Source organism: Culex quinquefasciatus, chromosome 3 (genome assembly GCF_015732765.1).
Source record: "Culex quinquefasciatus strain JHB chromosome 3, VPISU_Cqui_1.0_pri_paternal, whole genome shotgun sequence".
In the NCBI taxonomy this organism is placed as follows: domain Eukaryota; kingdom Metazoa; phylum Arthropoda; class Insecta; order Diptera; family Culicidae; genus Culex; species Culex quinquefasciatus.
This window is the reverse complement of record NC_051863.1, coordinates 65019150-65088492: the sequence shown is the minus strand read 5'-3', so window position 1 is coordinate 65088492 and position 69343 is coordinate 65019150. Positions and strand designations below refer to the sequence as shown.

At 44.9% G+C, this 69343-nt stretch overlaps 7 protein-coding genes across 13 annotated transcripts in view; 3 read left to right on the top strand and 4 right to left on the bottom strand.

Annotated features, from left to right (window-relative positions):
* Positions 1 to 2205, bottom strand: part of LOC6050273 (RNA polymerase-associated protein CTR9 homolog) — a 3922-nt gene extending 1717 nt beyond the window's left edge. The window contains exons 1-3 of the mRNA XM_001866875.2: positions 2006 to 2205; positions 1778 to 1876; positions 1 to 1710 (exon numbers count right to left, since the gene is read on the bottom strand). The exon at positions 1 to 1710 is cut by the window's left edge and continues 1717 nt beyond it. Of these exons, the coding sequence (XP_001866910.2) occupies positions 1 to 1710; positions 1778 to 1876; positions 2006 to 2047 (1851 nt within the window). The 5' untranslated portion in view covers positions 2048 to 2205. The remainder of the gene's footprint in view (positions 1711 to 1777; positions 1877 to 2005) is intronic.
* Positions 2206 to 11903: 9698 nt separating this feature from the next.
* LOC6050270 lies at positions 11904 to 14775 on the bottom strand. 2 transcript variants are annotated; one of them, XM_038265141.1, is made up of 3 exons: positions 14646 to 14775; positions 13120 to 14521; positions 11904 to 13056 (listed from the first exon to the last, which is right to left on the bottom strand). In XM_038265141.1, the coding sequence occupies exons 2-3, from the start codon at positions 14488 to 14490 to the stop codon at positions 12052 to 12054; spliced, it is 2376 nt and encodes a 791-aa protein (XP_038121069.1). In that variant the 5' UTR covers positions 14491 to 14521; positions 14646 to 14775; the 3' UTR covers positions 11904 to 12051. The 2 variants fall into 2 exon arrangements, with proteins under 2 accessions (XP_038121069.1, XP_001866909.2); XM_001866874.2 differs by having other exon boundaries at positions 13120 to 14509.
* A 3627-nt stretch (positions 14776 to 18402) lies between these two features.
* Positions 18403 to 20076, top strand: LOC119770648 (leucine-rich repeat extensin-like protein 5). The gene has a single exon (XM_038265926.1). It carries the CDS (start codon positions 18419 to 18421, stop codon positions 19895 to 19897), a length of 1479 nt encoding a protein of 492 aa, XP_038121854.1. The 5' UTR covers positions 18403 to 18418; the 3' UTR covers positions 19898 to 20076.
* A 6861-nt stretch (positions 20077 to 26937) lies between these two features.
* LOC6050271 (titin homolog) lies at positions 26938 to 46732 on the top strand. 5 transcript variants are annotated; one of them, XM_038266294.1, is made up of 10 exons: positions 26938 to 27038; positions 29192 to 29451; positions 29515 to 29591; positions 29649 to 29831; positions 29895 to 30269; positions 30331 to 34074; positions 34128 to 35189; positions 39399 to 39515; positions 39583 to 39960; positions 45662 to 46732. In XM_038266294.1, exons 2-10 carry the CDS (start codon positions 29285 to 29287, stop codon positions 45694 to 45696), a joined length of 6138 nt encoding a protein of 2045 aa, XP_038122222.1. In that variant the 5' UTR covers positions 26938 to 27038; positions 29192 to 29284; the 3' UTR covers positions 45697 to 46732. The 5 variants fall into 5 exon arrangements, with proteins under 5 accessions (XP_038122222.1, XP_038122220.1, XP_038122224.1 ...); XM_038266292.1 differs by having other exon boundaries at positions 39583 to 40687; XM_038266293.1 differs by having other exon boundaries at positions 26950 to 27077; positions 39583 to 40687.
* A 1847-nt stretch (positions 46733 to 48579) lies between these two features.
* LOC6050268 (mitochondrial import inner membrane translocase subunit Tim29) lies at positions 48580 to 49374 on the bottom strand. The gene has a single exon (XM_001866870.2). The coding sequence runs from the start codon at positions 49237 to 49239 to the stop codon at positions 48607 to 48609; it is 633 nt and encodes a 210-aa protein (XP_001866905.2). The 5' UTR covers positions 49240 to 49374; the 3' UTR covers positions 48580 to 48606.
* Positions 49375 to 54981: 5607 nt separating this feature from the next.
* On the bottom strand, positions 54982 to 59131 carry LOC6050267 (NAD-dependent protein deacetylase Sirt6). The gene is made up of 3 exons (XM_038265693.1): positions 58948 to 59131; positions 55408 to 56076; positions 54982 to 55349 (listed from the first exon to the last, which is right to left on the bottom strand). Exons 1-3 carry the CDS (start codon positions 59011 to 59013, stop codon positions 54999 to 55001), a joined length of 1086 nt encoding a protein of 361 aa, XP_038121621.1. The 5' UTR covers positions 59014 to 59131; the 3' UTR covers positions 54982 to 54998.
* Positions 59132 to 59254: 123 nt separating this feature from the next.
* On the top strand, positions 59255 to 64389 carry LOC6050278 (Fanconi anemia group D2 protein). Of its 2 annotated transcripts, XM_038263685.1 has the most exons (3): positions 59255 to 59636; positions 60346 to 64312; positions 64372 to 64389. In XM_038263685.1, the coding sequence occupies exons 1-2, from the start codon at positions 59319 to 59321 to the stop codon at positions 64309 to 64311; spliced, it is 4284 nt and encodes a 1427-aa protein (XP_038119613.1). In that variant the 5' UTR covers positions 59255 to 59318; the 3' UTR covers position 64312; positions 64372 to 64389. The 2 variants fall into 2 exon arrangements, with proteins under 2 accessions (XP_038119613.1, XP_001866903.2); XM_001866868.2 differs by lacking the exon at positions 64372 to 64389 and having other exon boundaries at positions 60346 to 64326.
* The last annotated feature ends 4954 nt before the right edge of the window (positions 64390 to 69343 follow it).

Below are 69343 nucleotides of genomic sequence, written 5' to 3'. Positions count from 1 at the left end.
GGGTTGGTGCAGCGATTGGAGCCAGAAATTTCCCAGGGCAATCAGCGAGTACGCGTCACTTGAAGTCGCGGGGTTTTTCAGGATCGTTTCAAAGTTCTTCTGTCCGAGTGTCCACTGCATCTTGGCCAAGTGAAGATTTCCGAGGAGCGAGCGCGTGTCCGGATTTTCCATGTTGATTTTGAGCGCGTCCTTGAAGAAATCGGACGCCACGAAGATCAGACCCTTGTCACGGGCCATGCAGCCGAGACGGAGGTAGCAATCGATGTAGTTCGGATGCTCCTTCAGGATGTCCTTGTACAGCTTGTCCGCTTTGTCGAACGACGCCATCGCTTCGTTCAACCTGGCCTGATTGTAGGTCATCGTGACCGAGATCGAGTCGTAGTACTGCGCATCGTGCTGAGCCTCGACCTTGGCCCGATCAATAGCCGTGTCCAGCTTCTCCATCGCCTTTTCCATGTTGCCCAACCGGTAGTGCAGCGCCGCGACGTTGTTCAAAATCTCCGGCGGAATGTCCGCCTTGACCTTGTCCTTCAGGATGCTGGTGGCCGTCGCGTACGCCTGCAGCGAACCTTGCAGGTCGTTCTGCTCCAGAATCTGCGCCAGTTCGATCCACGCCTCGACGTCGTCCGGAAATTGCTCCGTAACCTTCTTCAGATGATTCTTGGCGATGTCACGCTTGGACTGCGAACTCGAACTCGCGTACAACGAACCCAAGATCTTCATCGTCTCGTAATTACCCGGCTGAGCCTTCAGCACCTTCTCGAAGCACTGCGCCGCATTCTCCGAGTCTCCACGGTAGATGTACATCTGACCCAGCCCAAAATGCGGCAGCACAAAGTTCACCGGCGCGAACTGCGTCGACTGGTAGTAGTACTGAAAGGCCTGATCGTAGTCCCGCTGCACGTGGAAAGCCCGCGCCAACTGGTAGCAACTCTCCGCTCGCATCGCTTCGTTTTCCGTGTTGTGAAACGCATGCAGCGCCAGATGCTGCACCTTCTGGTAGTCCTTCTTGAAGAAAAAGTGGTTCGCCAGGTGGTTCAACACCATCGGATTGGTCGAATCGATCGTGTACGCCTTCGACAGCATCTGCACACCCAGCCGGTTCGACTCGGGCTCGTGCAGGTTCAGCTTCAGGATGGCCAACCCAACCAGAGCGCCCACGCAAGCCGGGTCCAGATCCAGCGCACGCTGAAACGCCAACTTGGCCTTCTCCTGGTTGTTCATCTTCAGGAAGCAATGTCCCATCCCGAGCCGCACCGCCGCCGGACAGTTCGGATTGGTGCGCAACGCCTTCTTGTAGAACGCCAACGCGCCGCGATAATCCTTCTTGTTGAACGCGATGCACGCCTTACCCAGCAGCGACGGAATGTTCGACGGCGACTGGTTCAGCACAAAGTTGAACTGCGCGTCGGCCTGCTCCATCTTGTCCCCCTCAAGCAGACAGAAATAAGCGCGTCCCAACAAGTGGTTCTGGTCGTACATGATAATCTTGTCCGCCGTCGTGTACAAATGAGTCGCCTTCATGAACAGTTCGCGCTTTTTGTCCTTGGACTTTTCCCGGTTCGCCTCCTGCACGTAGTACGCGGCCAGCATGTCGTACGCCCGCATCTGGTCCTTCTCAAAGTCCCGGTACGAAATGTTCGCATCCACCCGCGAACCATCCAAAATCTTAATAAAATCCTCCGTCTTATTTTGCTTGTAGTAGGCGAGCTGAAACGAAAACCGGTTTTCAAATTCACACAAATCTCCCTCCTCAACAAAGATCCGCAAAACTCACCGCCACGGTGACCCAGGTATTGAGCTGGGACCGCTCCTGGCGCAAAATGCCCAGCACCTCCTCCCCATCGGGCAGCTGTTCCGGATCGAGCTCGATGACCTAAAACATCCAAAACCAAAACAATCAACAAAGTCGCACTCGCCACCGCAGGTGGTGGCGCTACGCCACCATCTTCTTCTTGACGAAACTGCGTCACCCTCCACAAAACCCAAAGTCAGATATCCTCACCTCGTCCGTGTCCCGCAGCGGGATCTCGATCGGTGCCGTCATCGTGTGCGCACTCGTTCCGCCCCGCGTTCACAGGTCACTTGCGCGAGCACTTCTTGTTTTTGCACGAAATTAATGGAATTTTTACCAACCAAGCCACCGCCGCCAACGCGATCGCCAACAAATTTTGCAACCAGAAGAAAAGTGACAGCCGCCCGAAGGAGCCGGTGAAAGAGAGAGCGGAGAGGGAGCGATTGTGCCGACATGTCAAAAAAAAATACGGGAGGGAAATGTCAGAGACTGGGAACGACCTACACGCTGAAATTAAAGTCACACCCAGTCACGAAATATTCTAGCAGAGCTGGTTCTGCCAGAATCCTGCTAGAACGGTTGAACATTTTTGCTAGAATGCTGTAAGAATATCCAGTTCTGTGAGAACTCTGCTAGAATCCTGCTAGAACGTCGTGACTGGGCAAATGTGGACCGATCGAGTACACTGAAACCCCGATGGTTTGACACCAATTCGACGCCGTTGTGCTATCGAGAAATTAAAAGTGAGAGTGTGTGCGTGCAACATGGAGTTAAACTTTTTGAAAAGCCTTGGTAAGCTTCACAGCAACTGCACAGAAAGTTTAACTCCATGTTGCGATTTGACAGCTCGATAGAGGAGAAAAGCAACTCGCGACAAAATTTTGAGGCTAGGAATTTTGACAGGTATGATTTTCATAAAGTATTCGCCTCCTTTTCTCTCCCACAGAAAACCTGGGAACGAGGTAGCTGTCAAACTAGGCCAAAATATTAAAGTCACTCACAAAATGAACTTTGAGTGATTTGTGTTCATTTCTGACGTCACGATTTTTTTCCTTTATAAAAGGAGAAAAGCTCGGAACTTAACCTCAAAGGTAAACAACCGAATGAACTTTTTTGACAGGTGTCAGTTCCGGGACTTAGCAATTAAAATTATAATTTCGCTCCGGTTGTTCCGTTTCGCATGGACACAAACACGACCAGGAACACGGAGCAAGGACACGGCCACGGGAATACCCAGGAACAGACACCTACACGGCCAGGGACACGAAAACGGTCAGAAGCACGGACACTAACACGGTCAGGAGTCCGGACAAGGACACGGCCTAGAGCACGGCCACAGGAACGACCAGAAACAGGCACCTACGTGGTCAGGTGCACGTACGTACACGAAGACGGCCAGATGCACGGACAAGCACACGGGCAATAACACTGGAAAAAAAACTCGGGTTATGACGTTTCGCGCAATCGGAAGCAAATTGAACTTTGAAGTCCCGGAACTGACACCTGTCAAAAAAGTTCATTCGGTTGTTTACCTTTGAGGTTAAGTTCCGCGCTTTTCTCCTTTATAGAGGAGAAAAGCCACTCGCGACAAAATTTTGAGGCTAGGAATTTTAACAGGTATGATTTTCATAAAGTATTCGCCTCCTTTTCTCTCACACAGAAACGTCACGTTCTCTTCTATTGAGGAGAAAATCGTGACGTCAGAAATGAACTCAAATCACTCAAAGTTCATGTTGTGAGTGACTTTAAAATTTTGGCCTAGTTTGACAGCTACCTCGTTCCCAGGTTTTCTGTGGGAGAGAAAAGGAGGCGAATACTTTATGAAAATCATACCTGTCAAAATTCCTAGCCTCAAAATTTTGTCGCGAGTTGCTTTTCTCCTATATTGTGTCGTACGTCGCTTTTTGACGTTCAGAGAAAAACGCGTTCATTCCAGTTTGACAGCTTGCTCAGAGCAGACGTGTTTCCTTTATTGTTTAGAGCTTAGCGCGTTTTTGACGGTGTTTTTTTTTTTACTTTCGCCGACGGCAATGGCGGCCGCGACGGCGGAGAGTGAATGGACGGAGCACAGGGCTGAGGATGGAAGGCTGGACGGGTTTCAACCCAAGACGCAGGCGGCGACGAGCATGGAGGTGGAAGACTCCGAAGGAGGAGGAGAGAACGGGGGCGAATTTCGTCCGGTGGTCAAAGTTCGCCGCAGGAAGGCTAACGAGGAGATCAACGTCGGCGATGGCGGCAACGACGGCGATGTGGAGAAACTTCTCAGCAACAACAAGTTCAGCCCGCGCTAGCGGAGGAGAGCAACAACATCAACAATGCGAACCCAGGAGCAGAAAAAACCATCCCCGTAGTACCAGCAACCGGCAAGTCGGCCGGGGAGAAGAAGCAGCCGCCGCTGGTGGTGAAAGATATGAGCTTCGCCCGCCTTGCGAAGGTGATGTCGTCATGTGATGTCCAGCCGGAACACAAACTGACGCGGTACGGCACAAAAATTACGTGCTTCTCGAGCGACGACTTCGACACGGTGCAAGCCCACCTGACGAAGAACAAGGTACAGTTCTACACGCACGGAAAGCGCAGTGCGAGACCGCACCGGGTAGTAATGCGAGGTCTTCTGCACGTGGAACCGGCTTACATCCAAGAGCTGCTCAAGACGGAACATCAGCTGGACGTCTTGGCAGTACACGCCATCAGGCGGAAGCAGCAGCTTCCCGCCATCGATGAGACGCCTTTCATCGTACTCTTCCCCAAGGGGCACACCAGTCTGAAGGAGTTGAGTAGCAAGGTATAGAAAGTGGGACCAGTCGTTGTCCGGTGGGTGGCCTACCGCAACAAAGAACCGCACGTGACCCAGTGCAAGAACTGCTTGCAGTTCGGTCACGGAACCAGTAACTGCCATCTCAAGCCCAGGTGCAGCAGCGGTGGGGGTCCCCACAGCACAGAAAAGTGCAAAGCAGAAGAAACGCGAGCCAAGAAGTGTGTCAACTGTTCTGGATCCCACGAGGGTCTGGACCGCAGCTGTCCCAAACGTGCGCATTTCATCCAGTCGAGGCAGCAGGCGTCTGTGTTTACCGCGGCGAATTTTCCTCCGCTACCTGGAGCGGTACCGGAAAAGAAACATCCTCGTCCCGCTGGAAGAAGTAGCGAAAATACTGGAGCCGGCGCCGGTGCAACCCCGAAGGAGCAACACGGTCAACGGATGCTGTACAGCGAGTCGGAGCTCTGGGCCATTTACCGAGAATCCAGGTTTTTAAGCGAAGATGGCGTTCGAATGTTGAACGCCCGAAATGTCAAAATCGCGCAGTAGCACCAACATCAGGAAAAAAAGTATGGCTGTCATACCGTGTCACACTTGTTTCGTAATGTTGGTAGCACTGCGTGATTTTGACATTTCGGGCGTTCACCATTCGAACGCCATCTTCGCTTAAAAATCTGGATACAGAGTTCGCTTGAGGCATGGCACATGGCACGAGAAAATGTTCATCTAATTCAGTTACAGTTTTTTTTATTCTATTATTTATTATTTGTTGTACTCTTGATCCTCGGTCCTAACCTGGTCGCAGCACCTAAAAGGACCTAATAAAAATAAATTGTGAAGAAAAAAAAAAGAAAAACGCGTTTGAGTGTTTAACATTGAATAGACAAAAACAAGAGCACGCGATGTAAACAATATCAAACACGTTTTGTTTGGTATACCATTCTGTGCATTGCCTCGAAGTTTTGTTAAACTTGGTTGCCGGAGTCCCGAGTTATATGTAATTAGAAAGTCTAGCTTGTACGTGCGTCAAACGCGTTCTGATCTGATATTGTGCGATCAGTTCCTAGCTGGACTCGGTCACTGGAAACGACCGGCGACTCAGTGACCGACGAAATAGGCGGCGGGCCAGATGCGGGCATAAAAATGTCAAAATCTCTTCCCCCTCACTTCGTCTCACCATCCAGCTGCAGCTTTGTTGACAAACAAACGGAGCACGCGATCGCATGATGGCGGCATCGAGCCAGAATTGGGGGTGATCATGTGATTAAAAATGAAAGTTTTTTCAAGAAAAATAATATTTTTCCGACCGAATAAAAAAATTGCGAGCATGTTCAAACAATTATTCCTGATGTCGGAGAAGTGATGAAAAAGCAAAATTTTAATCCATAATTTTTCTATAAATTGAATTTTTTCACTCTAACTAGGAACCCCTAGGTCTATCCACGACCGTTTCCAATGACCGTGAGAAGATGCCAGAAAATCCAGCTACGAGCTAAATCCACAATATTTTTAAAACATATACTGGGGTAGGCCACATAAAGTCCATGCACTATTTTGGAAAAAAGTGTTTTCAATAGTGTTTAGAAAAATAGTTACGTTAAAAATTCTTAGTTTAAATTCCGGGGTGACTTTGATAGTCATAGTTTTTCTTGTTAAAATCATATTCAAAGTGTTCAAACTTTATTTTTACGTTAAATGTACCATCACTAAAGTAGCTGATATAGTTTTTTAGAAAATTCGGTCTTTTATTCGGTCGGAAAAATATTATTTTTCTTGAAAAAACTTTCATTTTTAATCACATGATCACCCCCAATTCTGGCTCGATGCCGCCATCATGCGATCGCGTGCTCCGTTTGTTTGTCAACAAAGCTGCAGCTGGATGGTGAGACGAAGTGAGGGGGAAGAGATTTTGACATTTTTATGCCCGCATCTGGCCCGCCGCCTATTTCGTCGGTCACTGAGTCGCCGGTCGTTTCCAGTGACCGAGTCCAGCTAGGAACTGATCGCACAATAATAATCTTGAGAAAAACATTACCTGTTGGAAAATATTTCAAAAACAAATTGAATTCCTATCAAAGTCACCCCGGTTTACGGTACTTAATCCACCCTTAGGTGGTTGGCGCCTTCCTCACATTTAAAGGGTGCTATCCGAAATGCAAAAAGTGCGTAAATAACACTTAAGTGCTTATAACTTTTGATAGGTTTGTCAGATCTTCAATGTTTTGGACGCGTTGGAAAGGTCTTTTGAATACCTTTCTGAAAATGTATAGCATGACGGTTTTCGCAATCCGCAATTTTCAGTGTGTGGCACCCTTGTTGGGTCAGGCCACACCGGATCTCCGGGATGTCCGTCCTGGTTCCCTCACTCTGCTTCTTCCTCCACTCACTCTACTCTACTCTTCACTGAAAATACGCCACACGTTTTATTCAAGTGCCCAAACACTTGAATGATTGAATAAAGCCACATCATAGATTTAATTGGTTTGTGTTTCAACATCATTCCAAACCATTATCAAATGCAAGTGTTTAGGCGATTGAATTTTTGGTATTTTTTGACATGTTATTGTCATTCGAGTGGCTCAAGCTTTTCAAGTGTTTTGCTCATGAATTTGTCCCACTGCCTTTAACTATTCAAAGTGAAGAGCAAAACACTTGAAATTGATCTTAAGATCTGCCCAAAACAGGCACTATTCAAAGTCAACGTGAAGTCCACATGAATTTAATGTGTTTCACTGATTGATTTTAGAGCAGCTTTCATCGAAGGCTAGAAGCTAGGCTAGGACGAATAGCGCAAAAAACTCACCCGTCTTCAACTGGCCAGCCGGCGCAGTGGAAGCGTGCACGACTAGCAAGCGAGAACCTGTATTTCGCTTGTACGTATTTTATTTTTCAACACCATTTAAAATTCAAGTGTTTGGCTATTGACATTATTTCATAGCCAGTCACCGAAATTTCAAGTTTTTTGCGATTGATATTTGAGTGCTCTGTACAGCAGGGCCAGATCATGTGTAGAACACTTCGTTGAGCTGTGTAAGTTTTGCTCAGTGTTCTCTGATGACAGTTCTCCACTCTCTCGTCATCCGACCTACCCGTCACTGACATCGCGCGTGACTACCCGACCAGAATGCTACAGAGATTACCCGATCAGAATACTGTACTTCTAACGGATCACCACATCTCGTTTTTTCTACAGACAGATAATTTTTATATCAAAGTGAGCATCTTTGCACCATAAAGCCTCATCTACAATCTAATTCCGACAAGATCTTCAGAAACAATCACCATATCTTAGATTGCAAGGCAGATATCAATAATGGTTGTGTCACGTGTATATGACATTGTATTGAAGGTGCATTCTGAGAATGTAGATGAGACGTAACATCGATAGCACAAAACTCAACCCAGGGGTATGAAAATCGTTTAACATCGAAATTTTTTCATTCCCTAGATCAAACTATGTCGCAAGAGACAGGTTTCGATAGGTTGCGGTATTTCGTTTTATGACTACATTATCTTTGGCTCAAACCTGCCGTTCATCATTGTGGGAGGGGTTGTGTAATTAAAGAATTATATCTTTTATCTTACTTGACAAGATTTGATGCTTTTTGGACAACACTTATTTTATTTAAGAATACCGCATACCCTACCTTTTCATTATTTTATTTATTTTTTTTTATTTTTTTCTTACTTTTTTTTATGAAAATTGAAACTAAGGTTAGGTCTTTCATTTACAATTCCTTTTCGGGCTCAAGGCTCCGATTCTCATAGGCTTCCTTATTTTGACCTTGTTTTGAATACCGGATTGAGGCTCTTTTTTAACGTTTGAATTCGAGCTCTAATACTATGCAAAATTCTGTCGAGCGCGAAGCTTCCTGTCTTTCTAAATGAGCTCAAAGCTGAGAGCGTATATAGTTTTATCGAGCTTGGAGTTTATGGTTCCGAACTCTTGACCCTTATTTAAGAGCTTTAGGCTTATTTCCGAGCTCGTTGCTCATTTATTGTTCCAGCCAGTAACTCTAATTGTTCTGTTTTTTTTTAGATCTTGTGGCTTAAATTTGTTTTTCAAAAACGAGGCTCGAGCCAAGATTTTTCTTATTTTGTTTTTTTTACGAGCTCATGGCTCAGTTGACGTGTCTGTAGCTCGGCGCTCTCGACGCTCAGATTTTTTTTTTAAAGAGCTCGTAGCGCAGACTCCTGAGGAGCTGAATGCTTTGAGTTTTGTTGTTTTTTTTAAGGGGTTTGAAACTCACACTCCTGAAAGCTCGAGCTCGAAGCTCGGTGATTATTATTATTTTTTAAGAGCTCTAAGCTCGGAGTTTTTTTTTTAACGAGCTCGAAGCTCCGGGTTTTTAACGACCTCGAAGCCCACATTCCTTAAGAGCTCGAAGCTCGGAGTTTGTTTTTACGAGCTCGAAGCTCAGAGGTTTTGTTTTGTTTAAGGAGCTCAAAGCTCAACCTCGGGCTCGAAGCCCAATCCCGAGCTCAAGCTCAATGTCCCGAGCTCGAAGCTCAATATCCCGAGCTCAAGCTCAATGTCCCGAGCTCGAAGCTCAATCCCGGCTCGAAGCCCAATCCCGAGCTCAAGCTCAATATCCCGAGCTCAAGCTCAATATCCCGAGCTCGAAGCTCAATCCCGAGCTCAAGCTCAATCCCGGCTCGAAGCCCAATACCCGAGCTCAAGCTCCATCCCGGGCTCGAAGCCCAATCCCGGCTCGAAGCCCAATATCCGAGCTCGAAGCTCCATCCCGGGCTCAAGCCCAATCCCGGGCTCGAAGCCCAATATCCGAGCTCGAAGCTCCATCCCGGGCTCGAAGCCCAATACTCGAGCTCAAGCTCCTTCCCGGGCTCGAAGCCCAATACCCGAGCTCGAAGCTCCACCCCGGGCTCGAAGCCCAATATCGAGCAAAAAACTCTCAGACTCCCAACAACCAATTGTTTGGTTTTTGTTTACACTTGCCATACCGTTCGGTGTCGTCGTCGATTTTGTTCAGGAATCATCATAATACGGTAGTCACTGAAGTATTTTTTTAATAAAAAGCGACTTTGACGTAGTGAGGTAATTTTTGCACTACTTTCGTTCTTCTTTTTACTACACCTGCTCGTTGTTTTTGTTTACATCACTTTTCGTCACTGATTGAGGATAACCAAACCGTACCTGATGGATTCGGGACCATTTGGAGGATCCCATCCTCGTCGCCACTTGTGGCACCCTTGTTGGGTCAGGCCACACCGGATCTCCGGGATGTCCGTCCTGGTTCCCTCACTCTGCTTCTTCCTCCACTCACTCTACTCTACTCTTCTCTGATGACAGTTCTCCACTCTCTCGTCATCCGACCTAGAGAGCCTGGAGCTTATTAGAGAACGGACATCTCAAACCAAAAGTACCAATCGAAGCACGAGAACTGTCAAACGGAGGTACCAATCGAGCATAAGACAAAGGATTTTGCTCGATTGGTACCTCCGTTTGATAGTTCTCGTGCTTCGATTGGTACTTTTGCTTTGAGATGTCCGTTCTCTAATAAGCTCCAGGCTCTCTAATCCGACCTACCCGTCACTGACATCGCGCGTGACTACCCGACCAGAATGCTACAGAGATTACCCGATCAGAATACTGTACTTCTAACGGATCACCACACAGTGTAAGAACGGGCCTTGACCGATCTTATGCACCAGGTTCCCGACGAACACGCACTGCCCTTACACCTACATCTCACCCTTGCTCTGAGTCAGTACGAGCAGCACGCTAGAACACGCTTTGAGTGTTCGTGCCAGGCATGCACACCTTCTTTTCCGGTTACGCATTTTAACTCGGCCGAGGGTGGTACATTACGTAGGGTTTGATGTAAGTATAAGCGCCTAACCATTTAAAGTGTGCCTAACTTTCTTTAAAGCAAAAACTGTTTTATTTTTAGTTTGAATTCAAAAACTAATTGTTATTTACTGTGTATTGTTTTCTCCTGAAATCCCCCCTATTGTTGAGTCGTGTTTATCTGTTGCTATTTTTTGTCGCGGTGCGGTGTTACAATATTTTGGTCCTAAGCATTTTAGAAAAGTTTTTAAAAAGTACAAAAGTAATATTTGTGTTAATCCTTTAATCATTCCATAAATTGAGTAAGGGCTCGAACCTCACTTGCTTAAGAAAAAGGTGAAGTTTCAAAACAATGGACAGTGAAAGAAATATACTATGTAAAGAATCAATAGTAAAAGGAAGATAGTAATTTATGAAGTAGATAACGAAATTAACAATAGTTAATAAAAAGAGGTAACAAACAAGCTAACCTAGCTGGTGGCCTGTGGAAACGACTCGTAAACCTTTGACCAGCGAGGGTCAGAGTAGAGACGGCTAGAAGAAAGGGGCGCGTCAATGTGGGAAAGGGAAGTAATTTGTGATTGTAGACGGTATTGTTTTGATTCGCAGTATGTTGAGTCAACTGCTGTGGATGTACCTGAAACATCGCACAACGGGGTTTCTCTTCTCTTCATTCTCAGCTACCACCTATCTTCTGTTTATTTTGTTTCTCTGATTTTCTAACGTGGCTTCTGTTTACTATCCTCCATTTGATTTCGATTTTATTCATTTGATTCTCTTATATCTCAACGCTTTTCCACTCTATTTTACCAATTGATGCTGCTGCAACAAACTGTCTGCTTTCCCTTAAATTGGCAGCGATGTCAATTTTGTTTATCTTTATTTATCTATTTGAATAATTTCTCATCTTCCCTTAAATTGCCCTCAATACAATCTATGTATTGAGGGCAATTTAAGGGAAGATGAGAAATTATTCAAATAGATAAATAAAGATAAACATCACTGAGCTAAGGGAAGCAGACATTTGTTGCAGCAGCATCAGTTGGCAAAATAGAGTGGAAAAGTTGGTATAAAGAATCAAATGAATAAAATCGAAATCAAATGGAGGATACAGAAGCCATTAAAAATCGGAAGAAAATAAACAGAAGATGGTGGTAGCTGAAAAGAAGGCCGTTGTGCGATTTCAGGTACATCAACAGTTGACTCAACACTGCGAATCAAAACTGCCTCTGTCTGGAAGGCCCTTTCCCGACACTCGCTGGTCAAATTTACAGTCGTTTCCACAGGCCACCAAGTTACTTGTCATCATGATGACTAAACCAAGCCAACGTGGAGGTAAGAAAATAGGACACTTGCAAGGAACCAGAGCCATGCTGTTTTGTCCAAACAGCACTACGGATGTAGTTGGGCTCTTTCCGGGATGTTCCTCGCCTAGGTGTGTCAACCGACGAGTATCATCAGTATCATGCACCCTTGGCCTGCATGTATAGCATGACGGTTTTCCTTACAAAAACCAGGTTCTTAGCAAAAAAATACAATTCTAAGCTGTTCACTATGTGTTTATTAAGTTCAAAAATGTTGTCGATAACTCGAAGAGCAAGTAACATAAAAGAAAAAACAAATCATTTCAGTCAAACAGTTAGAATTATAATGATTCACATACGTTCGAATCGTAACGTAACCTCCGCTTCATCGTTCCGGCGACTCATTGCGGATACCCTTCATCAGGTCTTCGTTGATATTGACGGTCTCCGTTGTGGTATCAAACAGCGTGATCGATATCGGCACGTCCCCGTACCCGGTCATGTCATCGTTCACCGCTTCGTACTGCTCCCGCCTGGTGTGCACCTGGCCAATCAGCACCTTTCCGCTAACATTATCCTGCAGGTACGACTCAACGAAGGGACTGTCGCCGAGGTCTTGCAGTCCGTGCAGCGCGAAGCAGATCGCTTGGCCGGGAAGCTCCAGGAAGCGTGGCTCGCACGCGTAGATTTGGTTCATCGGGATCGAACAGGTGCCACCGAGATCCACGAAGAAGACGGTGACGGTGTTTCCAGTGGGTTCGAGTGCGTCAACACGCACCCGGAACCAGCTGTCGTTCATCGGGACGAGGTAGTACTCTCCGGCGGTTACCGACGCTTTCGGACAGCGTTGCGCGCACTCCATCGTCTTCTCGATTTCGGTCAGCATTTCTCCCATTTTGTCGCTGTACTCGGCGCCGACAAGCCGGGCCCAGATTTCGCCCAGCGAAACCGGATGCGTCACGAACAGGTCCCACTCATCCTCACTCCAGGGCAGTTCGAGCACGTTGGCCGACATTCGCTGGGCCTGCGGCGAGAGCGGAGTTTTCTCCGTGCGGGCGGCAAACACAATCACGCTGTGGTTCGGAATCTCCTCGGTTTTGAACAGCCGCGTCAGGTTCGCCTGCACGATCAGCTTCCAGTGCTTGGGCAGCAGAGAACCGTGCGAGTCGCGGAACGCTTTCGGGACGTTGTCCAGCTGCATGCCGTACTGGCACGGGAGCAGCAGGTCGTAGATCTTCGCGGCGATTGCATCGTCCGTGTCGTCACACTCGCGGAATTGGCGCGATTCGCTGCGTCGGATGGCTTCGATGGCGCACCGGGCGACGGCCGACTTGCTCTCCAGCTCGGTCGCGTAATCGGTGGGGTAGGTTCGGTACACCGTGCCGTTGATCTGCGGAAGGGACTTGGGTTAGTGAGGAAACGCCTTCGGAGGAGAGCCGTCACCAAAAATTACCGTGACTTTGCAGTGAAAGCGCTGCTTCACTTCGAAGATCTTGTAGATCGGAGGGCAGCCGTAGCTCTGGCCGTACTGAAACAGCAATTCCTCCGGCGTCGCGCCCGGTTGGTCCCACTTGAAGGTAGCGCGTTTCGTCGAAGAAAGTGGGATTTTCTGCAGGACCTTCTCTACGCTAGGCGTGACCTCCTGCTGCTGCCTGATCAGATTCTGCTGCTGAACCTGCACGACCTGGGCGATCGACTCCGGAGTAAACACCTGCGGCGGCACAGTGGTGGGCGCCTTGAAGCTTTGTCGGATGGCTCGGACGACGGGCACGGCATCGTTCTCAGTGGTGTCCATTTTCTGTTCATCAATGACCTGCGGCGACGGCGTGGCGACCTGCGGTTGAACGGGTTTCGGCGAAGCTGCCGGCGGCGCAGTGTCCATCTTGACCGGAGCGGAAGCAGCTGGCGCGGGTTGTTCGGGCTTGACGAAGGGATTCGTCTGCGCTTGATGGAACGGATTCGTCGAGTTGACTGGCCTGGCTGGCGTTTCCGCAGGAGGAGGAGCAACCTTTGGCGTCGGAGCGGGTTTCGGCGGGACGACGGACTGACTTTGGGTGCCCGTTGCGGCCTTACTTCCGTAACCGTTTCCGAAAAACGAGCTCAACGGGTTGTTGGGGTTCTTGAAGCGCTGCTGCTGTTGGTACGATGAAGCCGGCTTAGACTGCTTCTGCTGCTGATGCTGTTGAGGCTGGTACGATGGCTTTGCCGACTGCTGCTGGTAGAGTGTGGTGGCTGGTTTCGATTGCTGTTGGTTAAATCCCAGGAAGGAAGTCTTGGCTGGCTGCTGCTGAGGTTGGTACGATGGCTTCGCCGACTGCTGCTGGCTGTAAGCAGTGGCCCCACTGAAGGAAGTCTTCGCAGGCTGCTGCTGATAAGAATAGTACGGCTTTGACTGCTGTTGATAGTACTGCGGCTTCGATTGCTGCGGATAGGCCTGAAACTTGTTCTGTCCACCCGGGTACCGGTTCGTCTGGTACGGCGTCTTGTTCCAGGTCATTGCGAACGCCGGTTTCTTCGCCGGCTTTTTCGTTGTTTTTTGGGCCGCAATCATCTTCTGGATGTGGCTGGACTCCTCGCTCGGCTTGACAAACACCACGACCTCGCCGTTCTGCTCGCGGAGGATAAACTCACCGGTCGCTTCCAGGAACTCGGCCGCCGACCGGTAGCCAAAGTCCTTGTACATGAGCGGGTGGCCTTCCTCCTTGCGAAAATCACCCAGGATCCGGAACAACGACGAGGTTCCCTTCTCCGAGATGATCAGCGAGCGCATCACGGCGATCGCCGATTTGGCCTCTTTCGAGAACTCGCGCGAGCCGAACGTCATCGTGGCGAGGGTTGACGACCTGCAACGGGACCAGGTTGCATCAGTTATCTGCGTTTCGTAATAAACAAAACATAACCTCTTGCAAAAGCTTTTTTAACAGTTCATCAAAATATATTTGTCTAGCTCCACACCACATCCACAATGTTTGCACTTACCTTAGCTCGCAGAATTAAACTTTCTGTAGTTTTAATCAATATTTTCCTCAAATTTTCCTAATTTTCAGAAACTGCACCCAACTATTCAAGCCACCATCAGCTTCCAGAACATCTCCAAATGAAAAATGTCAATCGCCACCACAAATGTGGCAACGTAGCATTTTGCAGAAATAACGGCGGCGAAGCGGATGAACTCCACGAGGCAGTGATGCCAAAAATGATTCTCATACGAATGGTACACGCTCATCCAAAATCTAATTCCGTCGTGTATCTAATGTCAGCATATCAGCACTTTGACGTTCAATCACAGGTCATAAACAGCGTTTCCAACTGTAATATAGTAATAAAAAGCTCAATATCAGGTGAGCAAGCAAGTTTCTACACTCAACCAAAAGTTAGAAGTTAGAACACGAACGTTTGTGGTTCAAACACAGAGAACAGATCTGATTTTTTTTTTGAAAAGGTCCAATAAACCAAATTTTCAGTTTTTGCTTTTTGGGTGTTTTTTAATACCCCTGACTCAAGGCGGTTATAAAAACACCCAAAAAGCAAAATTTGGAAATTTGGTTTATTGGATCTTTAAAAAAAAACTCCAGAGATGTACATTAGGGTGGGTACGTTTTTCAAAAAGTTCTCGGATCAAGTTTTAGTATGGTTCCCCTTGTAGGGCATGCCCATAGGGACTTTCATGCCAAATATCAGCTCATTTGGTTGTAAACTGGCTGCGCGCATCAGGGTTAAAGTTTACATGGGAATTACTATGGGAAATTGGAACTTTTTGTTCAAACGCTCCTACAGGTCTGGGAAAATCACGCGCCAACTTCTGGTATGGTCAGGCCTATGGGGAATGGTCTGGAGAACACTTTTCCCGAAGAGAGCATATGGATTCGTTGACCCTAGACCTGGCGCATCGGCAAACAATCCGATGTCTCCGGAATCAACGGTTTTCCCTCAAAAAGCATAACATTTTCCAGCATGCTATGAAAGCTTGATGAACACCGCGACGCCATATGTCAGACAGCTACCACGTGGTTGAAATATTTGCAAAAAAATACAAATTTGCTATGCAAAGATTTTGAATTCGACTAAATAATATCAGGATTACTCGAAATGATCGTTTTCTACTTAAAAGAAGGTTTGCAATTAAATATTCCAGCCGTTTCTCACCCACGTGCTAGTTGTCTGACATATGGCGTCGCGGTGTTCATCAAGCTTTCATAGCATGCTAAGGAAAATTTAATGCTTTTTGAGGGAAAACCGTTGATTCCGGAGACATCGGATTGTTTGCCGATGCGCCAGGTCTAGGGTCAACGAATCCATATGCTCTCTTCGGGAAAAGTGTTCTCCAGACCATTCCCCATAGGCCTGACCATACCAGAAGTTGGCGCGTGATTTTCCCAGACCTGTAGGAGCGTTTGAACAAAAAGTTCCAATTTCCCATAGTAATTCCCATGTTAACTTTAACCCTGATGCGCGCAGCCAGTTTACAACCAAATGAGCTGATATTTGGCATGAAAGTCCCTATGGGCATGCCCTACAAGGGGAACCATACTAAAACTTGATCCGAGAACTTTTTGAAAAACGTACCCACCCTAATGTACATCTAGGCTCTAACTTGTGTGTAAACCACGGTTAACCTCGTTTAAATATTAAATTCACTTCTGTATAATTCCAGTTAACTAAAAATAATGCAAAAATGCATTAACATTACCCACGGTTTTATGACTGATTAGCTAGTGAATGCTGTTTAATAACTAATTTATGATTTCTTTTAGTGCTGGATGGTTACTTGGGATCTTTTTCCCTCTCTCCCAGATGTCTTCCAAAAAAAATTAGGGGGGTGGGGGGCAAAGGCCCCGGTATCCAACGTCAAAATAACATGAGAAAATCTGTGAGCAGAAATAAACAGACCTTAAGAAATATCTCTTTCGTTATTGATTCTGTGGCCAAGAAACAAAAATATTAATAACCATTAAACAAATTATTTACTTTTGTGTGCGAAGTTCTTCGTAATGATGGTTATGCAGGCCTATCTACAATCACTTAGCTTAGAAAATTTCACTTAGCTTAGGAATTTGAATCAATGGAAATGAATCTGAGTTTCTACAATGGAAAAGTAATCAAATTAGAAACTGACGTTTGGTTTGGAAAATTTCAAAATCTACGGTAAGTTGACGTTTCCATATCAAAGGTAAACAAACAACTGCATAGCAACGTATATCAGCCCAGCAAGTTTTCTAAGTTGATTGTGGATGACGAACGTAAGTTGCAGACTTTCCTAAGTAACTACTTTACTTAGATGTTCTAAGCTAAGTGATTGTAGATAGGCCATTAGTTATGCCAGTAGTATTACCACAGCAACTTTTTATCATATTTCAACGCCAACATTTCAAAAGGTGTCATGTACATTTTGACTATTTTCGGATTATAAGGCTTTCTAGTCAGAAATTTACCAACACATTCTAAGTATGTTTACGTGACAGCTGGACGTTTGTTTGCATCAGGTTTCCTATCTCTTTCTAGCAAAAAAATTTTGTCAGGCAACTTCTAGCTGTTTTTTTTGACTGACTGCCCGATATTAGTCTCCAACATACTTCACAGGGCTGTGACAGCTACAGCTCGATCATTGTTTGCATCAGGACACTGTGACGAGGAGTTCGTCATTTTTGAGTTAAATTATATTTTTTTCACTGGGCCTAGAAAGCCTTATTACATTTTCTAAAAGTACTTGTAATAAACTATCTTTTCATCAAAAATGTACAAGAAGACGGCTAACTCGAGTTCGAAGAATCTTTAGCTAACTCTGTTTTGTTATTTGACTTAGTATTTACTGCTCTGTATTCGTTTTGAAAAGAAAGTTTAAATTAATAGTTTAAAATTTAAACTTGTTTTATTTCTTTTTTCCGAACTATGACATTTGCTAACAAGTCATCTAAAAGAGGAAGTTTCGAGCTGCAGTCTCATCTCGATTCACCTCTGTTGACGATAATCGCTGTTGAGTTGAAAAATTCTAACGAAAAAGTGGGAAACGAACTAAAAAAGTGCAATTTTAATCTGCAGTGTAGCAGTGTTGCCGAGTGAACTAACCTAAAAGTTCATCCGGCCGTTAATTTCGCTCCTGTTGACTCAACCTGTCATTTTCTTTTGAAGGCTTTGCGGGATTCAGCTGTTTTAAAGGAGCCAAAAAAAACTTTAGTTATCGGTGATTTTGAGAAAATTCTAAACTTTGTTCAGTCTTTGTTTCTGCTGTGTGTGATTGATTAAATAAAAGGGTAAGGAAAAGTGTAATGGTAAAATTAGATTTTGTTAGGTTTACGTATTCTTCGTATGATGCTGCATCAACATCACAGACAAACAGAATTACAGCTGATACCCAGTCACGACGTTCTAGCAAAGTTCTCACAGAGCTTAAAATTCTTACAGCATTCTAGCAGAAATGTTCCACCGTTCTAGTAGGGTTCTGGCAAAACCAGAGTTTACATTGTTACATTGCACTAGGTTTTTTACTCACCGCAGCTTATTAGTACGCATTTTAAATAAATAAATATTAGAAAGATAAAAATCAACAAATTAATCGGTTCAACATGTCAAACGCGTGTTAATAAACTGTGGTGAGTTCAAAATTACCTTGGTGAGTTTGGGATCATTCGAATTGACTGTTAATTTTTTAATTGCTTGTCCGTGTCATACAAAATGAGCGGCTGCTAGTGGGTTGGAAAATGTCCCAAATCTCATTCTTCGATTCCCTTCAGATTCTATCCTCACCGCGCACAATGTCCAACGCCGCCAACAACCGGCCCCTCTCGAAGGAAGCACTCGCGGCCATTCCGGTGCTCCGGTCGCTGATCATCTCCGAAAAGGGAACTTCCACGCTGAAGCGCATTTTGAACGACTACGCCAAAGAGGAGGGCGAACCACTTCCGTTCCGCAAGTTTGGCTTCCCGTCGGCGGTCGAGTACCTGAAGGCCACCGACGAGTTCGTGCTGCGGACGCACATGGGCGAGACGACGATCTTCGTAAAGCCCAAGGCGGACACGGCGCACATCCAGAAGATGGTGGCCGCGCAGAAACCGGCCAAGGTTCCGGTCAAACGGAACCCGGCCTACTCCTGGAAGAACCCGCAGCTTCGATACTCCAACCAAACCGGTTACATGCCGAAGCCTCTGCCGATGCCGAAGCAATACGGGGTGTTGCAGAAGAACCCCAACAATCCGCTCAAACGGTTCTTCCCGTCGAATTGTACCACGCACTACCCGAAGATCAGCATCGGAAATGAAAACGTGCCGCCAAGGCCTTCGGTTCCACCCAAGGTCGTTCCGTCGCTGGCGACGCCCACGGTGCCTTATCCGAAGGTCGTGTCCGCCGTTAAGGTGGAAAAAAGTGAAACGAAACCGATCGCGGTTTCCGCACCGCCCAAAATGAACGAGAATGTCCCACCGACACCGCCGGTAACCGTTACGCAGCAAGCCTACGTGCGTCCCATGTTGAACAACAATTACTTCATCCAGAGGGAGAATCCAGTTCCGTCGTATCATGTGCAGCAATCCGTTCCAAAGAACCCCTGCGCCGTGCAGAATCCGAACCACTTTCCGTCGAATCCGTTCCAAAACGATCGATTTGTGCTGCAGCCCAAGAATAACACCTGCGCCGTTCAGAACCAGCCGAGCCAGTTCCCAACGAATCCGTTCAACGGCAACGTGCGACATCCGCCAGGCTTCCCCTATCATCCGATTATGTTAATGGAAGCGAAGCAGTTAACATCCCCACCACCCAGCTACAACATCCCCTCGCAAGCCCAGTACCAAGGCCAGAACGTTCAGTACTCGTCCAACCCCTTCGGCAACAACTACTCACAGCTCCCACCACAGCTGCATCAACGGCAGATCCCCAACATCAATATCAACAACAACCCCCGTAACCCGTTTACCGTCCTGCAGCCGCAGCAGCAAACTCCGCCGCCGCCACCCCCATCAGTTTCTTCCGACCAAATCATCCAACTGCTTGACCAGCAGGTCCAGATGTTGCACGATTCGGTCAGAAGCTTCCAGAGCTCGTACAAGCAATCGCGCTCTCTGCTCCAGACCAAACTTAACCAGGAGGTCGAGATGATGGAGGCGATTGTGCGGCAGTACCAGCGAACCGTAACGGACCAGCAGCGAAGCCAGCAGGCGGCCGTCGATCGGCTGAACCAGCAGCTGGAGTTGCTGCATGCGACGTGCCGCGTGAGCCAGTTGGGCGGCGGAGGTCAATGAGTTTGTTGGCGTACACAGGTGTGATAACTCCCGTGGAGTTGCGTTCCCTTTTGTTGTCGTATGTTTTTTGCTTTCTTTTTTGAAACGTGGAAATTTCGTTACTTTTGTGAAGAGTTAAGTAAACGTTAATTGTCTGTTTCGCAGCATATCCATAATAAAATGCTTTCTGAAATTTGTTCGAAATCGTAGTTCAAATATTTAGAATACGGAAATTATTAGTAATGAAAGAATTTCCAATCGAGAAATAAAAAAAAGAGAAGTGAGCCAAAACGCACAGTATGGGATTTGACAGCGCGCATTTGCCGAAAGTGCGGCGCGTCGTTTGGAGGCTGATTTGCCGCGTGTCTTTTTCGGGTATACGCGCAATATATACAACCCTTATTTTTGCTACGCCCACCCTCAAAGTTTTAAAGTTGACCTAATCGCGTGGTCAGTGTTTTGCGTGAACGTGTCCCTTAATTTTCTGTGCACCATGCATTAGGGTGGGTACGTTTTTCAAAAAGTTCTCCGATCAAGTTTTAGTATGGTTCCCCTTGTAGGGCATCCCGCATAGTCATGAACTATATAACTACTTTATGACAAATAGTTACTCAACTATTTATCAAATGGTCTCTACTATTCATTAAATTGTAACCCAACTATATATGTACGATATATCAAACCATTAATTCCATTCCCAAAATAGTTTTGGTCGATTTTACTATATGAGAAATTAGTTGTTAGGCAGAAAACTATATGAGGTTTTCATACATATGTAAATATTTTTATAAACTTGGATTTTACGTCAAATAGTCATTGCCCAAAAAATTGACTATTCCCTATATAGTTTCTGAAAAACTACTTTACCGACACTACTTTGCCGACACTTTAAAAAAGACCGCAAAAATGAACCCTACAATTGTTGTGATAACTACTTCGGATATAATCAAATTTGATTTTTAAGTTCTATCGTGTTTGGTGAATGTTTACCGCCATTATATGTGATGTTATTTACGTTGCTGCCGAACTGCTGCCGCCTTATCCGATTGATCTATATCTGTTGGTGGTATTTTAGTGGTTTTGGTGACATGTTGTGTTAGAAGAGAGCAAGCTCGGGGGCAAGTATTTTTCGATAAGTCCAAGTAGTCCAAACAATTGACTCATTTTATAGTGAACAGTAATAGTCCACCATGTAGTACACATATTTTTGGTGTATGGTAAGAACAGCATGCCTACTTTTTCTGGAATAGTGAAAGTCAATTTCATGACCCCTCGTAACATTTTTCTTCTTTTGGGGAGTTTTCTGATAATCTGAGGAGAAGTGGGGGTGTTGAAGGTTCTCTATCATCCAGAGGAATCGACTGTGATCAATTTACTTGATAAAAGTTGAAATTTTGTTCCAATCGTTTAACATATAGTTGGATTATATAACAAACTGTAATTGTACTCCATACTGTTGAAATATTGTTTGAACTATTTGGACTTATAGAAATTTTTAATTCAAAATAGTATGGTGTATAGTAATTTTACTTCATGTAAGTTGACAAATTATTTGGATTATACAAACTTATCGAAAAAAATGTGGCCGCCATCAATTGTGTTCTACTATAGCATTTATAGTAGGTTTTTAGTTCTTACAGGTTCTGACTATAAAAATCTAAAATCTGTGGAATTTTGCTATATTGTTCTCAATAAAGTTGATAAATTGTTTGAACTATTTGGACTTGTACATTTTTTCGTTGAGTCACGTTGTCTAAACAATCCGAACTGTTTAGTGTAAGGTTATTGTACCCCAAATAGTTCAAAAATAGTTAGATTCATTAGATTTACTTCAATAAAAACGTCATCATTTGACGATCAGTTTCGTTATGGTTTTGTATAGTGCCGTAACTATATGATAATGGTTAAGTATGTGGTAACTACATCTCTTTTAGTAGTAATATAGTTTGGACTATTCCCCCGATGGTTTTTGATTATGCGGGATGCCCATAGGGACTTTCATGCTAAATATCAGCTCATTTGGTTGTAAACTGGCTGCGCGCATCAGGGTTAAAGTTTAAATGGGAATTACTATGGGAAGTTGGAACTTTTTGTTCAAACGCTCCTACAGGTCTGGGAAAATCACGCGCCAACTTCTGGTATGGTCAGGCCTAAGGGGAATGGTCTGGAGAACACTTTTCCCCAAGAGAGCATACGGATTCGTTGTACCTAGAGCTGGCGCATCGACAAACAATCCAATGTCTCCGGAATCAACGGTTTTCCCTGAAAAAGCATCAAATTTTCCTTAGCATGCTATGAAAGCTTGATGCACACCGCGACGCCATATGTCAGGTAGCAACCACGTGGTTGAAATATTATCAACAAAACACAAATTTGCTTTGCAATGATTCTGAATTGGGTCCTTAAATGAAGCTTAGATTGCTGATATTATTGTTCACAGCGATAAAGCTTATTTTTCTGAGTACAATGACCCTTAGTACGACCATAAAGAGCTTAAAATGGATTTTCAAATCAATTTTGAAAAATTAACCTCGCGGTCCTTCTTGACAGAAAAGCTCCTACTTGACAGGTCGTTCCAAGGGGACCATAGTTGATCCATCGAAAAAATGTTGTGTTGTCAAAAAAAAAAATTTGCATTAAAATGAAAAAAAGTGATCAGAAATGGTTTTTAATCGTGTTTTTACCGTTGTACATAAAAATTGGCATAGGGCTTTAGTACTCAATTCGACTAAATCATATCAGGATTGCTCGAAATGATCATTTCCTAGTTGAAAGAAGTTTTGCAATTGAATATTCCAGCCATTTCTCACCCACGTGGTAGCTACCTGACTTATGGCGTCGCGGTGTGCATCAAGCTTTCATAGCATGCTAAGCAAAATTTGATGCTTTTTCAGGGAAAACCGTTGATTCCGGAGACATTGGATTGTTTGTCGATGCCGAGGTCGATGCACCAGCTCAAGGTACAACGAATCCGTTTGCTCTCTTCGGGAAACGTGTTCTCCAGACCATTCCCCTTAGGTCTGACCTTACCAGAAGTTGGCGCGTGATTTTCCCAGACCTGTAGAAGCGTTTGAACAAAAAAGTCCAACTTCTCATAGTAATTCCCATGTAAACTTTAACCTTGATGCGCGCAGCCAGTTTACAACCAAATGAGCTGATATTCGGCATGAAAGTCCCTATGGGCATGCCCTACAAGGGGAACCATACTAAAACTTGATCGGAGAACTTTTTGAAAAAACGTACCCACCCTACCATGCATATATATTATCACTCGATTTCAGTTGAAAACGCTTTTAATTCTTGTTTTAATTAGCTTTAATTGACCTACCAACATTAGAGGCACGCTGGAATTAGATGCTGTTCCCCTAAACGATTAAAATTGAATTCCGTTTGAGTTGACTAATTCTTTGTTATTATACGCGCAGCACCAAACCGTCGACCAAACCGAAGTGCGCATCACTTCTGTTGTGGGAAAAAAATTGTTGCGCCAAACAAAAATGTAGTGTTTTGTCAGTAGCGTGTACTTATCGAGAAATTAAAAGTGCAACATGGAGTTAAACATTCTTTCAAGCTGCTGTGAAGTTTTCCATGACAGCTGCGAAAGTTTCACTCCATGTTACCGGCTCACATCTCTCTTTTTAATATCTAGATAAAATAGTTCGAGCAAAACAATAAATTCAAGCAAAACATTGTAAAACGACCAAACACATAATTCAAAACAATGAGAAAAACAAGGATGAAATCTGCGGTTGGTTTTTCAATTCCTATTTCGGACATAATTGGCCAACTGTGATTATCATTCAAATAAAATGCGTGAAACTAGATGTGTTATGCATCCCCATATTCAATTTAAGGCAAAAAGGTGATTATTCCCGAGAAAATTGATGAAAAAATAACATAGGCCTGAAAAAAACTTATCAACATGCGGGATCGGATTAAGCCCTTTGCGTTTTAGAGCCTTTGTAAACATTGGCGTGTTTCATTTTCCATTTGGGCCCTATGTCAAACGACCAAACACGACGGCAGGATTTGTTTTTGTTATTGTTTTGTTTTTTGGCCTCGTATGCCAATCCAAAACAAATTTCGTTTTCGAGTTGGGCCGTTTGAATCAAAAATATATTTTCGCTCGTTTATGTTTGTTCAAGAGTTATTATCGCGTTTTTTCTTATAATTTCTGTTCTACATCGAGTATTCCTGCATTCCAAAGGGTAAGTTCTAACTTTTAGTGTTTTAAAGTGCATACTGAAGTTCTTTTTTTGCAGGAAAGTTCGTGATCCTTAGATGGCTAAAAAAGCCCACCAATTTGGATAATTATGGCCGGTAGGTGCTCCAGGAAAAAGGGTGAGGATATTTGTGGAAGAAATAACGTCGTACGATGCCGATGGAGGCGATTGTTGCATTCGCATGTTGCAGCCAAATCGCATGACTATTTTCGTCGAACCTGTACGTTGCCTACGGGTCGATGGCAACGACGGCTTGACCGGTTACAACCAGGAGGAAAAGGAGTCATCGGTGCGAATGTACTTAAACGGGTAGATTCATCGGAACTTGCGACATGGAATAGCAAAGAAATGGTTTATCTAATAAATTTATGTAAATAGTTCGTGTTTTGTGTTTCTTTAAAAAACTGAAATTGACTAGAATCATAGCGATGCACGTCTTTAGGGAGTGTAGGAATTGGCCAGAAATACTGGGAAATATTTAATTTGAATAAATCTCTGTTAGTGGAAAGGTTAATTCGTTAATTGGAGACGTCGCAGGTGGTGTTCGAACGTGGAGGATTTCGTCCGGATCAGTCGAGGTGGCCCGGTTAAGTTTGTCAAAGGACGAAGAACACGTGCAGCTGCTTCTGGTAGCAGTTTCTTCCCAAAAGTTGCCTTTATCGCTTCTTCACCAATACCCAATACTCCTCCTCCTTGTCGAAGCAGTCACAGTCACCTGAGTTTATGATCGCGTCCGAGGGCAGCATGTTCTCGTTTCAAACACTGACACAACTGCCACTCCGGATCGATGTTCCGGCGACAAAAAATTAATGATGGTGCTCGTGCCGTCGGCCCCGCTCGTGTGGCCACCGTTTGTTCCGGAGCTGATCCTTGACGTAGTCGTTGGCGGGGATAGGTTCCACCCTGCTGATCTAGTGAACAAAGTACGTAGCGGAAGAGATCCGCCTGAATAGAATACTTGAAAATTGATTGGAGCAAAACTCAGACGAGAGAGCCGGTGCCTTGGTCGTTCAGGCTGTCGGAGAACCTGCCACTCATATGACACTGGAAACTTTCCATTTTGCAGGTGTCCTCTAAAAACCTAAAGCATGAATATATTTTTACCAAGCCGGTTCCGCTAGCAGACTTACACTTGGGCAATCTGAATAATCTTATTCGGTGGCATTCAAATTGCATTCCATTTAATTAAGTAAAACATCTCCAGAACCATGGGGAATCACATCTAGGAGGGAAGAATTGGCCAGAAATGACTGGGATTTTTCATTTGAGTCAAAACAGCGATTTTAAGGCAGAAGGCCAATGTTGGTTTCGATTCTTGTTTGCAAACAAAATCTTGATTGTCCCTGGCCCAAACACGATCCCAAAACAAAACAACCCAGTTTTCACATTGGACCTTAGAAGCAAAGGGTCTATGAGGATTTTGAATACAAACACAATGTAATTGACTTTGGCCTTATGTAAAATAGCGATTTTTCAAAGAAACATCACATTTTTAATACTTTTCTCGATATGTAGGGATAGTTTAACTCCCTTAGCATCGATTACAGAGAAAATCTGGTTTGTTTACATTTTTGACTTAGGTCCTTTTACATTGTTTTGCTTGAATTGGCCAAAGCCGAAATGTAAACAAAGAGTCTGTCATGCTTGTTTCTAATGTAAATAACCACTGACGTAAGCAGAACAGACTGTTAGTTTCTCGGTTTGTTTATCGAGAAATTAAAAAGAGAGATGTGAGCCGGTAACATGGAGTGAAACTTTTCCAGCTGTCATGGAAAACTTCACAGAAGCTTCACAGAAAGTTTAACTCCATGTTGCACTTTTAATTTCTCGATACTTCGGCTTCCGCCTATCGAGAAATTAAAAGTGCAACATGGAGTTAAACTTTCTGTCAAGCTGCTGTGAAGTATTCCATGATAGCTGTGAAAGTTTCACTCCATGTTACCGGCTCACATCTCTCTTTTTAATTTCTCGATTACATTGTTTTGCTTGATTTTCTTCAAACGAGAAATTAAAAAGAGATATGTGAGCCGGTAACATGAAGTGAAACTTTAACAGCTGTCATAGAAAACCTCACAGAAGCTTGACAGAAAGTTTAACTCCATGTTGCACTTTTAATTTCTCCATAGAATTCCACATGCGCATGTATCGAGAAATTATTGTCGCTCTGGCATTAAATCGAACTGAGCGATTTCCACTCTCACCGCGCTTTTTCTCTCCGCCTTTTTCTGTCAAGCTACATTCGGTATTACTCGATCAGTGTGTAAGCCAAGTTTGTTGTGATTCCTCCATCTTGTTTTGATTGGCGAAAACTTATGTCGATGGATTTAGTTAGACAAAAAATGCGGAGAGAAAAAGTGCGGCGAGAGTGGAAATCGCTCGTTTCGGTTTGGTGCCAGAGCGACAAAATGTTTTTCAGTGACGTTTAACCTCGCGATCAACACAACATCTCGTTGCACTCAAAATTAGAGTTGATCAGTTTGCGGAGCGTAGTGTCAGATAAGTCGCCGCGAAAATTCGATTTATTTCCGAAACCACAATAAAAGTGCAACATGGAGTTAAACTTTCTGTTAAGCTGCTGTGAAGTTTTCCATGACAGCTCCGAATGTTTCACTCTATGTTACCGGCTCACATCTCTCTTTTTGATTTCTCGATACGTACACGAAAGAGATTGAGGTTAAATTTTGTCTGGCCATCAAAATCAAATGGTGCGCTAGGTGTGTCTACGCGAAACGTCATAAAGCTCTATTTAATCGAAACGTTTTCACCTCTGCCATCTTGGCCCCAAACTACGCCGCCCATCAGCCGCCGCCGCCGCCGTCGTCGCCGCCGCCGCACTGCCCTGACAGTTGCGAGTCAAAATGGCAGTGCAAGGTTGAAAAATTTGCTTCGCGAGTCCTCCGTCGTCAACAAAAGTGGTCGCGGAAAAAAGGTGCAAATCGGTGCGTATCGGCGGCCAACCCGTGTCCAGCGTGTGCCAGGTACATCCGGGAACCGAACGGTGGGCCACTCGCGGTGGGGGCCGTCCTCCGGGGTGCGGAATTTGCGCAGGAAAAAACACCGCGTCCCTGGCGACGACGACGGCGAAGTAGGGGCCACAGCAAAAAAAAAAAAAAAAAGCAAAGTAAAAAGACACCCCAGGACAAGGCTTGAGAGTGAAGGTGGCGAACGGTGATGGTTGCTGCGACTAGAGCCTAATTTGCGGGCGGCGACAAATTTGTCTGCGAGACGGATTGGGCCAGACCGACCTCGTCATCGCAGTAGACGCCGCGGTTGGTAGAAGTAAAACGTCAAGAAAGTCAATCTTGAAAGTGGACCAGATCCAGATCTAGATTTGTTAGGTTCGGCTAGGAAATTGTCAAGGTGGTGGGTAGCTACTGCAAGGTTTTTTTTTCTTCTAATTTCTTTGTTATGAGGAGGTGGCCACTGAACCTGCACAGGCCGGAAAACGTTATGTTTTAGTTTTATAAATCTTTGAGAGAATTTGCTTAGGTTTATGTGTTGCACTTATTGGCTTTTCCATTAATTTTGTTTTGTCCAGAAAAATTGAAGTGTTAATTATACGATCTGGAAACCCTGTCGCAAGATAGAGCAACATTGTCGGATGTTGTATTTTTTGGCTAAACTACGTTTAGTTGGGTACGAATACGCTCTGTTGAACGAACTTAGAACTTGGCAACTTCGATGTTGTAGCACTGCAGGAGATGTGCTGGAAGGGAGCAGGACATGGAAGGGAGATGCTGTGGGGTTCACCATGTACCAGAGTGGCGGAGCCGAAAATAAGCTAAATACCGGCTTCATAGTGTTGGGCAAGATGCGAAGTCGTGTGATAGATTGGGAGCCGATCAACAGCCGGATGTGCAGATCTAAGATTTAAGGCCGATTCTTCAATAATCACATGTTCAACGTACATTGCCCACACGAGGAATCATCCGATGTCGAGAAGGAAGCATACTACGTGAAGCTGAAGCATAAGTTCGACAGCTGCCCGCAGAGGGAGATGATACCGTCACGAACGACAACGACCAGCGCTGCATCAACTTCGCAGTCACCCGCGTTATGGTGGTACGAACTTCCGCGGGAAAGTCATCCACAAAGTCACCTGGACATCACCATCGGAACCAAATCGATCAAGCCAATTCTTTAAAGTTGTCAAAAGCATGCCCTCAAAACTGTTGAAGAGCGTCTGTAGCTCAGCACTACGTACAGCAGATGGAAGCGACCTTGCCAACGGAGGAGGAACTTGGCGCTCAACGATGGTTGGAGTAGCGACGGTCGGCCATCGTCAGTGCCACTGAAGCCAGCGGAACCTTGTCATGCACGAGATGTTGGATAGGATAGATGATCCGAGAGACGGTGGAAAGGTTGTACGCCGACTTGAAGACACAAGCAAGACGGATTGGACAGGCCATGAATACGAGGAAAACGAAGTCAAGACTTGCTACTTTAACTGTGGATTCACTGATTAGACCGGTTGCCGCTATGGTCACGAGACCTGGACGCTGCGGCAAGAGGACGAACGAGTCCTTGGACTGTTCGAACGGAGGGTGCTACGATCGATCTACGATGGAGTACGTACAGAGACCCGACGGTTGCGATCGTTAGGTGACCGAAGCAGCTTTTGAGAAACAACTGAACAGCCCAGAGGCGGTGTACGTAAGCTGACGGTCTTTCTGCGCCGGCTGATAGTCAATATCTGGACCTAAGAAATCGGATAATCTTTTAGTAATTATAAAATCTCGGATTAGTTTTCAAAAAGCCGTAAGAGCCAATGGTAAACAAAGCCTTTTTTGTCTCGGTATTCGACCTACTTACGAAAACCCAACTTCAAAAATGCTTAAGATTGTTCATCTATACGTCTTTCAAGTACCCCGAACTAAAAATGAATGAAATTTTGTTACAAGTTGAAGAAAAATGAATATTAGTGTCGTAGGTCACGGTGGCTCTTACGGCTTTTTGAAAACTCACCCGAGAAATGTTCTTAAGTGGTGTAGAAGAGTGACGCCACGGTTCCCGGATTATAAACATTCAAAACCTTTACAATAAAGCCCAATCGCGACAGTTAATCGTAATAATTTGTCTATACTCATTGTAGAATTCAACGTTTACTACTGTTAACAAGTTTAGCTGGGCTCAAACAAAACCGCGCAACCTTCTAGAAAGAAAAGGGACTCGCGCTCGCGCCAGCATGGAGGAAGACGGCGAGTACGCGGACGGTGAAATCGTGTGGGTGAAGCTCAGCTATTGCTGGTGGCCTGGCGAGGTGCTGGCCGGTAGCCGCCTCACCGATGAGTTTCTCAGCACGCTCAAGCGGCGCCCGCTGGCCGTCGTCAAGTTCTTCGACGAGGATTCCTAGTGAGTTGACTCGCAGTGGGATGTTTCAGGGTAAAGTACTTACTTGCGTTGTTTTCGTTGCAGCGAGTATGTCAAAAATACCAACTTTATCTACAAGTATAACTGCAGCAGGAAGCACGAGTTCTTGAGGAAAGGATTGGGTAAGTCTGAGCATTATCGTCTCTTTCAATATGGATCCTAATCGAGTCTTCTTGCAGAGCAATACCGCGCAAAGAACAAACACATGGTCAAGTTTCCGGCGGACGTGATGCAGGCGGAACGCGCCACCGGCGGCGATCCGAACATTGTCAACTCGACCGAGTTCCTGCCCCAGAAGCGCGAGAGCTACGCGGACATCTTCTCGTCGGACAAGTCCAAGGGCGGCAAGGGCAAAGCTTCCGGTAGGTTTTTCGACCGTCAACATTCAACTCGAACTTTGAAGCTAAAAATCTCATTCCCAACAGCAACAACACCCCGCGGTGGAAGCCCGAAAAAGGCGCCCGCCATTTCGCCCAGCAAGATCATCCCGGTGATTCCGGTACGCAAGCATGAAGTCCGGATCCTGGGCCAGGCCTCGTCCCCGTCGGGCATCGCCAGCCGCAGCTCGCTGGGTGGCTGCCCGTCGACGCCGAACAACTCCAGCCTGAACGCGTCAACGTCGTCTTCGGTGGGAGAGCCTGGCAGCAGTGCGCTGTCCAACGTGTCGGCGGCCAGCCCCTCGCAGATCTACCACTGCCACAAGTGTGGCTTCGAGAGCAGCCGCCAGAACGTGATCGTGCTGCACACCAAGTACTGTCGGGCGGTGCCGCTGGCGCCGTTCAACATTCCAGCTGTTCGAGGTTTGATATTGCTTCGATTTTGAGTTTGTAATTGGAATAACCGAAAGTTACCCCTTTGTAGAATCTAAATCACTGCAAGCGACAACGGCGCGCACGACAACCGTGGAGGATCCAGTGACACCGAAGGCTGCACCGAAACTTAGGGAAGAACCACCCCAGCAGCCACCAGCAGCTGCTCCGGCAGACGAGGAAGAACTGGTCGAGGTCATCCAGGTGGTTGAGGAAAAGACACCGGCAGCCGTTGGTCGTTCCGGCCGTACTCCACGGACGGCAGCCAAGGCGGCGACTCCAACGCCGAAAGTGGACCGAAGGAAGAACCGCGGTGGACGTGGCAAAGCTGTTGCGACGCCTGTCGTGGAAGTTGAAGCCGTTGCCGCTGACGAGGAGAAGGTCGAAGTGCTGCAAGTCAGTGAGGAGGAACCACCGGCGGAGGAGGTCGTACCCGCACCGGAAGTCGGTAAAAGCCTGGACGATTCTACTGGGAAAGACTCGAAGGGCAAGGCCGATGTTGAGTTGAAGAACGAACTGCTGGCGGATTGGAGCGAGGATGAGCAGGACGAGCAAGAACTTAAGGAAGACAAGAGGAAAGCAGCATCCAGCGATGAGTCGGAGAAGGTGGAAACCACGGAGAAGGCTGCCCCCGTGATCAGCATCACCGATTCCAGTGCAGAAAAGTCGGTAGAATCTTCGCCGCAGCTTGCCTCGCCGGTTTCGTCATCGTCCGGAACCACGATCAAGTACCGGAACATCCCCAAGAAGCAAAAGCGCGAGTTTATCGAAGTCACGAACGATCAACCGGCGACAACGCAGGCGGTTACGATTGAGAAATCTTCGAGCGAAAGCAGCATCAGCACGGCGGCCACTTGCGGAGACAAAACCGCATCGTCCAGCAGCGCCGACAGTCTGCCGGAACAGTCGCGACCACTCAGCGCCAAGCAGCGAATCCTGGACCGGGCCACCCGCGGTTCGAGCAAGTCCAACAGCAGCAGCACCGAAGAGTTGAAGCCGGTCATCGTGGCAGCCACCGCAGCCGCCTCAGCGGAATCTCAGCATGACTCAGCGTCCACGAGTGACGAAACCAAGAAGGACATTGCGTCCTGCTTCGACTTCAAGGAGGAGGAAGAGGAAGAAGTGGTCTTGAGCAAATCTCCCCGGAGGTCACTGTCAAACAGGCGCGACGTTTCGCTGGACGCCAAGCAAGAGCAGGAAGAGCTGGAACGTGCCAAAAAGGACGCCGAGTTGAAGAACGAAATCGATTCGTTGCTGAACGAAGTCAGCGTCCCATCACTTCCAGACCTGCCGAAACTACCCGTCAGCCCAAGGGCCACCTCGCCAGGACCTTCGCAGGAAATCATCTCACCCCAATCCAAAGAGGAAATCGACCGCAACCGAACACTTCCCCCGAAGGAGCGCGGCAAGCGCATCTTCAAGACCCGCAACAAGCCAACCGTCGAGAACGAAGCGATCGCCCTTGAGCAGTCCAAGGCGATCGTGCTGGACTTTGTGAAAAAGTCCCACGAAGAAGAGGAAGCACAGCAGCAGCAGGAAGCAAAGCTCAGCTCGGAGTCGCCCACCACAACAAACGACGACTCGCAAGAGTCGGTTCTGTCCGCCGTGGCAACGGAGCCGCAAAGGTTCGAAAACTCCGAATTCGCCGCCATCAAGGCCAAGCGAGCAAAGCTTCCCGTCGAGGAGGAACCTCCCAAGGAGGAAGAATCCACGGTGAGCTCCAGCAACGAAGAGCCTAAACCAGCTACCGCAGAACAACCAGACTCCCTTCCAGTGTCCATCAGCAAGGATCAGCTTACGCTGGAAGTGCTCGAGATAACGACCCCATCGCCGAAGAGCCGCAAGGGCAAGCAACAGCCGCCCAAGCAAACCATCGTGAGTCCGATCGTGCTCATCGAAAAGCTACCGGAACCGGTCGAGGAGGAGCAACAGCCGGAGGTCACTCCGAAAGCTACACCGGCTAGGAAGAAACGTGCCGGTGAAATGGATCAGCTTGACCTGACGGCGCTGGATACGCCACGATCGCGCCGAGGTCGAAGCGCCAAAGCAGAAGAACCTACGCCGGAACCGGAACCACCCAAAGAGATCGAAGCGGCTGCTCCTGTTGAGAAACGCAAGGCTAAGCGAGGCAAAAAGGAGGAAGAAGTGCCGGCGGTTGATGAAACTCCAGAAGTTGAACCCAAACCAACCAAATCCAAACGCAGCAAGCAAAGTCAGCAACGGTCAGCGGATTCAACCGCCGATTTGCACGCTGAAGTTGACCCCGTTGTTCCTACCAGCGTCGAATCTGCTCCGGTTGTGAGCGAACCTGCGCCGATCGTGGAGCCTGTCGTCGCGAAGCATCAACCAATTAAGATGATCATCAAGTCCAAAGGCAAGAAGTCCAACTCGGAGCTGATCTACGACGATCCGGTCGTGGCACCGGAACCCAAGCCGGAAGAAACGCAGGAAAAGCTGCCCAAATCGCCGAAGAGTTCCAAGAGGAAAAAGGAGGAACCGGCGGTGGAACCTCCGGCCGAGGAAGCCGTTGAACCGCTGGCGAAATCACCCAAATCGAAGCGACCCAAGGTCAAAGCTAGCGAAAAGCCGAAAGAACCGGAAATCAGTGTCGGCGGACCTAGTGCTACGGATTTGCAAGTTGCCGAAGCGCTGATTCAGCTTCCGGAAGCCCCGGTGATTCCCCCTAAAGTCGCTGTCGTAGATGATCAGGAAATGGTCGAAGTCAAATCGAACAACTCATCGCCGGTACATCCGAAGACCATTAATCCAAGGAAGCGACACCTGCAAAAGCTGATGGACACGGCCGAGGTGATCGTCGAGCAGCCCCCACCGGAGATCGTAACCATTCCAGAGAAGAAGAAACGCGAAACGATCGTCGAAGTGGTCAGCGTGGCTCCGGCTTCCATCGTGCAAGATCTGCCGGCCAAAACTACCAGCGTCGTAGTTGCGAGCGTCCCTCCTCCCGACGAGGACAAGTTCGACATTGACAACATCCCGATCGTGATGGACGACAGCGAACTGCTCGAGGACAGCACCATCTCGACGACCTCCAACACCGGCAGACGATCAACGGTGGCGCCCGTCGTCGCTCCGGTAGAAGACGAGGACGTCAAGCTGATTTCCACCACCAAACCCATGACAAAGAAGATTGTGATTGTCAAGAGCAGCAACGGTTCCGCCAAGATCGTCGGAAGGAAGGAGTCTCCAGCCGTTGCGAAGAAAAATCTCGCCATCAAGTCCACCACCATAACCATCAAACCCCCGCTTGATCAACTCTCGCCAACGAACGTGACGACACGATCCCCGGCGCACTCGCCAACTCCGATGCGATCGGCACAGCTCGTACAGGCCAGCAGCGGTGGCCAGATCGTCATCACCAGCAAGGGCACGGTTCTAACCACCCAATCGCCGTCCACTTCGACCGCCCGGAGCCATTCGTCGGACGGACTCAAAACCCACGTCTCTCAATCCCACTCCAAGCCGGCCATCGTTTCCTCGGTGGTCAGCAGCGCAAGCTCAATCAGCAGTAGCAGCAGCAGCACCAGTTCCGCAACAAAAGAACTCCCCGAATCTGCGGCAAACTCAACACCGCAACGACCTGGAACTGGTGCTGCGGCCGCGATCAAATCACCCGCCAAGATTTGCGTGCAGTCGCAGGAGATCATTCACCCGGCCACGAAGCCCCGACCGGTGGCTTCCTCCCCCGTCGTGGTACAGAAGGTCACGCCGGAAGTCGGACAGCAGCACAAGAAGGGACTTGCGGCGGCTTCGGCTTCGTCGCAGAAAAAGAGTTCGGGTAAGTTAATTGAAAGCTCGTTTAACTCAATTTTATGTTACCTTAAATTTCAGGCAAAAAGCAAGCCGAACCCGGAACCTCCGGCGGCAAGCCGCTGTTCGCAACCTCCAAGGGCGCTCTCATTACGTCCCAGCCGGCGACCACTTCTTCGGTGAACCCGGGCAAAAAGAACCACCGAGTGATCAAGATTTCGCCCCAAAAGTTGAAGGAGTTCACCCGGTTAGGCATGGTCGAGGACAAGGGCAAGGGCAAAGTACTGACCGCAAGCGGTATGAAGAAGTTCCGCCAAGAGCAGGAGCAGTTACTCCAACAGCAGCAACAGCAGCAAGAACCCCAGTCAAAGCCGGACAAGCCCGTGCAGCGGGCGGACTCGATCGACGAGGAACCCTCGACGTCCACTCCGACTCCGCCACCACCAGCTGACGCACCAGCCGAGGTTGTAGTGGCCGCCGCAGCAGATTCATCCGTTAAAGAACTGCCGCCGGCGTCACCAGTCGAGCCGGAACAATCCGCAGAAGTCGCGGAGGAAGAACCTGCCAAGCCGGAGGAAATCGTCGAAGAGAACGAAGCAGCCGCCGCCGAGACGGAACCCGAATGTAGCAGCTCGTCCAAGGTCGAACCGGTTCCTGCCGCGGAAGAAGCCAGCGAGTCAGCGTCGGCACAGCCAGAAGTGCCCGCAGAAGCGACCAGCGAATCCAGCTCCAACGTGCAGGAATCATCCCAGCTGATCGCCGTACCGGCGGAAAACTTTGGAGGACCTGCGAACCTCTTCTATCTGTGCTCGGTCCGCGAGGAAGGCTTCGTTCCGGTGAACAACGAACTGCTCTACCTGGACTCGTCCAACCAGCTGGTGGCGCTGCCCGAGCAGGCGTCGGTCGAGGACATTGTCCAGCAGGCAGCCGGCCAGGAAGTGCTGGAAATTCCCGGCGTCGCGGGTGAGCACGCGGCCGTTGACGTGGAAGGTGCCGTCGAAGCGGGTCAGCAGAACATTCTGCTCAACACCCAGGACGGTCAGCAGATCATCCTGGACCAGCAGAGCCTGATGGCGTTGGCCGCGGCTGGCGCCGACACGTCCCAGCTTCTCACTCCCGATGGACAGCAAATTGTACTGCAAGGTGAGTGACGGGGGTGCTTGACTTGAGTGGGGCATTTTCGGGTTTGTTTTTGCATGACTCGGCGTAGATCGTTGAACCATAGAACGAAGAAGCTGCATGAGATAAGCACATTACCCTACACATTATCCAAATTGATTTAAACATGGAACAAAATGTGGCTGCATTCCTCAATTGGAGAAGCATACGTGATGATTATTGCATTCGACCGTAATTTCTCGATCTACCATCGACAAATTACAACTGACGATCGAGAAAATCTCGATATGAGTTCGAAGCTCGTCTTCAAAACTTTTAAAAATTCATAATTTTCAGAAATTTAAAAAATTATAAAAATTTTAGAAATTTAAAAAAAATCTAAATTTCTGAAATTTAAAAAAATAAGTTTTTATTTTTTTTAAATTCAAAAATTTCATTTTTTTATTTTTTTAAATTCAAAAATTTCATTTTTTCATTTTTTTAAATTCAAAAATTTCATTTTTTTAATTTTAGAAAAATTTTAAATTTTTAAGAATTTTTAAATTTTTGAATCTTTTGAAATTTTTAAAATTCTTGAATTTTTTAAATTTTTCGAAATTTGTAAAATTTGTGAAATTTGTGAAATGTTTGAATTTCTTGAAGTTAATTTTTTTTTGATTTTCTTTAATTTTTTTTTAATATTTTGATCAGGGCTTGCGAAATTTCGACTTTGTTTGTGATAACTGACAGAACACTCCAATCGTCTTCACCACGACAACCTAATTTTTACATTCTACTTTCGTTCGTTTCACACACAAAGGAATGAGTGCTACGCAAAGTCACTCACACAATCATTGACTTCCCTCCAGGAGAAAAATCGCTAAGAGAGCGGTCGTTTGACATTCTACCGAGATTCCGATCATCTCTCGAATGATAGCAATCATATGACTCCTGTCACCACGCAGCATACACTAGGAAGAGGGAGACAAAAACGAGAGAAAGAGAAAGAGCACGTTGTCTCGTTCGGGCGGCTGCTTGAGTGGTGCTCATTTTTCGTTCGTTTCGTCTTCGTGTTTACGTTCATCGACCGTCGCCAAGCAATGACGGTCATGATAGGCGTTGTGTGTTAGCGATCAAATATCGTTTTGGGAAATGATCGCTGACAGAATGTTCTATCGAATATCGAGCAGTCCCGTTCAGTGATAGATCCCTTTTCAAGCATTGATTTTGATTTTCAAATCTCTTTTTTTGCATTTTTTATTTTTTTTATTTTTTTTTATTTTAAAAATTAAAAAAAGTTTTTTTTAATTTTTTTTTTGAATTTTTAAAAATCCTGCAGTTTTTAAAATTTAAAAAAAATCAATTTTTTGAAATTTTTAAAATTTGAATTAAAAAAAATTTAAATTTTAATATTTTTAAGTTTTTGAAAATTTTCAAACTTTTAATTTTTGGAAAAAAATGAAATTTTTGTTTTTTTTTTCTGTAATTTCTATTTTTTTAAAGTTATTTTTTTTAAATTCTGAGGTTTTTTAAATTGGTTGAAGTTAGTAAGAAATTAACTGAGATTTTTTATTTTGTTATTTTTCACATTAAAAATATTGAATTCAGGATTTTTTTTAAATATTCTGTTTAAATATTGCTTTATTGCAAGATAAAATCACGTTTCTCCTTCGCTGTGAGTGACAGGAGATTATTGCCGCCTAACTACCGCAGTGTAAAAATCAGCAAGTTGAACTGAAATTGTGCGTTGATTTGGATGTCAACTTGGTTTGTTTTGAATATTTTCCTAAAAGTCAGCTGAAAACTCAAGGCAACCTTTGACAACAGCTAAAAATTTGTTCCGCGGTTGTCATGCGACCATTATCTTGCGGTCGTATCACCGCGCGTGAACTCTAATTATTGACGCCCGCAGTAATAAAAAATATATTCAAAAAAATGGCATTATGGCATTAATTTCTCGCTCCACGATCGAGATTTATCAACAGTAATATTACGATCTTAATTTATCGATGGTGAACCGTAATTTGTCGATGGTAGATCGATATTTGTCCATGGTAAGTCGTAATCTTACTATCGATCGAATACAATCATCACCACGATAAACTAGAAGGTTCCAAGAATCACGCACAATTTATTCTTTTTCCAAATTATGTTGGGAGCTTTCAAAAATTATTAGAGAATAAAGGATCATGCATAAACCACGTGCAAATTTTCAAATGATTGCAATGTTCATTTAAAATGCACAAATTGCACTTTATTTTAGGGAGCGTTCTTTTATTACGTAACGCATAATTAAGGATTTTTAAACCCCCTCCCTGCCTTCATAACAAATTGTAACAGGGGCGCTTATTCAGACCACTTATCCATTGTGCATGTATTTGATCATAAACTCTCCCAGAGATCGATTGAGGGTGAGAAGGCACTGTTCAGCTTGACCACGGAAGTTCGCCCTAACGTTGCCATCGCAGCTTGCGCACTTTATACGCACCTTGACGTTGCTGATGATTGAATTTCTCCTCATCTATGGTTCAACGTTTTACAAAAGTGTAGTGATACTGTATAAGCTAGTATATTTTCCGTCCTCCTTCTATTTCCTTTATTCGCTTGCTCACTCACACCAGTTCCACAAGAAAAAAAGAGAAAAGAGTTGTGCGCTCTCTGTTTTGAGTAGTATCTTTTTATTCCACCCAAAGTGGTACAAGTCGTCCTCGGTAGTCGCTTTAGCTTCCCTTTTTCTAGTTCCTCTGGTCCTTTCTTCTTCTTTTCCAATGAATGCGCTTTTTGGCCAAACACACCGATCCTGAAACCAAAATTCTGTTTTTCTTTTTTTTCGTTTTTGTGTTTTTTCTCTCTTTCTCTCTCTCTCTCTCTCCTGTTTATAGGTAGCATACTCACCACTTCTGATTCGGTTGATGATCCAGAAATGGCTTGAAAAAACAAAACGCAAATTTAAAAAAAAAAATCTTGTTGTTCAGTAACAACAAAAAAAATACGTGCTCGTGCGTGTGGCAGTGTGTGAGTGAGCTTCGCCTCGTTACGCGGTTTGCTTTGTCTGTGGTGGTAAAGGCCACGCGCGCTCTCGCCATCTTCTATTGTGTAGAGTGGAGTGTGAAGAACATATGCTACTTATAACGAGATACACACACACCGTATAACCATCTTATCTGCTGCTACAACTATTAATATTAGCTACGTTAACGATAAATGTATTCGTTTGTGTGCGTGTGCTTCTATTACCCTTGTATAACTCTAGACTCACCTTACCGATAGTTTAGCTTAAGTGCAAAGATATTGTATATTGAAGAATATATAGAGATGCATTCATTGGCGCCAGTTGTGAAAAGAGCAATTCTTTTTTTTTTATTTCGACCAGTTGTAGAAATTTTTAATGAATTTTGTTTTATCAAATTTGAAGTAGGGTTATGCAGTTTATGAACTCAAAGTTGGTGTTTGTATTAAGGACATAATCCAAGTTTTAAAGTTAATGCTACTGTACTGGATCCATCTGTCATTATAATCCAAGCATTATTAAAGTAACTTTAAGTGTGACCGAATAACAAACTTGCCCTTCAATCGTTACTTTTTAGAAAGAAAAATCCGAAATTACCTGAACAAAATAAGAAGCCTTTGATTTAGGAATAATTCTTCCGGGAGTTATCCACAAAATAATCGAGCAGAGCTGATATCTGGAGTTTTTTTTAAAAGGTCCAATAAACCAAATTTTCAGTTTTTGCTTTTTGGGTGTTTTTTAATACCCCTGACTCAAGGCGGTTTCAAAAAAACCCAAAAAGCAAAAACTGGAAATGTTGTTTATACGACCTTTTCAAAAAAAAAAAACTCCAGTTATGTACAAACATGTTATTCTCTTGTAATGCAAAAACAGAAAAAAACAACCGAGCCAGGTTTATTGGCCTAGAATGGAGACGTAAGCCCCGCCCCTTTTGCGCAGTTTATCTCATATTACGTCATTCGCTTTTCTCTCTTTGAAAGAGAATCGCACGTTTGTTCGTTTCAGAAAGCTCTCACTTTCTTTTCTCTCTTTGAAAGATTATTATTGTTATTTTAGAAACCTAAGAAACATTTAGAAAAAAAGACAGTTTCCGCAAAATCTAGGTTATCAAACTTCCCAGATAGGCACAACTCTTTTTTGTTTCTCCCAGGTCATCCCAGATGTAGCTGAAGTCATCACGTTCTGCATCACGCACTGTTGAAACGTTTCTCTCTTCCCCTATCTCTCTGTCTCTTGGAACACAGGTTCGGCCCAGGAGCTGCTGGCAGCACTGGCCGTAACTCAACCTGGCCTCGGAATCGCGGTGGCCGCCGAGGGAACCCAAATCATCGTCGCACCAGAATCGTTGATCGATCTGCAAGGTAGTTTTTTTTCTCTATCATTTGAGGGTATTTGGGTTAGTTTTAATAGGTTTGTTGGTTCCTCCAGATGCGCCCCTACCCGGAGAGATCATCCAGGTCAACCCGAACACCACAGTGGAGACGAACGCCGTACTAACGAAGCCACCGATCATGTCGACCGTCGAGGTGCCCAGCAAGAATGGCAACGGAACGACGGACGCCAGCGCGGCGGACAAGGCGCTGGATCCGGTGGCGACGACGAATCTCGATGAAAGCCTGGCCGCGGTCATTGGCGTTCCGGGCAATCCGAACGTGCCCACCTCGCTGGAGCTGCCCATTACGGTGACGAATCCGGTGATTGCCAAAACGACCACCTGCAAGATCAACCCGATCTACCCGACGACGACGGCAATCGCCGCGATTCCGGGCGTCCTCGATCTGCCCCCGACGGCGCTAGCACAAACAGGTACAGATAGCCCACACGTTGAACCGACACACGAGAGTAGTTCTAGCGATGACACCAGGGCTGAGCACTTAAAACACCAAGAAGAAGACGGCGATCGCGGTAGGTCTCCCACGACCGCCAACGGTAAACCGACCCTCGATCACGACGACTGCGACGACGATCCGCTGGACGACGAAATCATCCCAAACACGCCCGAATCTCAGATGAACAGCCACGCGGAGATCTCGTCCCAGTTCAGTGACGACGATGACACGTCGCCGGTGGTGCCACTTCCGCGGGTCATCGGCGAAGACGACGACGACAACTCCAACTTTAGCGACGTGATCCCGATCCAGCCGAACGTGATCCTGCGCAACATCAACAACGAACTGGTCAACAACAATGAGAACAGCAACAACAGCAGCAGCGACATGGAGCTGGACCCGGCCGGGAACGAAGAGAACGACCCGAACCAGACGGCGGAAGTGGCCGCCACCGGCTCGGCGAACAGCAATTCCCTCGTGGAGAGATAATATCTGGCACCGTCGGGTGACGGCGACGAAGGCGCGGCGGTGAAAGGCGACTCCAGTGACAACAACACTCCATCATTGCATGCACTCACAACAACCTCACCGCAACAGTCCTCGGTCGCGACGAACAGCAACAACAGACAACAGCAATCTTCGCCGTCACAGCATTTGTTTTTCTAGAACACACACACACACACAAGACCGCGCCGTTCCTATAGGTACATTCCATAAGATCGTTTTGTTTTACTCTCTCCTCTTTAAAATTACGTAGGTTTTTGGATTTATATGGTGTTATCTTTGCTGTTCTTGTTAGGATGGTCGCATGTTCTCTCTGTTAGTTTTTCGTTGCACTTTTAAGTTAGTTTAACAGATTGCACCTTATTTTATGTTCTCAAATTTTTTTGTCAGTTTAGTAGCTTGATGATTGTAAAGTTATACCAACGAGCAACTCAACGGAGTTTTCTAGGGCAATCCGCTTGGTGATTTTTAAGAGCTGGGCCAGCTATAAGGATGCCATCAAGAAGCTCAACGACAACTTAGCAGCTATGGTAAGGATGGTATCGGAGCGGAACTCATCATGATGGATCCGGACAAGTTGGCAGCTTGTCTGCACCGGCTGATAGTCAAGATCTGGGACACAGAGCAGCTACCGGAGGAGTGGAAAGAGGGGGACAAGTTGGAATGGGGGAACTAACTCAGATCATCTGAGCGAGCAAAGGATTTTGTTAGTACGTACTAGACCGGTTTCGTGGAGGGGAAATAGACGAAGGACCAAATCTTTTTTGCTACGTCAATTCCTCCAAAAATGTCGCGATTACTAGATCCCAACGCAGCACCTGTTCATCGATTTCAATGCCGCGTACGACTCGGTCGATCGCGATGAGCTATGGAAGATCATGTACGAGAACGGCTTTCCCGGTCCAGCCAGTTCGAGGACGTTCGAGGAGGTGGCTAAGCGGTACACCGAATTGAAGCGGAATAAGGTTGAAGTATCTGCTGGCAGGAGGAACCGAGTCCCTTAGGGCTTGCATAGGACCGAGCGTGACGATCGACGGTGACGAGTTCGAGGTTGTGGAGGAGTTTGTGTACCTCGGATCGTTGGTGACGTCGGACAACAACTGCAGCAGGGAAATTCCCTACGACCCTACGTTTTGGTCATCTTTCTCGGCGTACAAAGTGCACCATGTACGAAACGCTGATAAGACCGGTGGTCCTCTTCGGGCACGAGACGATGCTCGAGGAGGACCTACAAGCGCTTGAAGTTTTCGAACGGCGATTGATTAGGACGATCTTTGGCGGTGTTCGTGAGAACAATGTATGGAAAAGAAGGATGAACCACGAGTTGTCGCAACTCTACGGCAAGCCACGTATTTGTATTTGTATATACAATATACCGAAGGTACAAGGCTGGCCGAATCTGGTGGGCCGGACACGTCACGAGAATACCGGACGCGCTGGATGTACGCCACCCGAATCAGACAATAAATCCGGTGAAGTTGGTGTTTAATTCGGAGCCGGTTGGAAGGCGGCGCACAGTGGGCGAAATGGAACCCAAAATCGGACTTAATTGAACGCGGCTGGTTCCCTGTTATGAATAATAGTGTTTCTTATGTAAAAAAATCCGGGGAATCGATTGGTGATGGTTTCATCCACCGCACAAAACGGCAAAGGGTCTATTTTACCCAAATTCCCCATTTTTTTACCATTTTTCCTTGAAAATCGGTCTGTGTTTAGAGCGGAGGCTTTTTGCGGCCTTTCAAAATGCACTTAACTTATGTGAAAATGTCCTAGGAATCCAGTAAAAATAACCACTTGCACCGCAAAAATCATCTAGGGTCCATTTAATCCCAATTCCGCTATAAAAGCATTTTTGGCCGTTTTCAAATGTTAGGTCAGATTTTAAAAATCTGAAAATATTTTTATCGTAAAGATCAGACAATTTTACATAAGAATGACGATTTGCACTTGATAGTTTGACACATTTATGTTGATAAAAATAAAATGTATGTGAAAGGCAGTTTATTCTGCGTTTGGGAAAATTGGCCCAAAAGTGATTCTTTAATCATTTTATTTAGTTTAATTTCTATATCAACATAAATGTATCAAACTTTCAAGTGCAAATCGTCATTCTTATGTAAAATTGTCTGATCTTTACGATAAAAATATTTTCAGATTTTTAAAATCAGACCTAACATTTGAAAACGGCCAAAATTCTTTTATAGCGGAATTGGGGTTAAATGGACTCTAGATGATTTTTGCGGTGCAAGTGGTTATTTTTACTGGATTTCTGGGACATTTTCACATAAGTTAAGTGCATTTTAGATGGCTGCATAAAGCCTCCGCTCTAAATACAGACCGATTTCAAGAAAAAAAAATAAAAAATGGGGAATTTAGACAAAATGGGCCCTTTGCCGTTTCGTGCGGTGGATGAAACCATCACCAATCGATTCCGCGGATTTTTTTACATTAGAAACAGTATTATTCATACCAGGGAACCAGCCGCGTTCAATTAAGTCCGATTTTTGGTTCCATTTCGTCCACTGTGCGGCGGAGGGGGCGCAATGTGCACGGAGGTTGAACCAAATGGAGGAAGATCTGGAAAGTGTGAGAGTCGGATTTGGAGAGTAGCAGCCCAGGACCGAGTTTAGTGGCAGCGCAGACAGCTCATGACCCGAAGTTGTCTGGGCAGCATAAATAAAGTAAAATAAGTCCCGTACATTTCTGTAACTCTCTTTTTTGCAGAAATTTTGAAAGAGAACAAACAAGGGAGAGGGACATATTCTGTTGTGGAGGGCACCACTGCGATAGTGTGCACCAGAATAGGTTTTCTGCTTCTCTGGATCTCTCGTTGCAGTGATTCTGCTGAGAAACAAGTTAGTTTGTTGCAGAAAAGTAAGGGAACGCTCTGCTGCCGATTTTGTGCAGAATTGTAGAATTCTGCAAGCACTGAAATATACATAGAGTAGACCAGTAGACTTTCACGGATACAAAACAGAGCTACCCGAATCCTGATAGAATGGTAGAACATTTCTTCTAGAATGCTGTAAGAATATCCAGCTCTGCAAGTACTCTGCTAGAACCCTGCTAGAACGCCGTGACTGGAAAGCTGAACTTAACATTGAAATTTTATTGAAAAAGTTCAGACTGATGAAATGAATCCGTCTTGAAGTGGTTCAACAAGAGCGAGTGAAGCCGGTCAGCGTATCGATTAACTTGAGTGAAAAGTAGCAAAGCGAAATCAGTTTGAAAACCAAAGAAGGGAATCGATCGAGATCCAATGTGAATAGAGTTGTCAAAAATCTCGTCATCCGGTACAACTGCACAACAAGGTGTGTGAAGAATTTAAGAGCACAGACAATCGGATTAATAATGGATTCGCAAAGTCAATAGGGTCCTAAAACCTTATGTAAATTTTTATGCACAACGCTAAAATATAAGACATCATGGTGATTATTGCATTCGATCGTAATATTACGATCGTAATTTCTCGACTTACGATCGAGATTTCTCGATAGTAAGATTACGACTTACCATCGACAAATCTCGATCTACCATCGAGAAATTACGATCGTAATTTTACTGTTGAGAAATCTCGATCGTGGGTCGAGAAATTACGATCGTAACTTGTAATACCATTTTTTGATTTTTTTATTTAAACGGAATATTTAAATAAAATCTAAGTTATTTTTTTTAATGTGAAAAATAACAAAAATAAAAAAAAATCTTAACGAATTTCGTTTTGATTTCAAACAATTTTAAACTTTCCAAAAATAAAAAAAAATAAAATTTCAAAAAATTCAAAAATTTTCAAAGTTTCAAAAATTTCAAAAATTTTAAAAAATTCTAAAATTTCAAGAAATTTAGAAATTAATTTTTTTAAATAAATTAATTTCAAAAAGAGTAAAAAAAACTAAAAAAATTATAAATTTTAACAAAAATATTTTTTTTAAATTTCAAAGAATAAAAAATTTAAAAAAAAATTAAAAAAATTCACAAATTTAAAATTTAAAAAAATTCAAAAAATTTAAAATTTAAAAAAAAATAATTTTTAAAATTTAAAAATTTAAGAAAAAGAAATTTGCTTAGATTTATTAATTAAGTAATTTTTGTATTTTTAGAATTTTTCTAAGATTTTGAAATTTTTATATTTTTTTAAATTTTGAAATTTTTATAATCTTTGAAATATTTGGATTTTTATTTCATTTTTAAAATTCCTGAAATTTTTGAATTTTTTTAAATGTTTTCAATTTTTGAAATATTTTAAACTTTTGAATTGTTTGAAATTTTTGATTTTTTTTAATTTAAAAAAAAAATTTAAATTTTTAAAATTTTTGAAGTTTTTGAAATTGTTTAATACTTGAATTTTTTAAAACATGTATCGAAATTTTCTCGATCGTTAGTCGTAAATTGTCAATGGTAGATCGAGAAACTACGATCAAATGATCTCAATCTACCATCGACAAATTACGACTTACCCTCGACAAATTACGATCGTAATATTACGATCGAGAAATCTCGATCGTGAGTCGAGAAATTACAATCGAAATATTACGATCGCATGCAATAATCACCACGCATTTTGATCACTTTTTTTTCATTTTAACGCAAAAAAAAATTGACAAGACAACAATTTTTCGATGGATCAACTATGGTCCCCTTCAAACGAGCTGTCAAGTAGGACATTATCTGTCAACAAAGGCTGCGAGGTTATTTTTTAATTGATTTAAAAATCCATTTTAAACTCTTTGTGATTTTATATATGTATACAGTCAAACCCCGATGGTTTGACACCAACTGTTGGAGTTCACACACACCATCAAACGTATGTTTTGATAGTGTGTGTGAGCGCCGTGTAAAAAGTGACAGTTCGTCACTTTTTAGTTAGACTTTGACCAACCAACGGGGTACAAACTAAAAAAGTGTCAAACGAAAAAGTGACCAACCACCGGGGGTTGAGTGTATTTATTTCTGTAGAATCTTAGATGGAGTTAAGCTCAACCTCGTTTTGTTTCTCTTCTTAGCATTTTAAGTTGAAGCACATTAATAAATCAGTCAAAGAAAGATCATATCCGTTTCACTTGTAGCAATTGATTTCAGCTTACGTATTTTTATTTATTCTTTCTTTATTACTTGAAGAGCTTAAGTTCGAACCAATTTAAAGTCAACACCCTTTTCTCTCTTTTTGCTTACAGATCCATCGACGTCTATCAAATCCGTATGGGATTGAGAGCCGTTTGGAAAGCTTGGTGACCCGCGTCTTTCCACATTGTACATACAAAACCGAACAATTTTAGCTGCATCCCAATTTGCTAGTTTATACTTTTAACAGAAAAAGGTTGGTTTTCTCTCTCTAGCTCGTTGAACCAACCCTAACCTTTTTTTTTTGTTTATTTGTGTTATATCATTCAAAACTTTTTTTTTCAACGAATTGAACATTGAAATAAAATGCTTTTGCAACATTGTTCGCCGTTGCATTTGAAAATTCAAATTGAACAATAAATCTACACATTTTGCTAGGATGATCATCATAAAAATAAAGATCAACAGTGAGTCCCTGTGTATCATACTAATCTAGTGTAACAAAATATCTAAACCAACCCCGGCTGTTTGCATAATCGATAGAGAGGAGAGATTCCAAATCTCACCAATAGAACGCGTCCCCTGTTTGTGTGCGTAGTTTCTCTATTCTAGCTCCTCCCACGTTGGGTTAGGGCGGGGCTTGTTGAACCACAGCCAGGTTCTTCTTCTAGTAGTCTTCTAGAAATGCTTAGCGCACGCGTGGTGTTTGCCGCTTTCTGCGCGTCCCATTCTAATAACAATATCGATAGTGTTTTACAAGCAAAAAAACAAGCAAACTCACAACATATAAAATGCAACAGACAACCTTAGACAACACTCATACCAGTCGCTAACACGAGTAGGGAGACAAGTTTGAACGTTTCGAACTAAATCGTGTACTTTTGAAACCGACAACGCGGCGTTTGATTGCAAAGACGGTGAGTGTGGATTATTTTTCGACCGTTTTTAGAGTGAAAATTCTGTGTGCGATATCGAGATTCGATTGTGGCACTCTGAACAGAAGGGCAAGGAATGATGACATTTTGACCGTTGCGTCGGTGGTTAGGAACATACATAGTAATATAACATAATATACAATACACTTACTATTACTGATATGTATTTATAAGCGTATATATTATATAGCGATGAGTAAAGTAATAAAAGAATAAATGTTTAGTAAGTAAAATATTACGAAATTCAAACGGTGTGTTTAGCCTTGCACTTGGAATCTGAAAGAACGTTCACTGATATTAATCAGCTGCTGTTTAGGGTAAACACTTTTTATTAACTTGCAAATCTGGAGTATTTTTTGAAAAGGTCCAATAAACCAAATTTCCACCAGTTTTCGCTTTTTAGGTGTTTTTGAAACCGCCTTGAGTTAGGGGTGTTAAAAACACCCAAAAAGCAAAAACTGAAAATTTGGTTTATTGGACCTTTAAAAAAAAACTCCAGAAATAAACTTCATGTCAAACGCAACAAATTATTAAAAATCCATTTAGATTTTTTTTAATTTAATTTATCTTTATTGAACATTCTTATAATAATTACATTTCATTTACATTTTAAGTGGTATGGCTCTCCATCTTTGTTGTATTTTTCGTTTTATTATTAACTGTTCACATTCATTTATTTACTTCAAATTGTTCAACATTTTTGCATTGAATAGAATACATTTGGGTAAAAAAGAAAAAATCACTTTAACAACTAATTCTTACTTAAAACTAAAAAAAAATCATTGAAATATACAAAATCACTAGAACGAGTAAACTACGAACTGTATTTCAAGATAAATCCTTCAAGGGTTCTTACCTCGGTTCTTACTTGTTCCGCACGATTTTTGCAACCACGCAGAGTTGTTGTCATTTCAATGAAAATGTTCAGAAATTCTTGTGGAGAAAACAGGTCACTACTGCCACACCTTGTCGTCGCTTGATGCCAAATTTCCACAAACTCAGCTCGTTTTGGGCAGCTCCGATTCTTGGTTGAGTGGTCGCCACCGCAATTGAAGCATTTGGCTTCGATGTTCTCGTTGATTGTGTTGCAAGCTTGAGTTTTGTGCTCACCTCCGCAGGTTGTACAACGACTCTTGATGAAACAGTCCAAACTGCAAGCAGTTCGAACACTGTGTCACGTCACGATGCACTAGACGATAACGTTCCCAAGTCACGATGATGTTGAAAATTGCTCGAACTGTTTTCAACTCAGACGGCGTTGTCGATCCTTTCTCGAGATGAACCAGGTACAGTTGATCACGATACTTGATGCCGTTGGTGTGTCTCGTCATCTTGAAGACTTCGATCACGTTCAACTTTAGATTTTTCAGCTCTTCTTTCAGAACACTCACATCCATGTCATACAGGCCTCGGAGGGTGGCCTTTTCCCGTCGTTCGACTTCTTCTTAATCGTTCACGTCCACAGGGAGGGTAGCGAACTGGTTTCCAGACGAATTTTGAGCGTCCTTGCTCAAACTGTCTGGCTTTGCAGGTAGCGCATCAGCATTCTTTAGCTTCTTCAAATCTGCCGATCCTGCTGGTGAGGACCGCCTCTTTTTCTTGCCGTGAGGCACTTTTCAGGAGCTAATATCGAGGAGTACTTCACTGATTTGTGGTTCTCAAGGGAATGCTCTCCATTTAGATATTCTGTTGTGGAACTATGTACTTACTTTTGCTGTCATTCTCGAATTACGAAATGGTCACTTTTCATCGTCAAAAATAACAGTACTGGAATAGTTGTTTATGTTGAGATCAAGCCAACCTTTGGGATTCCTTTCTATCCCAGCAAGCTTGGCACAAGATAGCACAAAGGCATCGAAATATTAATTTTCTATACAAGTGTTGAATATTGATGCTTAAATAGTAGTTTATGCAACAAGTTGCAAAAAGAAGATTTTTCTCAGCACGAGTCGGACATTTATCCAGCAAGGTTCACCGAGTTGGATAAAAACGACGAGTGCTGAAAAAATCTTCTTTTTGCAACGAGTTCCACACACAATTTGAATGGAAGTATCATTGGAAGTGATCATCTAAATAAATTACAATTTCACCAGAAATAACGTAACACAGCGGCTAATTTATTGCTACAGATTCTCCTCATTCACGTCATAATCCTCCATCTTCCGCTCCAGCAGCCACCACCGGTTGTTGAACCCGATGTCGACGACGCGCTCGTGAAAGGTCATGTACCGGGGCTGTAGGTACGGACAGATGGCTTTGTACACCGCAACGGCCCGGTCGTAATTGTCCACCCAGATGAACGAAACCACCCCGAGCGATAACCGTCGGACGATGCCCTCGTTGTAGCACCGCTGCAGGAACTGAATGTGTCGGGTCGCTTCCGGATTCTGGCTGGCCGGATGCACCAGCGATAGTTCGTTGCCGTAGTGGCGGAACCGCTCGATAAAGTCCCGCTCGTCCGGATTGCGGACACCGCAGTAGTAGCTGGCACCCAGCAGCGACAGGTAGATCCCGCTGCGGACCGGTCGCTGGCGCATGGTGCGGCCCGTGTCGACGATCATCTCCTTGTAGTCGATTACGAGGTTCTTCCAGTATTTGGCCCACTTCTCCCAGATGGTTCCCTTGTACTTTTCCGGCACTTCGAGCGCCTCGAGGCGGGCCAGCAGTTCGGTGCGTTTCTGCTTGAGTGCTTCAATGTTGCTGGTGTTGCTGTTCCGGGAGAGGGACGAGGCGAAGCGGACGTTCCGGAACCACATGATTGGTTGGGATTTTGAGTGTTTCAGTGAAAGATTTTGTGAAATAGTTTTTTTTTTTAAATTTACATAACTTTCTGCCGATATCGATTCTGAATGATTGTTTACATTTTAGTTGCGTGCGTGCGTTGTGTCGGTACAATAGATTTAGGGATTGTACCGAAAAGTCACGTGGATTAGCGTTCTCAGTCGCTGGCATGATTAAAGAATGGCAGATAACTACGTAACGCAAATTTTAAAGTGGACTGATCTTTTGTTATACTTTTTGAAAATTGTGAAAACTTTCTGCATGCGAAAAATTTCAAGCGATAATTTAATTTATCAAAATAACAATGAAATTTGTCGTTTTGATATGAAAAGTTTATCAAAACGATAAATCAACTTTATCAAAACAATAAATGAAAATTATTGAAGTTGATAATGTGATTTATCAATTTGATAAGGCTGAATTTTTCTGCGTGAACTTTTTCTTCGGAAATTTCAGACTACCGTCAATAGGGGTGGCTATGGGTCAAAAAACGATACACCTCTCGTAATTTCTTAGTAACAAAAACAATTTAAATAACATCGAAAATCTTTCAACGTAGATTTGTTCTTTGCATTGTTTTGTGTTAGACAGTTTACTAACATGTTCCCAAAATATGGTGGATTTTGATGAACACTACATTAAATGCCAATAATTTGAAAATTGACTCATGCTCAACCCTTAGAGGGGGTGACATTGGGTCAAATGAAACTAAAATGATGCTCAAATACAACGATATGATAAACACAAGTCATCCAACAGTGTTTCTTGTTCGAGGGAATCGTATTGACATGCTACAATGTTTGAAGTAGATATGTTCACTTTGACCCAATCTCACCCCCCAGACCCAATGTCACCCCCACTGACGGTACCTGATTTTTTTTTAAATCACTGTTCAGATATTGAAAAAAGGAAAAGCATTGTATCAGCACATTGGTAGTTCGTAGTTTGAGGCGCACGCCTGCTTTGCCTCATGGTCTGACTAACTTCTATTCGTGATTTCAAGCAACAGTGTAGGGAATATTAAAGGATCACTTGATAGATACAGTTTCTTGACTAGTTTATTTTCTCACTTGAATTCTTCTTGTTGAAGTAATTTTCATTTGTTTTTAGGTTAAGTTATTAATCTTTGTTTATGCAATGATCATTTGATGTACTCATTCGAGCTGTCACCGTCGGCGCGTAAACATCGTCGTCGAATTGTAGCTCTCTCGAAAGTTAATTTATTAGTGCTCCCGGTGTGTTACCCAGCACCCTGGGGAAACGAAAGCAGCCCAAGCCGCCGCCGCTGCCCGGCGAAGGCGATTCCGGCCGGGATAGTGCATCGCAGATCGTGCAGCGGGTGGACTACAAGAAGGCCCGCAAACAGCAGAAAGAAAGGTGGTGACGCCGCCGTCTTCGAGACGCCGCCGAAGAAATTCCACCGGCGGTATCTCATCGATTTCGGACCAGCTCAACGAACATCGGCCACTGACCCAACCCGGGAGGTCTTCCGGAGGATTCCCGACGGCGAATCAGTTCGAGATGCTCGACTTCGACATCTCCGGCGATGAGGCAGAAAACGTAAACAATGGCGGCGGTGGTGGAACTTTTGCCGTTGGTGATGGTGCTGCTGGTGGTGATGCTGCTGGTAGTAATGTGAAAAATCCGCCTCCTGCTCCCGCAAAAATACGCTGTCCGCCGATTTTCGTCCACGGTTCCAGTGTCCCAGCGCTTAATCGACTGATGTCAACAACCCAGCTGGGCGCCGACGATTATCACCTGCGGGTAAACAAAGGGTACATCCAGATCAGGGTGTCGACTAAATCCCACTTTACTTCTGTGGTGAGTACTTTGAAGCAGGCAAATGTCCAGTTCTACACCCACGGGACCAGTGATGAAACCCCGGTGAAAATCGTCCTTTCCGGATTGCCAGTGTTTCCGGTAGAAGAAGTTAGGCGGGAACTCGAAGATGTGTTTCTTCGTCCCACAAGTGTGCGTCAGATGGGAAATCGAAGCACGGTGATTACGCGCTGTACCTGCTGCAGTTTGAGAAGGGAACCGTGAAACTTCAGGAGCTGCAACAAATCAAGGCGCTGTTCAACGTGATCGTCCGTTGGAGGCACTACTCCAAGAAGAAGTCGGACGTCGTCCAGTGTTTCCGGTGCCAGCAGTACGGCCACGGGATGAGAAACTGCCATCTGGAGGCCAAGTGCGTGAAGTGTGGTGAGCGCCACCAGACGACCGCATGCGCACTCCCGCGCGAGCCGACGTCGTGGTCAACGACGACCGCTCACAAATCCGTTGTGCTAACTGCAGCCAAAATCACACAGCGAACTACAAGGGTTGCCCCACCCGCCTCAAGTACCTGCAGGACTTGAAGGCAAAGAAGAAAACGAGTCCCGCCAGCAGAAGCAACCTTCCGAAGGTGTCTGCAGTTCCTGCGCCTGCAGGCCACAAGGTGGCGACTTGAGCCAGCTGCTCGGCAGCATCGCGAATCCTGGGGTCTCGTACTCGCAAGCAGTGCAGGGCCAGCCCGAGTCGTCAACCTTGTTCACCGTCGAGGAGTTCATGTGCCTAGCCAGTGAACTCTTCACTAGGCTTTCGAATTGCCAGTCGAAGGCCATGCAATTCCTCGCCCTCAGCGAGCTCATTATCAAGTTTGTTTATAATGGCCAACCTTAGCTCGCTGAAGGTGATGAATTGGAACTGCCGTTCCATCCGCAACAAGGTTGTGGAATTTTTCCACTTCCTCGAAGCTCACGAAATCGACATCGCTGCAATCACGGAGACCTGGCTGCAGCTCAACAACTCGGTGTACCACGAAAGCTACACCATTGTTCGCGCGGACCGTAACTCACCGGATGCTGCTCGAGGGGAGGAGTTGCACTTCTGGTGCGTAACGGGATAAAGTACTCCAAGCTCGAAACTTCGACCCGGGCAATCGAGTCCGTTGGGGTCACGATCAATGTGGATCCCGCACCAGTGAACATCGTTGCTGTTTACTACCCTGGCTCGACCCGCAGGGCAACGCTTTGTCAATTCCGACGCGAAATACGGCAGCTCAGCAGCATCGATGGGTCAGTCTTCCTGGTGGGTGACCTGAACGCGCGACATAGGATGTGGAACTGTGCCAGGGCCAACAAAGCAGGACAAATCTTGCACCAAGAGTACGAGTCCAAGGACATCTACATACACGCTCCGGATACTCCCACCCGCTGCCCCGCTGGACGAGGGAGGCCTTCCACGCTGGACCTGGTCATCTCAAACAACCTGGTGCAGATGTCGAAACCGATAACGCACGTCGAACTGTCGTCGGACCATCTGCCGGTCACTTTTAAGATCGACGCTGACGTTCCAGTCGCCCCGGCTGGAAGACTCGTCCGATGCTTCGACAGAGCGAACTGGAGTACATTTGCTCGCTCGATCGAGCGGGAGGTCGACCTTAACGCAAGCTGGATCAACGATTTGGATCGCTCGGAGAAAATCGACGACGCCATCGACAAGTTCACCGCCATCCTGAAAGCTGCTGAGGAATCCGCTGTCCCTTCGCGTAGGATCCTACCTCAGAAGAAAGACATTCCCGACGAGCTGAAGCTGCTAATCCGGCTGAGGAACGTACGGCGTAGGCAGTTCATCCGAAGACGTGACCCGCTCATCGGAGCGGTGGTGACCCACCTGAACAACGTCATCAGCACCAAAAGCGCCGAACACCGCTACAAAAACTTCGGCTCCTTACTAAGGACGCTGGACAACGGCAGCAACAAGTTCTGGAAGCTTACCCGCAACCTCCGGAACACGGTCAAGTACAGTCCCCCGCTGAACGTCAACGGAGACCTCGTAGCGAGCCCTTCAGCGAAAGCCGAAGCGCTCGCTAGTGCATTCGCCGCTGCCCACAACAACGAGCAACCAGGTGATCCCGAAACATCGGCTGCTGTGGAGAACGCGCTTGGCCACATCCGAGCGACAACTCCTCCCGTGCCTCCGGCCGCCCTTGTCAAACCGAAAGAGGTCAAGGCGATCATCCGCACGCTCAAAAACCGGAAGTCTCCTGGGCAAGACGGAATCCGGAATACGTGCCTCAAGCAGCTGCCAAGAAAGGGTTGGTCGTCCTGACCAAAATCTTCAACGCTTGCCTGGCCTTGGGCTACTTTCCGGCCGGCTGGAAACACGCGAACGTGATCGCCATCCCAAAGGCGAACAAGGACATAACCAATCCAGGTAACTACCGCCCGATCAGCCTTTTGAGCAGCCTGAGCAAACTCCTGGAACGGGTGATCCTCGTCCGGATAAACCGTCACCTGGAGACGGAGCAACTCATTCCACACGAGCAGTTCGGCTTCAAGCCGGGGCACTCAACGGTGCACCAACTCGCCCGTATCTCGGGCGAGCGCGGTTTCCTGGCGGGGAAGTCAACCGGCATGATCCTTCTCGACGTCGAAAAAGCCTACGACTCCGTGTGGCAGGACGCCGTGGTCTACAAGCTCTTCCGCTCGAACCTCCAGCCGTTCCTGGTCAAGATCGTCGAGTCGTTCCTGACAAATCGTTCGTTTACGGTGACGGTGAATGGCGAGCGTTCTTCCGTCCACAACATCCCCTTCGGCGTGCCCCAAGGATCAGTGCTGAGCCCGACTCTCTACAACATCCTCACCTCCGACGTGCCGATGATCGATGGAGTGTCGTACGCATTCTTTGCGGATGACACTGCATACTTGGCATCGGACAAGGACCCGAAGATCGTCGTCACCCACCTACAAGCGGCACAGAACAACCTCGAGGAGTTTCAGCGGAAGTGGCGCATCAAGCTGAACGCTGGGAAAACCCAGTCCATCTTCTTCACCAGGAGGCGTGCTGCTCGGCACCTTCCCCGCAGATCGATCAGCGTCAACGGCCAGCCTGCAACGTGGGACGACGAAGTCACGTACCTGGGAGTGGTGCATGACAAGAAGCTAAAGTACGACAAGCACGTGAACTACATCATCGGGAAGGTGGATCGGTCCACCAAAGCGCTCTACTCCCTGCTGAATCGGCGGTCGAAGCTGAGCATCAAGAACAAGTCGCTGGTGGTCAAGTGCATCATCCGTCCAATGCTGACCTACGCTGCTGCGGTCTGGGGCAACTGCGCCAAATCGCACCGTAAGCGACTCCAGGTGAAGCAGAATAAGCTGCTCAAGATGGTGCACAACCTGGACCCGTGGTACCCGACCGACGATCTACACAAGCTGGCCGGCGTCGACACCGTTGACGCAAGCATCGAAAGGGCAACGAGAACCTTCAGGACTTCGTGTGGGATGTCAACGAATCCGCTCATCGAAGCACTCCTCCGCCAACAACTGTGATATTAGTTTTTAAGCCAAACATAGATCTAGGGTTTTTTTCTCAAAAATTATTTTCCCTAAAAGAACACCCAGTTAGCAAAATCTAAACGTAGAAATATGTATCCTCCCTGCAAAGGCTTATGAATTGATCTCAGTTGAAAGGTTCTCCAAATCTCTGAATTGCAAATGTAACATCCTGGAGCAGAACAGTTAAATTCTAATAAAAACACTATTGAATTGAAAAATTGAATTTGATGTACTCTAACCGATTTTTTTAGTTTGTTTAATGTTTTTGTTTGTTTGTAGTTTTATCATATTCCACTTTAAAGATGTCTCTGTATACGTTAAAAGATTGCCCTTATGAATATTTTTGGAATAGAAATACAAATACATTGGGGTTTCGAAGATTTCTACAATCGTATATTTACAAAACTCATATTCTAGTAATTTAATTCATTTTCCACTTTAATCATCTCCCCCTCTCTACCTCCTTCACCCGAGGTATCCTTTTTCAGCTTTTTGGCCTTAAATTTAAACTCCTCCTTTTCATCCCGAGCAGAACTCGCCGTCTTTTTCTTCGTCTTGGCAAGCTCTTTGACCGTTTTGGCGTAAATCTTGTCCAGCGCTTTTACCTCGTCCGTCGGTATGGTCCACTCAAGACTCGTGGTCGGTTTCTCTTTGGTGGGATCCATGTCGGGCGTGTAGGCGGGGATTTCAACGCCCAGCTTTTTCGCCACTTTCTGGATGATCGTATCCACGTACGTCGAGATTATGAGATCGGCTTTTTTGTCCTGAGAATATTAAAAAAGTTAGATTTGATTGAAACAAAGTCGATTTGAGTCAACTTACATGCTTCGTTGGTTGCAAGTTGCAAATGACCAACCGTCCGCCGTAGCGTTTATTCCGCAGGGGCAGATTCCCACTGGGGACGATTTGCAGCGTGGTTCCGAGACAAATGTTCAGATCTGCCAGAGTGGAGTGCATAAACGACAAATCCAGATCGCTTTCCGGCAAGTCGTGCTCCCAGTCCAGAATGTTATCAATCAGGTTGCCTCCGCGGCAGGCTCGGCTATTTTTGGTTCCCCGGCAGACGTCTCCGGTAAGCTTTTTCCCCACCGTTGGCGCAGGTGTGGCCCTCACGTACTGCCGGCGACATTTCAGACACTGTTCGATGAACATGTTTCCGTGCAGTTCTGCCAGGTTCTTTCGCTGCAGACCGGATCGCATGTGCAGCCCGTCGATGTTCTGACTGACAACGTACTTGATGTGGCCAGCTTCCACCAGGGCCTTCAGCCCCATGTGGGTGGCCGTGGGGATGGCCTCGTCAAAGGCAACGTTTACCGTGGGTTTCTCACCGCGCTTCTCCAGCGTCCAGACACCGTTTGGTCCGCGAAAGTCCGGAATGCCAGCGCTTGTGCTTATGCCAGCACCCGTATGAACTACGACGTGCTTCGATCCTAGGATCCATTTTGCCAACTGGTCACATTTCTCGTTTATAGCTTCTTCGTCGTCGAAAACCTTGTGGAGTTATTAAAAAAAAAACCTGTCAGTTTTCTCCGTCTGCCCAAATTTGTGAATAATTGACTTCGCCATGAGACAGAGTTGCTAGGGGGGAAATACACCCATTTTAAGCCTAAATAAAATAAAAATACAAATTTTAAGCCTAATAACCACCTACACCAACGAGTAGAACAACTTGTTGTGAACGTTTCTGTTTATTTTCACTTTTACTAAAGGTTATTGTATTCCTTTTACAATCATTTAGAAAAAATATTTCCCAAATGTATTCTAATCAGGCGAGAATGCATTGGCCCATGCCCATTTTTCTATTTTCAGCTTAGTTCTTTTTTTCTTCCAGCGCTCTTTTGGGTCTGCTTAGTGCTGCCAATTTTGATGAAATTTTAAGCGAACACTCACGAAAAGTAGCATTTATAGAGAAAGTTTTCTGGCTGCTGGTGCGACGTACCCTTTGTTCTTATTTCGCCTTCGCTTCTCGCTCGATTTTCTTCAGCCTTCGATTGGAATGGGTCGTCAAAAGTCAAACGTCAAAAGACTTGGCGCGTTTGTTTTTTTTTTCGCACTTGCGAATTATTTACATGTTTCGGGATTATTTTTCAAGTGAGTGGCTGACTAATGTGCAAAATGATTACAAAATGTTGCTGGTAATTGGAAGCAATTTTATATCTTAAGCGCTTTGAAATCGTTAGCGCAAGTGAAAAGATATTGATGGCGACTTTCGTTAAGCAGTTAAGAGCGAGTCCACGAGCAAAGCATACCCATCTCGCATCGACCTCACCAATCTGCCAGAAATTTTTAGGGGTTGTTTGTACATATAAAACTAGCATCTGGCCAAAATATGAGCACTCTAGGTCAACGGGAAGTGGGGCAAATCGGGACACAAAGTTTGAAGGTTCTAAAACGTCAAAAATCTTAAAAAGGCTGTAACTTGGGCAAAATTCAATTTAATTTAAAAATTTAAAATGCATCTGAAAGGGCTTAAAAAATGCAACAAAATGCAGGATAGAGCACCCCAATTGGTTAAATCTAAAGGGAGTTATTGACATTTTAGTGAAAAAATAGCATAATTTTCAAACTCAGATAAAAAAGTGTTCCATCCAGATATCAACTCGGTTCGACCTGCAGCTTGTAGGGGACATCTGGGACTACCATCTGAGACTGAGAACGCTTTGGGTAAGGCAGTTTAACATATTAAATAGACACTTTTACTTTTAGTGAATTTTTTGGTTGTAAATTTTTGCTCGGGGGACCCCTTAGATCCCATTTTCTGATGATAATTTTATCATATTCGTGTTCCTGAGACAATTTCACAATAGAAACATGCATAAAAATGTTTATTTTCATCCATTTTAACCCTTTAAAAAATGAAAGTTAAAAAAAAATCTTCGATTCACATTTATTGAAATTCAAGTTCGTTTCCAAGGATACTAGATGACACCAGAAAAAAAGCAGCATCTCAATTTTTTTTAACTTTCATTCTTCAAAGTGTTAAAATGGATGAAAATAAACATTTTTATGCATGTTTCTATTGTGAAATTGTCTCAGGAACACGAATATGATAAAATTATCATCAGAAAATGGGATCTTAGGGGTCCCCCGAGCAAAAATTTACAACCAAAAAATTCACTAAAAGTAAAAGTATCTATTTGATGTGTTAAACAACCTTACCCAAAGCGTTCTCAGTCTCAGATGGTAGTCCCAGATGTCCCCTACAAGATGCAGGTCGAACCGAGTTGATATCTGGATGGAACACTTTTTTATTTGAGTTTGAAAATTATGCTATTTTTTCACTAAAATGTCAATAACTCCCTTTAGATTTAACCAATTGGGGTGCTCTATCCTGCATTTTGTTGCATTTTTTAAGCTCTTTCAGATGCATTTTGAATTTTTAAATTAAATTGAATTTTGCCCAAGTTACAGCCTTTTACGATTTTTGACGTTTTTGAACCTTCAAACTTTGTGTCCCGATTTGCCCCACTTCCCGTTGACCTAGAGTGCTCATATTTTGGCCAGATGCTAGTTTTATATGTACAAACAACCCCTGAAAATTTCAGGCAGATTGGTGAGGTCCAAACGACGTCCCATACAAAGGGGTATGCCCTGTTCGTGGACTCGCTCTTAACATCTGATCTTGTGTGTGGATGTGTGTGCCACCGAAATGATGAGAAATGGTCTCGCAAAATAGAAATTATGATCAAAAGTGCATAAAATTTGATCTTTTTGGCCAGTAAATGGCATAAATTTACGTGCTTACTCGAGGCAGTGCTGTTGCTGGTAAGTTTATAGCCTAAAAAGTGATTTTGAAGCTTTAATCGAGCATCAAATTCTCCATATGACGAAGTTGGTGTTTGATTAGAAAGGGTATATTTCCCTTAAATCTTCATAAGTCGAAATCGGAGTTGGCTAATTATAAACTTTTTTTCATGAAATTCGGGTCGGAATTCATCGAAAAAATAAAATAAAAATTTAGCCATTCGAAAATTTAGGAATTGGAAAGTTATTAAACCATATTTATTTTAATTATCACATAACGTAATTATTCTATTTTAAAATTATTACATTTATTTTATTTATTTTTTTCAAGGTTTGAATATTGTTATCATAATGTTTCCAATTTTTAATATACACTTGAATTTTTAAATTTCGATTTTTTTGATTTTTTATTCAATTTTATAACTCAAATTTAAAAATATTAAAATTTCTCAATTTCTAAACTTGTTTTATTATTTTAAAATTTGATGGTTTCTTTTTTTTCCTTCAATATACCTAGGTAGAACCGACGACGTAGAACTAAGTGTCTACCCCCTTTACGCTAACAGTTTTGTTCGTTTTGTATTTATTTCTCCAAGTTATTTCAAATAGGTATCTTACCTCAGGAACTCCCAGAATTCCCTTATGTTTGTAATCCGACAACCCTTCCGCATAGTTACAGGACATTTTCTTAACTATTGATCACAATTTCAAATAAAAATGTTATTCCAACACTTTTCACACGCAGCCCGATTACGCCTCAAGCCGCAGCATCACAACAAACCAAATTCCACTCGCTTGTTTACATCTGCAACTGTCAAAACTCGTGTGGGGTATCGGAAATTACCGCCACCCTCCGATTAGGTCAAACGGCCGGGGCACGTTCACGCAGTTTGCGCGCGCTGCGGTCCGTTTATGTTTTCGTGTCGTTTCTTGTTTATGTTTTGAATTTGAAAGTTTAAATCCAGCGAGTGAGAGAAACACAGCCGGAAATGTTCAAAAACCGCAAAACGCCACTGCTGGCGAAGAAATCCTCCGACCTGGCCACCATCCGGGAGTCCAGCAGTGATGGCCAGCCGCCGTCGGAACCGGTGGAGAAGGTGCCTCGCGTGGATTCCGGACCAGCAGCGGCGGCAGCTGGGGAAAACGACGATCCGTTCGGGTCGAGCCAGTTTTCGGTCCCGGCCAGCCAGATGTGCAGCCAGCGGCGGTACCTGTCGCAGCGGACCAATCTGCAAAAGTCGCAAAGTGCGCGGACGTCCCGCCGCGTTCCGGTCAACTATTTCGAGCATGTGCTGCTCCAGTGTCAGGTATAACGATCGGGGTGAGACGTTGAGTTCAAGACTAGCAATCACTAACTCAGAAAAACGAAAGAAGAAAATCAGGACGAAAATTCGGCTCATTGCCAGCAGCTCTTTCAAGTACCACATCTACTAAATTAAAAGCTGGAACGAGTCATCATGTGGAAGGCGATCAATGGCCAGAATCTCCGCCTGATCGATGCTATCTACGAGCTTCTTGATAGGACTGCCATAGCCAAAGAAAGCTTTCATCCTCGCTCGAATGACGACGGTCTCCGTTTTGTCAATTTGTTTGCCGTAGTACGAGAACTGGCTATCTGTAACACCTTCTTTGCAATTAAAGAGAACACCGAATCTGGCACTAAAATCCTCTCAAATCGATCACGTTATCCCAGTCACGACGTTCTAGCAGAGTTCTTACAGAGCTGGACAGCATTCTAGATGAAATGTTCCACCGTTCTAGCAGGATTCTGGAAGAACCAGCACTGCAAGAATATTTTGTGACTGGGATGGTAGATATACAGAGTACCGAACATCGACTCCGATCACATTGTGGAAGCTCTGGTAGCCCTCCACAGCATCGTCAATTCCATGGCTTTAGAAGTGATCGGGGCTGTGCCAGTCGCACAGATCGCTTCAAATAACTCCATGCTTGAAATGTTAGCTAAATAAGCTAAATATCAGAGTGCTAACACTCAGTTTCCATCCCCCCCACCAGGTGGATCTAGACGATCCCACTTCGATCGTGCTGCGCTGCGAACCCATCGCGTTCGTCCGCACCGTCCGCTCCATGTTGCGCACCTCGCCGGACTACCCCCGCAACGTGCAGGACTTTGTGAAGGGTTTCGAGCAGACGAGCCGTGCCGGCGGCGAACCGTTCCGCAAGCTGCTGGAGTGCTGCCAGCTGCAGAACCGAAACACGGGCGACCTGAAGCCGGTCCAGGAAAGTCTGATGAAGATGCTGCTGTGTGTGGAGTTTATGCAGCTGGAGTTGATCACGGTGCTGTTTGAGTGCGTCGAGCGGTTGGCTCGGGACGGAGGGGAGAGCGGGTTGAACCTGACGGGGTTGGTGCTGTCGCAGATCAAGTATATTGATCATACGGTGCACGGGAGCTTTGTGTTCAACAAGTACTTTGAGGTGCTGGAGCGCTGTCAGAGTGGTGCGTTGGTTCGGGAGGCGATCGTGTCGTTGCAGGACGTTATCGACGTTTCCAAGCAGGACGAAGCGTTTGGGAAGATTTTGGAGTTGTTACCGCGAGCGGCCGAGCTGTTTACGTCGACCAATTTGACGGTCTTCTGCCAGATGTGCCTGAGCGGGTCTACGCTTAGGTCTACCCGGCAGAAGGTGGTGGGTTTTGTGGAGGGCGGATGTCCGGTTGAGGTGTACCCGGCGCTGGTGAAGTTTTTGCTGAAGTTTAACGGCGCAGAAGTTGACACGTTGCACGAGAATATCTACGAGATTCGGCAGGTAGTGCAGAGGTTGGTGCGGCACGAGGACGCCGGTGAGAAACAGTTGGAAGAGATTTTCCAATCGATCTACCAGGCGTTGACCGTATCGGGTGTGCTGTACGATGCCTGGGTCAAGTTTTCCCGGATGTTGACGGACGAGGAGTCGCACACGGCGGTAGATTTGCTGGTTCTGTTGATGATGTTGACGGTGAACGAGCTGAAAAGTGGGGTGATACAGAAGATTCTGGCCAACAAGTTGAAGAAGCAACACTTGACGGTGGACCACATGGAGCAGCTGACGAAGCGGTACGGAGCCGTGCTGAAGACACACATGGACTGCGTGCTGGACTTTGTCGAGTCCTGTTTGAAGGAGAGACAAACCGAGGTGTGCGAATTTGGCGTCATGTCGATGAGTTACCTTTTTTCGGCAAACAGCATGAACAACAAGTTGGTGCTGAACAAGCTGGTTGGATTCATGTGCGAGATGGCACTCATCAACGAAGCAGCACGAAACGATCATCTGATCGCGGTCTGCATGAACTCGCTGTCGAACATCCACGAAAAGTACCCGAATGATATCCGGAATTGTGCGCACATTCTGCTGAAGATGATGGACGTATCGACGGATCTGAGTTTGGAGCAGTACCGTTCGGCGGTGAGCATAATCTGCGATGCGATCCAGATTCCAGATCAGCCCATCAGCGATAACGAGTCCTGGGACAGCATCAACATTATCATCAAGAAGCAACTGCTCAGCAATCACAAGGAAATCAAGAAAAAGGGCGTCATTGGAGTCGTTCGGATGATTCACCATCTGCTGAAGAATTCGGCCGAAAATCCGCCCGACCTGTCGTCCAGTTTCGACTCGGACAAAACCATCGAATCCGCTACGGACATTCCAACCGCCGCAGGTCGTGAAATCGGAAACATGTTTAACCTGATGATCGCGTCCTCGAACGAATCGAACGAAATTTTAGCGCTTTGCTACGACGAACTCGCGGAAATGTTGAACGAGTTCAGGAACCGCGTCGGAAAACCGGAACGAGCCTTCACGGTGTGGCTGTGCGACGTCATTACGAACGAGTTCCAGAACTTTTTCGTGATCGAGGAAATCCCAACCGGAGACGTGGTGCAGTTCGCCAAAAAGTTGTGCATCAACGAAGCGACCGATATTGAGAACACAAACGCGGAAGCGTACGCCATAGCGGTCAACATCGCTGACGTCCTGCAGCATGCGAGCCGGTACTCGGCCATGTGCTTCTTCCTGGCGATGTTCAAGCTGATGAAGTCACTGCAGGAGATTCGGTACGAGGGCAACTTGGAGTCGATCAACGCCCTGCTGGGCTGCGCCATCGTAGTTCCGACCTTCTACGACGAACCGGACGAGAAGACGTTGCTCGAGACGTTCGAAGAGGACGTTTGTCGGCAGATTTTGGACGCGTACTTTTACGTGGCCAACTGGTTCCGCGAGCTAATCAACGCCTTCATCGAGCAATCGGACGAGGCAACGCACAAAAAGGTGATCCAACGGCTGTCTTCACTCGTTCATCTCGAACAACGCCTCGCGGGACTTCTTCGCTCCGTAGACTTCGACTACGTTCCACCGATCTGCGATTTCTTGACCAAACCTCCGCCAAAGGCAGTGGCCCGCTTTGGCCGTGACCCGTCCGCAAAGCCGAGCGCCACCCAAAACGCAACCCGAACTCAGCTGGACCAGACCAACCGAAATCGTTCGGCGGACGGAGCTGACGCGGACTGCGAATCCGTACTGGCTCGCTATCGTGTAGGATTTCGAGCGATGGACGGCAACACGATTGCGCTACTGCGGGAGACGTTGATCCTAGACCACAAGCTTCCGGATGATCGAATTGGCCAAGCGTTGGGACTACCCGAGTATCGCTTTCTGCTCGAGACCCTCACCAGCGGAATCGAGGCGAAGGTCAGCTCGCGAGCTAAGCAGCACTTTCCGTATAAAGTGGAAGCTATCCTGGAGGTTCTGCCCCGCGTCGTGGAGAACTACACCAAGATCAAAGCGAAACGTCGCGAGTTGAGCCATTCCACGGACAAAGAGATCCAAGTGGAGTTCAAAGCGCTAACGAGTTGCTTCAACTGGTCACTTCGCTGCTTCACCGGCATCGTTCAGTTGGTCAAGCTGAACCCTAAACTGCTGGAGAAAACGCTGAACATCCTGAACAAGTTGACACCATCTTCCGACGCCGATGACACCAACGACGCGCTCGTGGAGCAGATCCTGTCTTCGGAACTAAGTCACAAAAACGCCTGCAAAGACCTGTTTAGCGCCAACTGCCTCTACAACTTTGCCATCACCCTCAAATCCAGCGCTCCCTCCGCCAACTCCGCATCAACGATCGCGACCTTCTGTCAAAAGTTTATCTGCACCGACTTCCACCGCAAAACCGGCACCACCAACCACCTGAACCAGCTTCTCCAGGGAACCTTCGTGATCGCCGACTTCACCAAGATCAAACGGCTCACCAAAGCGCTAGCCGAAGATCTACTCGCGTCGAAAAACGACACCCACCTACTTGCCGGACTCCAGCGACCGCACTACCCCCTGCTCTTCAAAGAACTCGCCAAGGCGTTCCTCGCGCACCTCCAGGCCGAGCTGCGATCGCGCAAAACCACCGTCCAACGATTTGTCCTTTGGGAGCAGTCCTGCGAAATCCTCAAACAGTTCTCCGAGGTCGCCAAACAAGCGGACAACTTCAAGATCTACGGCTGCTACATGCGCTACGGCCACACCTACATCAAGCTCTTCCAACAGCTGGGCCTCAAAACCCTCGAAGACATGCTGAAAGCGTCCGCCGATCGCGTCTCGCACCTACTCAGCACTCTGCAGCACAGCACGCGCTACCTGCACAACATCTGCTGCCACTCGAAGAGCGCCAAGGACAAAAGCCTGGCGGCGCAGGTCCCCTTCATACGGGAAACCGTTGAAAATCTCATCTACAGCGTGAAAGCGGTGCTGGCGGCGAACGATTGCTCGGACGTGTTCTGGATGGGGAATCTGAAGAACAAGGACCTCAGGGGGGATCTGCTGTTGTCGCAGCAGGAACCGGACGAGATGGACGACGACGATGATCAGGAGGATGATGGAGATATTGGTGATTTTCTGAGCGATGACGAGGAAGGGGCGGGTGGTGATGCTGGGCGGAGTGCAACCACAATGAATCGAAGGGAATCTACGCGGTCGTCGCAGAGCAAGTGCTTCTGAGGTGGGGTTTACATGGAGCTTGTTGTGCGTCTTTTTAACGTTTTTTTTTTTCATTTGCAGTTTTTCTCAGTAGAGTAATCTTTTGTGGTGATTCATAATGAGATTTTAAAGTTAATGTAAATATATAAATTTATGTTTAAGTTGCGCTGTTGCTTTTTATATATCACACTCCTTTTAAATATCTCAGATCCTTCGTCAAATGGAGCCTAACATTTCAAAAGGGCACAAAACTTTTGTAAACAATAATGTATCCCTTTCACTCAAATGACAGTTTGCATAAGGTGTGAGAGGGATACACTCTTGTTTACAAAATTTTGTGCCCTAATGAAATGGAAAGCACGAAATAAACTTTTAATCAGGGATCTGACACGCATGCAGTTTCCTGAAGTCCTCGTCAGAGGCGCTGTCAATATTGTTTACGTGTGGTTTTTGAAAAGATCGTATGACATAATTACATAAATTTTGTTCCCAAATTATGTTTTTGTTAGTTTTCACTGTCTTTGCGAGTTAGTTACAAGTAGGTATTACGTTTTTTCCACATTTAACATTTATTAGATGAATAAATCAAAGTTCTGCTTGACTATTCAAGCAATACAACATAACGCAACACAACACACTGAACTGAACTAATCAACTGAATAGCTTAAGTTTCCTAGAAACAAAATAAAATTAGTTTGATCCTCGGTTTGATCCGTTCTGACTGATGGGTTAAAATTAATTACGCTTTTAGAATACTTATTAAATTTCAGTAGAAAATTATTTAAACTAGCTGTAATTTAACACCAATGTGCTGATTTGCCAACATTAGGTTCTCGATGTAATTAAATGGTTCCCAAGTTCAAATTTGAGATTAAGCCTAGGATTAAACGTAAGTCTTTTCAAGGAAAAAAAGACTGAAAAAAGTTTTTATTTTTGTAATTTATGTCCAATGCGCATACGACCTTTTCAAACGCCACGCGCTAAAAACTTGGTTCGATCTTGGTTCGATTTTGACTTCAATCGCTTTATATGTGGATGACAGTCGTGACGTATCCGTGCTTTTAATAGGGTTGTCAGATTTTCAACTTTTTGCACTTATTGCAAGGGTTCTTTTGATCAAGTTTCCAACGATGAGTCGCATGATTGATTCAGTCGTTATTCATTTTCATCAAAATATTCAAGATTCACATCCAAAAATCGTGCAATTCACACTTAAGGAATCATAGCTTTTGATAGGGTTGTCAGATCTTTAATATTTTGGACGCGTACGAATGGTTTTTTGATTGCTTTTCTAACGATGGGTTGCATGCTAGCAAGGTTACTGTAAGACAGGTTGGGCTGTTTTTGTAAGGCTGTATTGGTGCGAACACGGAGAAAAAAAGAAAATGTCAATTTTCGCATGAAATTTATTTTTTCTTTATTTTTTATCTCCGTGCACAGTTGGCGACGAACACAAAGTTTTGTTTTTCATTGAAGTTCAGTGGCAGATGGGCGATTTGAAGTTGGTTTGGACTAGTTTTGAGTAACCTTGGGATTTTCTGGCATCTTCTCACGGTCATTGGAAACGGTCGTGGATAGACCTAGGGGTGCCGAGCTGGAGTGAAAATGTTCAATTGGGTACTAGAGCCCTATGTCAATTTTTATGTACAATGGTAAAAAACACGATTAAAAACCATTTCTGATCACTTTTTTTCATTTTAGTGCAATTTTTTTTTTGACAAGACAACATTTTTTCGATGGATCAACTATGGTCCCCTTGGAACGAGCTGTCAAGTAGGAGCTTTGCTGTCAAGAAGGACCTTTTGTACGACCACAAAGTGTTTAAAATGGATTTTCAAATCAATTTTGAAAAATTAACCTCGCGGTCCTTCTTGACAGAAAAGTTCCTACTTGACAGCTCGTTCCAAGGGGACCATAGTTGATCCATCGAAAAAATGTTGTCTTGTCATTATTATTTTTTGCATTAAAACGAAAAAAAAGTGATCAGAAATGGTTTTTGATCGTGTTTTTACCGTTGTACATAAAAATTGGCATATGGCTTTAGTACCCAATTTGTAGAAAAATTATGGATTAAAATTTTGCTTTTTTATCACTTCTCCGACATCAGGAATAATTGTTTGAACATGTGCGCAATTTTTTTATTCGGTCGGAAAAATATTATTTTTCTTGAAAAAACTTTCATTTTTAAATCACATGATCACCCCTAATTCTAGCTCGATGCCGCCATCATGCGACCGCGTGCTCCGTTTGTTTGTCAACAAAGCAGCAGCTGGATGGTGAGACGAAGTGAGGGGGAAGAGATTTTGACATTTTTATGACCGCATCTGGCCCGCCGCCTATTTCTTCGGTCGTGGATTCGCCGGTCGTTTCCAGCGACCGAGTCCAGCTAGGAACTGATCGTACAATAATAAAATTTCAAAAAATGTATAACATGTAGGTACAAAATCCATACTTTTCACAATCTTCCGAACTTTATTCAAATTCCTTTTTTTTTGCATGACTTTAAAAGTCATAACTTAACTAAACTTTATAATTTTCAATAGCAACTAATCGAGTGACAATTTGTTGATCAACATCGCACAAAACACACAGACATTTGCTCACATTTTGGTCCTGAGTAGTACGTGAAGGTGGGTCTACAGTACAGTTTGTCTAGGAAACAGTTAGGCCAATGTTTGACAGATCCAAACCATCCAAACGCGCTGGACACCAAACGCCATTTACGCCCAGCAAACACGCAGAAAAATGTTTTGTAGAATCAGCCTGTGCGAGGTTTGAATCAACAAAATTTTTGTTGAATATAATCAACGCCGATTTTGCGTTGAAACCTTGACCGCACTACTGATGCCATTATTTAGGGAGCGTTCTTTTATTACGTAACGCAGTAGGGGGGGAGGGGGGGTTGGAGGCCGTGTTACGCTCCATACAAAATTTTTAAAATTTGTATGGAAATTTTGTTACGAGGGGGGGGGGGAGGGGGTCTAAAAGTCCGATTTTTCGCGTTACGTAATAAAAGAACGCTCCCTTAATTATGATGGCCAATCACCCCATGCACTCCACTGAAAGAAACCAACATAGCAAACTCAAGTGTTTTTTCACGTGAGTGCCTCCAAAAATCAACATGATACTTTCACATGCTTTTCCATTGACCCTCACGTGTTTTACATTTCAAATGAATGTGAAAATAATTTGAAACCAGCTGATCGTTAGCAAGAAACCTTCCACTCTTTTTTCACATGAAGTTCACTTCAAATTCTAATGAATTTCTCATCGATTTGCCCCATTCGACATTTCCCTTGTTTCTGAAGTGAAAAACACGTTAGATTGGAATGTTTTGGTTTTGAAATGCACCGGACGAAAAAATCTTCATTAGTAAGATGGCTACGGACGATGGTGGTGGAAAATTTGCTTTTCGGATCGTTTCGGATGGAAATGGTCGTTTAGCCAACAAAGTTCTTAAGATTACTTTTAATATTTTGAGCTGGTGGTAGGTATAATCTAGAGAAAGAGTTATCTGTGTGAAATTATTGCGTTATATTTTTTCCAGAAGATCAGGCTTTGTCTTTGGAATCTGCTCCAGATCCGGAGCTGTTAGTCCTTACAAAAGATTGGTGCTTTTCGAGGCTGCGGATTCACCAGCTACCGGACCGAGAAGTACTTGGTCGTCTGCACTTTTGCCCGGCCATCTTAAACCCATTCCTGAATGACCTGGTTTTTGTGATTCTCCGGTCCGGCAGGGCGTGCACAAATTTCGTGGTAGATCGTGTCGGAACCTGATCAGAATTCACCAACGCAGCATAACCATGAGCGTAACCGTGAAGTGAAACGAGTGATTATTTTTTTAAATACTTTCAAAAGTGTTTTTTATTTATATAAATGGAACTTGATTTTGATTAAAACCGAAAAATAAATTAATTTAAAAAAAGGAACCCCCTCTCATTTTTACCACAAATGAAAACCATTGGAAATCTATTCGATTTACACTACAAACTCATTTAAGATTAATAAGAAAAGCATTGCAAATTCATGTGCGTCGTCACGTGAAGTTAACGTGTTTTGCTTTTGAATTTACCGTGTCGCGTGATAAGATTTTTCGAAGTGATTAGCACATGACATTCACATGTAAAGTCGTATGGGGCAGATTCACGTGTGAAACATGTGATATTGCTGTGAGCATTTCTTTCAGTGTCGAATAACGACACAAAAGAGACGGAAAATAACACGAAAAAAACAGGACTGCACGTCCCCACAAGCACCGCACTACTGATCCAAACATCATTTTTGTATGGACAGCTGCCAAATTTGTATGAAAAATTGTATGGACAAACTAATGATGCAAAATGGCTTCTTTGGGCATACCGAAGGCACCAAAAAAGTTTCAGTCGTATTAAAAAAAAGGTGCAGGTGGTTATGTTACACATGACCAGTATGACAAAGAACTTTGCAAGATGATTGTTGAAATTTTCGATTAGAATGTCCGGTCCAAATTCCCCCCTTATAATAACCGTCCTATCGAACTAAGGGGACGGAAATTGCAAGTGGAGCTGAAATAGAAATCGAAGTGAAATCAATTTACTTTCCTTCACCACTCGAAAGTTACCAAGATGCGGGAATGTTTTTGCAAGGCTGTTGCAAGCAATCGGCGGCAGTAAAGGAAATTTGAACAGCAGACATTAAAAACTACCCTTACAGGGCTCTTAATGATTACGAGATAATTATTTTAAATTTCCAGAAACAGATTTTCGCAGTGGCACAAAAAAATGTGCATCGCAGTAATCTATTACTTCCTGCCTAATAAGCAATATATTTTAACTGCTTAATTTCAGATAATGGCCAAATGCAACTTTTTATGTCCAGTATCAAAAACCATAAAGTTTGATACCCATATTGTCCCAACTCTTACGGTTCGGCAAATGTCCCCCCATCGGAACATCCACTCCGGATTCTGGCCACTACTGCCAAAATATCAAATTTCATGTCCAGTATCAAAAACCATAAAGTTTGATACCCATATTGCCCCAACTCTTACGGTTCGGCAAATGTCCCCCCATCG

Coding starts and splice junctions, on each gene's coding strand:
- LOC6050270 (XM_038265141.1), bottom strand. CDS start 14,490: ATGACGTTCGGCTCGCGCGAGTTCTCGAAAGAGGCCAAATCGGCGATC. Junction 13,057..13,119: donor GCTTTCACTGCAAAGTCACG/GTAATTTTTGGT, acceptor TCCCTTCCGCAG/ATCAACGGCACGGTGTACCG.
- LOC119770648 (XM_038265926.1), top strand. CDS start 18,419: ATGTCCAACGCCGCCAACAACCGGCCCCTCTCGAAGGAAGCACTCGCG.
- LOC6050271 (XM_038266292.1), top strand. CDS start 29,285: ATGGAGGAAGACGGCGAGTACGCGGACGGTGAAATCGTGTGGGTGAAG. Junction 29,832..29,894: donor CGGCAAGGGCAAAGCTTCCG/GTAGGTTTTTCG, acceptor CATTCCCAACAG/CAACAACACCCCGCGGTGGA. Junction 39,516..39,582: donor ATCGTTGATCGATCTGCAAG/GTAGTTTTTTTT, acceptor TGGTTCCTCCAG/ATGCGCCCCTACCCGGAGAG.
- LOC6050268 (XM_001866870.2), bottom strand. CDS start 49,239: ATGTGGTTCCGGAACGTCCGCTTCGCCTCGTCCCTCTCCCGGAACAGC.
- LOC6050267 (XM_038265693.1), bottom strand. CDS start 59,013: ATGTCCTGTAACTATGCGGAAGGGTTGTCGGATTACAAACATAAGGGA. Junction 56,077..58,947: donor GAATTCTGGGAGTTCCTGAG/GTAAGATACCTA, acceptor TAACTCCACAAG/GTTTTCGACGACGAAGAAGC. Junction 55,350..55,407: donor ACTTGCAACCAACGAAGCAT/GTAAGTTGACTC, acceptor TAATATTCTCAG/GACAAAAAAGCCGATCTCAT.
- LOC6050278 (XM_038263685.1), top strand. CDS start 59,319: ATGTTCAAAAACCGCAAAACGCCACTGCTGGCGAAGAAATCCTCCGAC. Junction 59,637..60,345: donor ATGTGCTGCTCCAGTGTCAG/GTATAACGATCG, acceptor CCCCCCCACCAG/GTGGATCTAGACGATCCCAC.